Source organism: Aplidium turbinatum, chromosome 1, assembly GCF_918807975.1.
Source record: "Aplidium turbinatum chromosome 1, kaAplTurb1.1, whole genome shotgun sequence".
In the NCBI taxonomy this organism is placed as follows: Eukaryota; Metazoa; Chordata; class Ascidiacea; order Aplousobranchia; family Polyclinidae; genus Aplidium; species Aplidium turbinatum.
The window spans coordinates 20,108,198-20,178,505 of NC_137472.1; the positions used below are offsets into that span (position 1 = coordinate 20,108,198).

Here is a 70,308-nt window from a genome sequence, read left to right on the forward strand (position 1 = left end):
CCTCGTTGACAAGCTGAAGTTGCTCCAAAACGTCGCTGTATGGAAGAAACTTCTTATGCTTCCTAGAGGTTGGCATGAAGCTTCCATCGTTAGCTACAGATATCGGACTTACAAGAGTATACAAAGCTTCCTGGAGAAGATGCTTGCGGAAGTGGAAGGCAACGTGGGATACAGGATCAGCTGAAAACACAAAAGTAACAATTTGAAGGTACCGCATCAAGCCATGAGGGTGGAGTCAAGGCAGAATGCACGTATTCCTATTACGAGCGAGAGTAACAATCCGTTAGCAACTAACCTAACGCTGAGCGGGATCCTTCCTGTCCATAAAACAAAAGGAACTTGACAAAGAGAGTTCAACACCGGTGGAGACTGCTGCAGATATTCCGTTAAGACAATACTCTTAACTCAATTGAAAGTTGAAACTAGAGAGCATTACGTGGTTGCAGTACGTGATGAGCATCAACCAAAAGCAGTTATTGTCCTTTGATGAACACAATCCGAAATCTAAGGCCTTAATCGTCCATGTACAGACTAGCAGCAGCTTCACTCACTTGTGTCAAACACTTTTGAAAATTCAATTTTGAGATCCTTCGCGTCGCGTGGTTCTGCCTCATAGTTCCAAGAATTGTTGACCAAGAAGCGGTGACCTCTCGGGTGGCAGATCCACCTCAAATGCTCCACACAATCCGAGTGCACGTTCACAACCTTGCGCGCCTCGCCGAGAAAATAGCGCTGAGGAAACGAAGAATTGTTTAAACAAGGATTGAAAGCAATACTGGAATCCAAAACAATGACAACAGTTAGAAAGCATTGAGTAGAAACTTGTTCAGGGCTGGTACTTACGAACAGCAACTTGAACAACCCGGGTGCATCCTGCTTGAACCGGAAAGCAGCAGTCGCGTAGATCTTAGCGGCTACATCGGGCGGGGTTGTCTTCCAACCAGCCACTTCACAAAGGTTGATCGCGTTCAACGAATAGACAACCCCCATGGCCCGAGAACAGGAAATCTTACCTGGAACATGGAAGTCAGCGATATGAGAAATATGGCGACAGTCAAGATTTGTTTGATATTAGAAACTAAGGAAGTTACCAGTAAGTTGTAGTTGGTCTAGTCTGTGATACACCTGGGCGGCATCCCTGGCAGAGTTTCGCGCCGACAGTTTACACTTTTGACGAGTCAGCCAGGGCCCGACGTTGACCACGCCGAGCAACAGCCTGAACATGTTCCACGTGATGGCGCACCATTGATCAACACGTGACGTCGGCAGTGGTCGACCAATCGCTACCAAGCTACGCTGCAAATTGCTGCATGCGGATGCGTAGTCTCCCTGAAACCGTGCATTGATATTAGAGAAAAAAAATGAACAATTGTAAGATAAATAAACGAAGACTCGAAGAGTGTAAGCTAAGTACGTTGCATAAACCTCAGCTTCTAGAAACAATTGAATGATGCCTGTGACAAGTGATGCTACTTCAATAAAATTCATATACAATCAATGACTATAAAATGTAATGCTTACCCGAGCAATATCAAGTTCAGCTTGTTTCCTGCACAGCCAATGGAAAGATGATGACGTAGATCGTGCTGAGGTCAAAGGTTCCATGGAGACCAGCAAGTACCACAACACAGCCAGTGAAATAAAACCATTGATGAACCAAGCCAGCATGGTGGGAAACATCCAATCAAACCAACCAGATGAGGACCATCCTCCAAGAGTCAGTATCGTTCGTCCTACCATAAACAATTACTGTTACTTTGTGTTTCTGGGCAATAGAGTATAGCAAGAAGTGACAGCGATAGGTCTCACGTGTTTCGCGGACACGGCTGGGCTCATCAGTATCGCACCACTAAGTCATGCCACATAGTTCACAACTGCTGCATTTGTCAGTCAACTGAATCCTTACCTTAGTGGAAGAAAAACAACTAAACGGCAAGAAGATCGCTCCTTCTCAGCAGTGCTATTACTTTGTTGCATTACTCAAAAGGTACTCAGAAATACAATAAATCAATGACCCAGGCCTTGGATGTAGAAATTAAACCTGGCACCTTCCTTAAACTCAAATTTGATTAACAAGGTATTCTCACCAACGTTGACATGGTCATCAGCTGCGTGGCTCCCTGCACCAGGAGTTAATGCGTTGATGAGGGAGTTTCCAGGGTTGAAGAAGAGAAACGTGAACATGAAGAGACAAAGTAGTCCAGCGCGATTTTTATCCAACAAACCAGCGGAGCGAGCTGAAGCTGACTCCCGTTTCTGCAAATAAACATCTGATGACACTCGGACGATGAAGGACCCACCTCTAATAATTCGTTTGCTGTTCCAATTGATCAAAGAAATCAAGTTGGGTCTAAAATGTTGATTTAGCACAGAAAAGCGTCAATCGTTCTCAATGCTAATACATCACGAGGAAACATGTACCTGAACTTCACTGGCTGTGATATATTCATCGACCATTTGCGGGCTGTCCACGTCAGTGTTGGCAGCCGGTGAATCAGGATCAGAATGAGGGGGTGTCGGCAAGGAATAGGAAGGGATATCAACATCAAACATTGAAGCATCCAAAAGACTCATATCATTCTTCACCAAATCCCTCACAGTTACTGCAAAGCACATCCCAACAACATTCAGTCAACGAGTGAGGACTCTTACAACATTCATTGACATAACCACTGATAATAAAAAAAAACCTACAACTTAACGTTAAAGAGCAGCCAACAAAAGAACACAGCATGATTACGTACTGATAAAAGCGTATATGTACTGCGTGTATGTTCAAACAGCACTACTGCATACGCAATTACGTAAAACAAAACACTGTCTTGTACATAGATCGATTTCTGTATCAAGAATTACACAGATAACGTTCTTACGCTTGTCATTGTTGGCGAGGTGTTTCCTCAATAGATGATTTTCCATTTTCAGACGACGATTAGCGTTCCCTAGGAACTTAATGTAGTCGATTGCTTTCTTCAGGACTGAAGCTTTGTTCAGTTTTGCTTCAGGACCAACTAGAAGGTCTTTCAGTTCAATTATTTTGTCGTTGATTGATGATCTAGTGAATAGAAACTTGAATTTATTGATATTCCCACATTTAATAAAAAAAACAAAGAATGAAAGTTGCAACAGTAGTGAAGTTATCCGATGAAACTTGTGCTTTAAATCCAGGGCCGGCAAAAAAATATCAAATCTCAACCACTAAATAAACTGCCCCTTGTGAATATCTGATGGCTTTACAGGTTTTGCAACAAAATGTCTTTTAAACCAGAAAGATTACATATTTTTTTACGGAGTGGGTTTGCAAACGGAGAATATTACAAAAAAATGTTATTTGATAAACATTACTACAATACTCGTGTAACAAATATATAGCCATCCCATTTCGAGTGAAAAACTCAAATCAAATGGGTCTAATAATTTTTTTTACCAATTTAAAAGGTAACGTATGCAATTATATAATCCCATTAGATAGCACTGAGTGTGTCGCTTTATTTCAGCATGTTTTAGTGATATGTCATTTTATGCCGGGGAAGCAGGCACCACTTAAACCACGAAAAGATTGCACTCATAGGATAAAGTGAAGACGGGCAACTTGTAAATGCAAAAGCAAACGTATTCAAGGTCTCCGGGAACGTAACTTACATTTTCTGATTATTTTCGCAAGAAAACTCCCGAACAATTTTAGCAAATCACCTGTATCTCTTTTCAATTGCATTGTGGGACGACCTTTTGATGGGCTGAGGATTGGGATCATTTTTTTGGGGAGGAGATGCCAGTCTGTGACAAAACAATTGATGAAAATAGTCTGGCAAACAAACCCTGAGCTTACTAGCTTGTTTTATTTCACGCAAGCTATAAAAACGGGATGCTAACAGTTATACTGGTGGGCATGGTTTCACTACTAACCAAGGTCAATGTATGTATGGCGGTTCAATGTAGAAAAGCTTATGATATATATATTTTACATATTTACAAATAGTTTTAACAGTCGAATTTAGTATTAATATATTTTGATGTAAGCATGTCAACGTTGGTCAGAGAGGAGCGCATCACCTTTGTATGGGTCGTTTTCTTCCATCAATCAACATCGACAAAGGAGTTATAATGGTACTTGCCCCGAACAAGTTCTAAAAAAAAACGGTAAGAGCATGAACTCTTGAAATTCATTCATTTTGAAGTCATCAACACAATCACATACCGTGAGAACTCTTGTGAATTGCACCGGCACACACTTTTTCAGTAATTCGAAATATCGTGTACGAAATTATTTCTCACATGACGCTTTTAATATATAAATGCATATTCTTGTTTCAATAAAACTTTTACATGCGAACAATACCGCATCAGATCGAATGAATGATGACTTACGCTTTGTGGTGGTGGAGACACACTTTCTTTGAAAGCTTCGTGTCCAAGTGGTGGAGAAGGGATTGGTGTGAACTTAGCCGGTGAAATAGTGGAAGGATCAGTGCCAACGTTTTGGCTCTGAGTCAACTGTTGCAGAAGGTGAGGGTTTTGTTGAAGGGCAGAAACCAAGTTGACGTTTTGGAGGGATGGTTGTAATGTCACCGATGTTGTTAAACTTTGTGCTGCCTAATGTACACAAAAGATAAGTTGACTTGAAAGGAAATATCAGAACTTGCTATGAACAGTTGAACACACTAAACCGATTTAAAGTTCGCTAACATCAAGATTATAGGTAAATCAAAACCAACAGATTAAACGAAACCAACACCACGCATGCCTCTTAGTATGCTAATTAACCGTCTTAGGATAATCTTGTAACTGAACAACCCTACAAACGCAAACAGTGTTCATGTAACTGCTACAAGTGCTACTCTGTTACATACCTGTAGTTAACTATTTTTTCGCAACCGTGACTCAACGCTAATCAAGTCACTACTATCTTGTAGCAGCACAAATATTGCAGAAATAGAAAGTTTTACTGATGCATAAATGCAGACAGTGGCCACATAACTAGATGGAAAACTTTAAAAATGGGGAAAAAAAGCAAGAAAATGAATGAAGAAAAGGTGGCCTGCACTATTTACGGAAACCGCGTGTTTCGTTTGACTACACAAAACTACAGCACAATGGGGTTGTATTAACTGTACAACAGAGAAGTAGCTAGAATCAAGACAACCATGCAGTAAGTTTGAATCCCCATTCTTAATGACCTACACACAATTCTCACCACCGAGGTTGGCAGGTTTTGCTGTGTGCTTGTGACCATACGTTGCACAGATCCAAGTAACTCTGGAGATATACTGATTTGTTGCACAGGCTGATTGTTAGATGATACCACAAGTGTCTGTAAAATAAAAGCAACTAATTGCAAATATCAAAATAAAGCAAATTGGCGCAGCAAAGTCACAGAAATCGACCAAAACGAAGAACGACTAAACATGTGCTCAAAGTTACTGAAATTTCCTGAATTATCAGAAAAGTGCCATAGATTGAGTTTTGCGCAGCATGATCGTTGCTAAAACTCTACAAATGTAGATACACGACCTGCTTTAGCCTGATGCTACAAATTTGCTGTGGAAGTAGCGGCTGGCACTACTACTAGCTTTCGGAACACAGTTCCCTAGTCATCTGCTATGCGGAATGGCCCGTTTCGGTGACTCCGATTCGGTGAGTCCGATCCCTTAACGGGGAATTTTTTTAATTTTTTTTTTTAATTATCGGGTACCGTAGCCTAATTATCATTGCCGTTTTAGGGTTCGGGGTTAGGGGTTAGGATTAGGGGTTAGAGGTTAAGAACTCACCGAATCAGACTCACCGAATCGGACTCACCGAATCGGACTCACCGAATCGGACTCACCGAATAGTAGCAGACCCTCTGCTATGACGTCTAGGGAACATAGAACACTTGTCATAGCACATGACTAAATAACTGAATTCCGAAAGCTAATTGCTACTGCCAAAACGAATGCGCAGCATCACGCTAAAACAGGTCGTTTGTATCTACATTTGTGAAGGAATAAGAAAAATAATGTCAGACTGAAAAGGCCATATTAGTATAAATCTTAGTTGAGACTTTTCTGTTTGTATAATGCGTTCCTTATGAGCTTTCGGACCCAAATGATACTGTCCAAATCACTAACATTGTTTGTAATTACTGCATAGTGCATATTGCCAGTAAAACTATTCCACCCAATGGTTGTTTCTAATGGCGAGCTGTCCTTGGGGGGTGCAACGTCACTGTACAATGTACATATCAAGAGTTCAACCCCCGTTTGATTTTGCTACTTCTTCATTTTAAAAGACAAGTATTTAATTATTGGGATATCATATCAACCTAACTATTTTAACAGAACTTTTAAATTGATAGAAACAAATATATATACTGTACGTTTTGTCACAATACTTAAACTTAGCAGCTGGGGAAGCTGTGGAATAAAAGAACACATTTTATACTCACACAGCATACATACCTCTATAAAAACCTTTAGTTAATCATGAAACATTACACACTTGGGTAAATTAAATTCCAAAGGCTGGTAGAGTGGTAGACTGAGCAGGATATAACATGCGGTAGTAAGATATAGGCCTACAAAACTTACATGCAGATTACTTGATTGAGCAGGTTCAATATTGGACAACACAGAGTCGTTTGGTGAACTGTTAATTTGACTATTCTGAAAAGGTGCAACTGTGGCCATGGGTACACCAATGCTGGAAGTCTGCAAAGTAATTTATAAACTTTAAAGTTTGATAAACAAAATGCACATCTCACTTTTTCCATTGTATGACATTGGCATCTTGTTAAATTTTGTGAAAAAGGGTCTAATATCTTAGATATCAAACAAATGTAGTTAAATATATAATGGCATAAAAATTATAATAAGTAGGATAATATACCACATTATCTGTTTACTTTTGTTTACTGTAACATTACATAATACCGGTACCAAACCATTTTGATACAAAAAAATGCACTGGTAACAAGACAAAATTTAGTTAATTGTGAACATTTTCATTGTGCTTTTTGAAGTTTGCAACAATGCTGTGAGTTTGCAGCTTTGTAATATAAAAAAACGATAAGTCAAAATTCTATCTGTTTGGAAAAACATATGGTATTGATGGCCTGACTTTGTAAAGCCTAAGTTGGGAGGTGACATGAACTGTTGATAGTTTGTAATATGGTAGCCTATATATATACTATAAGTAAACACATATTGAATTCCGTTTATCTTATGTTTTCAAAGTACAGTCCTATAGGCCTATACTGTATTTTGCATACTGCATACACAGCCCCCGAAATTAGCTTCCATCTACGGCGGCAAAAACATTGCCGTCGCCAAATCAACAAACCTTGAATTACGGCGGCAATTGCTGTATGCTTTAATCAAACAAAATTTTATGCGCTTCTTCTTCATCGTCTGTCACACGGCGGTAGCCAAGAGCATCACGCAAGCTATTTTAAGCGCTGACAATGCTCTTGTGAACTGTGAAAAGTTTGCAACCTTATAAATGCTGGCTTAATTGTTACGCAAAAGTTATTCTTTCATCGAATGCTTATTTTTGACCGGTATCGTTGCGAATATAAAAAGTGGTAGAAAATTGGATAAATGGTTCTTCGGCAGTAAAGAAAAGTAATGCTTCCGATCATATGACATCGCGCGTTCATGAACGGGCAGTTTTGCGTCTTCAAGTATTCCAGTGACGACGCGACAACCTCATCCTCCGATTCTGACTAGTTCTTTATCCAACAGACTTTGTGTTGCTCGCAGTATCCTAATTGTGCCGAAATTATTTTAGTGTACTGTATACGTAAATCGAGGCAATCTTCTCGCAGAGAGCTATTGATTTGTTATCGGTACCTGATTGAGCAATTAACGTTATTTCATGATAATTTAACATCGCTAGATGTCGAATTAATGTAAACAAACAACATAGTAAATTTTTTATTGGGCATTGTTGTTGTTGCGGTGCTTACTCGAACGTTGAATCAACCCAAAATTAACTTACTTTTTCCCCCCCAATGAGTTATAACGTGAATCACCGTAACAGCGTGCGTATCGTGTTGCTCGCTTTATCGTTACTTTTGGTATTATTACATCACAACAAATCAAACAGTGCGGTCGTGATAGACTATTCGATTTTTGTCTTCTTCTCGTTTTACCTGTTTTGATACAATTTTTTCGTAATAAACGTTCACAGCAATTGCCGAGGCAATTTCAACTTTTGCCGTTTGGCCTCGTCAATATTTTTGCGAAGTAAAAATATGCAAATTTTGAAGGCTGTGTGAGTGTTCACAGCAAGTAAAATAGTCCGAGGTGAGGTCTTGGTGCGATGATTCTGCTGATTAAACTCCCGCTGCGAGTAAATCAAACAGGAAGAAATTTTGCACAATTTTTGTCGAAATTAAATGCTCATTTTGCGATTTTGCAAAATGCCCATTTTGCATTTTTATTGCCGTAGCAGAATGGCCATTATGACGTTTGCGGCGGCATTTACCACCGCAATTGCCGTGTGCCGCCGCTAATTTCGAGGACTGATACATGGAAACTGTGATTGGAAATGCAAGAATGGGAAAACCCAACCAAAGTTGAAACACAGTGAAAGATGACAAAACTGTTGATGATGCGAACAATCACGAGAAACGGAGTGTCACTGCATAAGCTAGACAATCATTGGACAATGTAGACATTGGATAACCCTGATAAATTGTCCACTGATTGACCATGTCCACTGACTAGGCCTTTGCCAGTAAAATGGGTGATGATGATATTGTACGTCAACAACTGAATGACTGTAATGGCAAGTTCATAAGCCATAGCCTAATACTTCTTAATACCAGAATGGCCCGTTTCGGTGAGTCCGATCCCTTAACGGGGGATTTTTTTAATTTTTCTTTTAAATTATCGGGTACCGTAGCCTAATTATCATTGTCGTTTTAGGGTTAGAGGTTAAGAACTCACCGAATCGGACTCACCGAATAGTAGCAGACCCTCTTAATACAGCCAACAGAAACTATGTCAGCCTACCTGGGATAAATGACATTTTGTATCCAAATGAAGTGACGGTTTCACATCAGGTGGTGATTGAGGAGGTGGACAAAAACTAGGTACAGATGTAACTTGGCGTATGGTGACATTATCTGTTTTGTTTGATGCATAAGTTGGTGAAGGTGAGTCCAACAAGTCATTGAGTGTCATTCCACCATTTTCCTTGGCAACCTTTGATTCTGAAAATTCCAACTCGGCTTGTTTTTCATCATTGGATTCACTTTGCATTCCAAGGAAAATTTCTGCATGAAAGAGAATGCTTTACAATACTAAAGACGTTGACGGTTAAAGCTTAAATTAAACAATAAACTTCTTAAGTTCTTAGTTTGGACCCATTATAACTTAGGCCTGATCTTGTTTTAGTGGGCCCATACTAGAGTATTACAGCGCCTTGTTTTGGTATTTTTTATTATTAATAGGTGTCACAAAACTAGGCAGCCTAATGTCCTCCACACCATACAAATCCCCTTTACTTCATTCATGAATAATGTTCCATTAGTTCAGTTAAGTTTGATCTGCATACCAGTTCAAAAACAAAATAAAATCGCACTTCTTTACCATTTACAATTGCATCACTTAGGCATGGTCTATTCACCTTTTTTCATATGCCCAAAGGGATTAAATTATATATAATAATAATAATAATGTTAGTTTTTATATAGCGCTGTATCCAGGCGCGAATCTAAGAGTTTTTTTCGGGGGGGGCCAGAAAATTTGAAAATCAATTAAAAAGAAAGAAAAAGCTAAACAGATATGAACAATGATACTACGACATATACGATATGCTAGAAAATAGACATTAAAACAACCATTTTCATCAATTGTGATGCCGAGGGACTAATATCAGCTGTTTAGAAGCATATCAAACCATTTGATGCGTAAACATACAATTTTTCACAAAATTTTGAGGGGGCCCGCGCCTGACTGTATCTATCGCAGAATGCGTTGCTCCACAGCGCTTTACAAAGCAGACAGTGTCAATGCAGCCGTATAGAGGCGCAACTGAGTACATTATTACCCGAATCCACTCCATGGCTCCGTGCCAAGCAGAAATTAGCTTCAGTATATACCATTTTTAAAAAGTCTTTGGTATGACCCGACAAGGTATCGAACCCATGCCTACCACTTCAGAGGCGGGCGCACTAACCACTAAGCCGGATGGCAATCTTTATTTCTATCTACAACTCTATCATAAAACGTCTTGTAAAGACAGCTGCATCCACACAGATTAGATCAAACAAATAACTACGACATTAATTTTCATCAAAAACTTTTGGCTAATTTATTAATGGCAATAAGTTCCAAAAAACAAATATATATGTGTTTTGCAATAAAAAGTTAACACTTTTAAACTATTGCAGATTCTTGACAATTCTTTGAAATTATTTTCCTGTATTGTTCTACATTGCCAAAAAACTGACAAAAAATTGGCCTGCTGCAACTTTTATATGGATACGGCAGCCTACCAACGTAAAGGAACTATACCATTCATCAAGAAACAATATGCTTAGTTGCTTACCATCCAATTTCATGAAATCATCAGTCAAAAATTCATCAGCAATATTGCTGGAAATAAGCTCATCTTCTATTCCATCCAACAATGGCATGTCAGTGGAATCTAACATGTTGGTGTCAAACACATTGTCGTAGAGCCCCACAGTCTGGTCAGACCCCCCTGCACTGGTGCCATATGAAGCTAAATTCATTTATGGTTTATATCAGTAATTTCTGATTATTCAGCAACCTACAGTAGCTTCAAACTACCATTCATCTAAACAAACAAAGAATTTGAAAGATTGAGCTGGATTAAGGTTAAGTATACAAAACAACCCATTTAAACAAAAATAACCTCAAAGGTTCATTATATATAAAGTTATAATAAAGCAATAATCTATATTTTAATAAAATAAGACATATACCGGTAGGCTAAAGCTTTCGCTATTGCAAAGGTGGCATATTGTGTAGACATTTCTACAAAACCAAGTAGTCAGAATAGACAGTGTAATAATATAATATAATAATGAACAAGACTGGAACTAACTGAAAATGCCATTTAAATGATTAAACGTCTTAAACATTGCTAAGACAATTATGCTAAACTGCATAGTTGTCATGGAAAGCTTGTCAGAATAATGCATGCAAAATGCAACATACCGTACGGTAAATAACACTGACTAACTCAACACTCTGCCTAACCCAACATGTTTGCCCTGATCTTGGCAGAATGCCTATGGTTTTGTGCATACCCAGCTCAGCTACCTTGACATTGGATAACTCAACATTTCATTATAAAAAAAATTGGCACAAAGTCAGAGAGTCATTTCAAAATATTTCAAGGCTCCTGATTCAAAAAACGTTCTTAGTTTTTTTTCGAATTTGCTCTAGTTTTGAAGATGTTTGATAATGCAGGTATTTTTAAAATTTACAATCTTTCGGTTCGCAAAAGGATATGCTTTTGAGTGCATATGTAATGCTCTAGTGAAGTATGGTGACTATATCCATAACGGCTAAGCTATAGGCTATTTACCATATCCTCTGCCCATTTTTTATACAGCACTGCCAGTTGTTCTTGGTGATGGACTCAGTTTTCTGCACACTTGCCTGTTATGTCAAATTACCCATAAGGTGAGCAATACCTACAGCACCACAGCCACATCAATGAACCGTAGTTGGTGAAGCCTTGGAGGGTTAAAAACGTGAAAAATACATGGCTATTAAGCAACCCAGCTAACAATGCTCAAACTAAAGCATACTTTTAGGCTAACTTTTAAAACCACTGAAATGAACATATCGCAAAATTTGTGTTCAACTGCTTCGATCACTTAACAACAATTCAAGACATCATACTTAATCTCTCTCTCTCTGGTAAGTTTTCCTTAAACCCCATTTACCTTCACAAATAAATAGGTTAACGATAACTCAAGCAGTTACTTCAGCGCTCAACACCAGCTCAGGATGAAACCACTAAAATCCATCCAATCACAAGCACGCCCCACAATCGCGTGATGTTACGACATAATAGCATAATAGAAATACGCAGTGAAGCGTGAAATACGTCATGTCGCTTCAAAACAAATCCTTCCAGATGCCAGTGAGAGAGAAAAGGGCAACACTAAAAGGCGGAAATGCGGAAGGCGGAAATAAGCCGGGCGTGAAATGGCGTATTGTCCGCAGAAGTAGCGATTTAATGCCGATGTAGAAAACTCGGAAATACGATCTTGGCGTCCATATTGTTTAACAAAACGATAACTTCATCATGAAAGAATGAAATGTTGCAACATGGAAAAAGGCGGAAATGCGATTTTTAACAACAACTCACCACCGAACCTACTTTTATGTTGAAATATCATTGAAAGATATTGTTTAAAAGCAATTGTGAGGTTGTAGGGACCTGAATGAATTTCCATTGTTTTTAGCTCTCTACAAAATGTAATTCTCACATAACATTTACGTTTCTTAAAAACTCACTGAACCCAACAGTGAGAATAAATAGGCTAGTTGCGTTTCTTAAGAAAACTCACTTGTTGTACACTGGGATAATTTTGATGGATCCTTTTTTACTCAAATAACCTACCACCCGCAGCTTTCTCAAGTGAGTCTGTTAAAATGGCCATTTATTGCTTATTTTTCATAATGAACATCTTGAAACTAAAAGACATACATAACATTGAAATAAAAAAACATATGTAGCCTACAAAGTTCATATGAATGAGTATCCGTCTACGTATTGTGATTTATTCACAAATGCTTCATCTATTCATCAGCATAACACAAGATATCAAACAAGCAACAATTATTTTATAAACAGATCAAACACAGAATTTGGCAAGAAGTCCATGCAGGTATTGGGACCAATGGTCTGGTCAGAGGTTCCAAGTAGGCTAAAAAACTTATCATTTCATTGTTTCAAAAAAGAGATCAAAACGTTAATTTTACAAAGCTACAGTGCATCGTAAGTGATATGTTATGGAAACCAACTTGTCAGTTGCTTCGGAAACTTTATTATTCTCTGCTTGCTTCATGGAATTTTGTGTTTTGGCCTACGTTATCATCAATATGTTTTTTTTTTTGTGGGTAGGCCTATGCTGTTGTTGAAGCGCGGGAACGTTTCAATTATTATTTTTCTATTGTAAGCTTATTTTAAATGGCAAAATCGTAATTTCCGTAGGGTGGCAATTGACTAGTAGACCGTATGGTCGTCTCGTTGTCTCCCTGTCGGTATGGGAACTTGTGTAACTTTTGTACTGTGTATATTGCATATTTCAAACATGTACCTATGTTCCTGTTACTGACAAATAAAACATTGATTGATTGATTGATTGATTATTCAGTATACCCGCAGTTCACCTCTGTAATGGAATCTCACTAGCAGGAGTTCAACCTAGTTCGTAAACATTGTTGGAATTTGACAATTTTAAATTACGAAACTGTTTGCTTTTTCCTTTTTCTGAAAGTGCTTTATATACCTCTGCACAAAACAATTTTGACTCATAATATAAGATTTACTCATAAAATTTATAAGACTCAGACAGAGACTCATAATATTACTGAAAATTAACTCAGACTCAGACTCATAAGATAACTTTTCAAATTCAAAATCTAAATTCAATTCGAACTCACGAATAAAAGAACTTGAGACTCATTGCGTTATCTCTACGCCATCGAAGCTTTGTTACGCCAGCAGCGGTATCTGCTGTCATCAGGGGTTATAAACATTTATAATACAATAAAAACCTTAAACCCCTGCATTGTAGTGCAAAAGTCACTCACTCGGGGCACCAATGCAGGGGTTTAAGGTTTTTATTGTATTATAAATGTTTATAACCCCTGATGACAGCAGATACCGCTGCTGGCGTAACAAAGCTTCGATGGCGTAGAGATAACGCAATGAGTCTCAAGTTCTTTTATTCGTGAGTTCGAATTGAATTTAGATTTTGAATTTGAAAAGTTATCTTATGAGTCTGAGTCTGAGTTAATTTTCAGTAATATTATGAGTCTCTGTCTGAGTCTTATAAATTTTATGAGTAAATCTTATATTATGAGTCAAAATTGTTTTGTGCAGAGGTATATAAAGCACTTTCAGAAAAAGGAAAAAGCAAACAGTTTCGTAATTTAAAATTGGCAAATTCCAACAATGTTTACGAACTAGGTTGAACTCCTGCTAGTGAGATTCCATTACAGAGGTGAACTGCGGGTATACTGAATAAGCAATAAATGGCCATTTTAACAGACTCACTTGAGAAAGCTGCGAGCTGTAGGTTATTTGAGTAAAAAATGATCCATCAAAATTATCCCAGTGCACTACAAGTGAGTTTTCTTAAGAAACGCAACTAGCCTATTTATTCTCACTGTTGGGTTCAGTGAGTTTTTAAGAAACGTAAATGTTATGTGAGAATTACATTTTGTAGAGAGCTAAAAACAATGGAAATTCATTCAGGTCCCTACAAGGTCATTAAATACTTTGACTGTTTTAATTCCACAGTTATTGGAGTAAATTTCGAAGTTTATTGGAATTTATTGAAATAGGAAAAAGGCGGAAATGCGATTTTTAGCCACAACTCAATACCGAACATTTTCTTATGTTGAAATATCATTGAAATATCTTATTTAGAAGCAATTGTGAGATCATTAAATACTATGACTGTTTTAATTCTAAAATTATTTCGGCTTATTTCCGCGTTTCCGCATTTCCGCCTTTTAGTGTTGCCCGAGAGAAAACTTTTATTTCGTCTATCTATCTTAGGGCTACCATATGTCCTTTTTTAAGAGGATTTGTCTTCTTTTTTTAAGAAAAATAAATTGTCCTCTGAGGACACCCAAAATGGTCAAATGTCCTCTTTTTTTACATTTTCAGTTTTCTTGCTCATATTTTCAACAGGATGTCATTGTTATGTGACTTTTACCCAATTTCCAACCATTTCTGTACCAATGCAACATTCTGACTTATAGATTTTCAATAAAAACATTGACGTACTATTTGATCTGCTGTTCTAAACAATCTTAGACCTCACCAATTAAGTATCTATGCTGGTGACTTTAACTGCCAGCACACCGACTGGGGTTACAAGTAGGCTACACCAACAGCGACGGAGAATGCCTGGCTGATTGGGCTGCAAACAACAACCTCGCCCTCCTTTACAATCCAAAAGATCCAGCCAGCTTTTGGTCCGGACGCTGGGGAACGGGCACAAACCCTGACTTGGCCTTAGCAAGCATAGATACAAGCAGCTCTCTTCCTGCCACTCTGATCCCTCGTTCTCGATACTGCTCACGATATAAGTGATCACCCTTTGGCGAACTTCTTCCGCTTGTATTCCAAGGAGCCATTCCAACCAACGTGAAAGCGGATAATTCGGATGAGTCGCGCTGTCCAGAATACATTGTGAAACTCTCATTATGAAACGAGATTTTCCATGAAAACGAAAAAATGACGCATAGCGCTTGACGCTTAAAATCGGCAAAATAATTGACGGCGCTATCACTTCCTTCAACTAAAAAATAAACTGACGGCGCTAGCAGGGGTGCGGGAAGTAGGGGTGCTCAAGGGGCTGCAGCCCCCCCTAGAGCAAATTCAGCCCCCCTGGAATTTTCTATAATTGCTTCAGCCCCCCTAGAAAATTCTGACAATTTAAGGTAGGTCTACATAACATTTTCAGACATTTTTTCGAACAATAATTGCTACGATGAACCGAGTTCCTATTACGTGTGGTCGCGCTCATCGTTCGCAATAAAGAGTCGTCAATCACAGGGAGCTATAGCCTACCTCGCAGTAGCGGTAGCCTACTAGCCACGCTCCCTAATAAACGACGGCCTATCGTTTATTGGACATCATTCTGCAATGCGTACTTCTGCATTACTATAATACATGATATTGCTTTGTCATGTCTGACCGACAGAAGATAGTGTAATGAGAGGAGATTCACGTGCAAACATATTCGGCTTGGTAAAACAAGCACGCACGATGCGGCTTTATTTTGCGATTACCTGAAGCGGTGAAGTTTTTCAGCTTGCAGAAGCCGTCGCAAGACAGCTCCAAAACAAGAAGATCTTTGCTTCTTCAGCTTTAAAATCAATCACCATTCTCCGCAAACGGATCAAAAATCTCAGAAAAGATGAATCCGTTTCCAAGCTTGTGGAAGCAGCAAACGTCTTTGCGTCTGCCAATAACTTAAAGATGCCAAAGAATCCCCAAGTGAGCAAAACTCCAGCAAGATTTCGAAACACAGAGGAATCGGATACTTTGTCCTCTGCGTGAGAAAGAGCGTGGAAACGGCAATACATCCAAGCCCTTGATTTGGTTCAAGCTGAGCTTGATCGAAGATTCGACCAGGCGGATCTGCTTACAGCAGCCAACAGAGAGAAGGCCCTTCTGAGTTGTGCAAACGGTGAGAAAAGATCTGATGCTGAGATCAACTTACCCGATGCCATCTGAAAAGATCGCCTAAAAACGGAATTTACTTTGCCCAGCAATGTTGTAGACTAAGTGGAAAAAACGCAAACTCCGTTCAAAAGGTTGCTGAGATACTATCTCAACTAAACCCTCAAACACAAGATCTTTACAAAGAAACGCGAAAATTCGTGGAGCTCTGCCTTTGCCTCTCGGTTTCAGCTGCATTATCAGAACGTTCTTTTTCTGCTCTAAGAGGCCTGAAAACGTGGTTGAGAAACTCAATGACACAAAAAAGACTTAGCCTACCGTAAAATGGGGATACTTTGAAACCGGGGTAAACTTTGAACAGTTCCTCAAAATTAGTTGACAGGGTAATAGTTTTGTTAATAACTCCCTAATAAAGCGGAATTTCGGGTTAGTCACTTTTTCGTAGTCGATGGTAAAATTACTTTCGATTAAGTCTGGAAATTTGGTTCGAGACCTAATTTACTTCACGTTCCAGTGCACAATTTCATAAATGAGTGATTCTAGCAAAACAGCATGGTGAAGTGTTGTGTTCCAACTTCTATCTGGTTCTCAGCCGTTTCATGGCATTTCAGCTCAGCTTTTTATCCAGATGTTGGAAATATCATCAAGATCTTAGATCTAAAAGAAATTTTTTGTATTATTTTCAGCTTTTCCGAAAATCAAGGTTTTCTGGCTAGCTAAGCTTTTATTTTACTGATTGGGTTACTTTGAACGGTGTTTTTGAACAAGAAAAATGGCTGTGGAACCAGATAAAAGCATTCGTAATGAAGATGTACGTGATCCAGAAGTAAGTGTTCCAAGCAGTAAGAAAAAATGTGTGCCAAGAGATGAGGCTTCTATCGCAAGTGAGGGAAGAAACGGATGATGAAGAAATAATGAGTGATGCAAGTCTATCCAACTGCGATTAAAATGATCTGGAAGTTGGAGCAAGCTCCAACTCTACCGTACCGTTTCTGATGAACAAAATGACAAATAATTCCCCAGCAACAAGACTTCAACAATCGGAAAACTTCACTCTGCCAATCTCGGTAACCAGCCCTGCGTCAAGAGCTTCCACAAGTAGGCTATGCGCAACTATCAGGAATAACCAATCAAGGCTTTGTCAGTCCGAGGATAAAGATTTAAAAACCAACCAAACCAACCATCCATACTAAGGAAATGCAAAAACGTAGGATGAAATTGGCCTACGTTCAAAGATGAAATCGATTATGAATGGAAAGACGTTTTGAAACGTAACTTTGAGGCTGTTTTTGTTAACAATCGTGGCCTGTTCCGATTCCCTGACCTTGAAAAAGAATGGAGGCAATAAACCCTGAACACTATTTGGAGGAATCATCTCCCTTGTCTCAAATAACCCCCAGATAAGGTTAAATGTCATAAACTGACTGTTGTGTGTACATATTTGTTGACTTGTGTGTTTAAAATACAATTTTCTGTTCAAAGCAGTGTGATACGCAAAACAATATTGAATACAGAAAGGAATTTAGTGCTCGTTCAATGTACCGTAACCACAAAATCTCGTGAAATTTTGAACACCACATAATTTCAAAAAAAGGTAACTAGTGCAAAAAAATTTTAACATTCCTTGCACATGTCAATGGGGGTATAGGCAGTGTTGTACGTTGACGCCGTCAACACTTTGTTGACGCTGAGGCTAGCGCCGTCAGTTTATTTTTTAGTTGACGGAAGTGATAGCGCCGTCAATTATTTTGCCGATTTTAAGCGTCAAGCGCTATGCATCATTTTTTTGTTTTCATGGAAAATCTCGTTTCACAATGAGAGTTTCACAATGTATTCTGGCCAGCGCGACTCATCCGAATTACCCTCTTTCGCGTTGGTTGGAATGGCTACCTGGAATAGGCCTACAAGAGGAAGAAGTTCGCCAAAGGGTGATCACTGATCACTCATATCGTGAGCAGTACCGAGAACGAGGGATCAGAGAGAGAAAGCGAAAAATCAATGAATGTCATCGCGGAGGTCGAAGATACTTTATTTCAAGAGCTCTATGCCCCTGAAAAGAGCGATGTCGGTGCAGTGGAATTCGTTAAAAGATTTATATACGCTAAGCCATCACAGCACGCTTGGAACAGTGATACCTTTCCGAGTAAACGTTTTCAAGACTGGTTTTTGAAATACTGTACAACACACCAATACCATTCAGCGCTCCTGTGGAACATAATTATGTTTTCACTTGGAAAGGATATTATGCGTCCCAAACGCAGCAGATTGTCAGACAAACGTTTTGAAATGCTTGTGTTTCTACAAGGAAATAACTAATAAGCTAAAGCAGCTAATTACAATGCAGTCTCAGAACATAATACCTGCTCTTTATTTATAGCTATTGTTAGCCTAAACTTGGTTGAAATACTTCCGTTTTGTGAGACCCTGGCTAAAATAGCGCTAAAAATTAGTGTTGACGCTGACGCCGTCAATTTCTTTAAGAGCTAACGCAGTACTTTACGCCGTAAAGTTTTTAGGCAATTCGCGCTGACGCCGTCAATTTATTTCATTGACGCGTACAACACTGGGTATAGGCTAGTATGTAGCATTGTAGCCCCTAATATATTGCAATATCAGGACGGTTGGTTCAGAGTTTAAAAGTTTACGATATAAACAAGACGAAAACTGTTCAAAGTATCCCCAGTTTATGGTAGGGTATGGTATGGTAGTACAACAATACTCATCTGATTGATTGAATCTTTATCCTCGGACTGGGAAAGCTTTTTGCAGAGCTTAATCCTGGAAGTTTCGCATACTTGTAGAGGCTTTGATCCACTGACGCAGGCCCGGTCACCGAGATTGACAAAGTGAAGTTTCCTATTGTTGAAGTCTTGTTGCCGGGGAACTATTCCATCCATTAGATGCCGCTGAATAAAGAGCAGTCCTTAACGTGCGTTGCTCAAGCGCACACCCCGAGAGTCGAACCAGTGCCGCTTGATCTTGAAGCTTCGTCGTTCCAGAAGTGACGCGCTAACCAATTGAGCTATCGGGGTTGATGCATGTTGATGCATGTCCACCAAAACATTTAGGACACTGTCGATGCCAAAAAACTTATGACACAGTTGATAGAGAAAACACCTGAGCGAAAATCAATCTTCGGAAGCATGTGAGAGCTCATTTCCACAAACTGTCGTTTTCATATCACTATCTAATTTGTGAGTTTTTATTTTAATTTTCTGAACAGCTGCTGTGTTGTTGCCGCTCTTCATCTGGTACAATTTACAATGTGTGTGTTTTGGCGTAGTTTAACATAGGGGGGTCTGGGGGACAAAGCCCCCCAGAAGCCGACAACACTACGGCAGCTTCAGCCCCCCCTAGAGAAAAATAGTTCCCACGCCACTGATTGTGTGCATACAATTTTTTCTCCATCTATGCTAAAGTTACCAGCTACAACAATTTTGATTCGCATCTGAATGGAATCAATAGCCTACTGGCACGCAGGTTTGTCATGGGAAGGAAACCATTATCATCGACCCAACAACGGCTCTTCCAGGATTAAACACACAACAATTGGTAGCAGCTAACAGGATCATCAGCAAGCATGCTTGCACTTCCCAAACACTAGGTTACATAGGTGGGGTACTCTCAGTAGCTGTGGATGCCAACACTGCAAATCCAACATTCAGGACGTCGATCACCTGATCAAGGCTCGCCCGGCCACCAAAATCAGTGGCGGATATGGAGCAGTAGGCTACATGCATGTGGCAACATTTAAACACTGGTTGAAGCACCAACGGCACCGCATATGAGATGTGCACACCAAAGCACTCCAGGCATAAAAGTTTTCTAGTTAAAATAGTGAGCAACAATGGCAATTTTGTCGTAAATATACTCGAGTGATCTTGGTTGATTTCATATAGAAAGATGCTTTTTTCATATCGAAACGTTTATTAAAATCTAAATTTTAAAGGAATTTAATTTCATGCTGAGGAAAGTAGGCCAAGCTCAGCTTAAGACACATGATGTAACGCATGATAAAAATTCGTTTCTTTTATTTTTACTTAAAATTGTTTTTATTTTTGGGGCCCGTTTTTCGTATTGTTTCCCGACAAGTCCTGATTTCTCTCGGAGGCCCTGCTTGTACCACGACAAATAGCTGCTTGCCGTTTGCAATCATAGACATAGGACGATGACAATCACGTTTGCGATCAATTATCTCATGTTTTACATTCCTGCTGTTGTGATGGAAGGTTGCCGTCGCAACACTGAGCTTCGGTTTTCATAGATGGTGTTGTTCTGACAAAGTCTGCCAATGATTTTGGCAGTTCTGGTATGAATCAGCAAAATGGCTACACATGCCGCGTGGATGAGCTGGACCATGATATTAGTTTTCAATATTATTCTGGTGGTGGCCCAATGCTTCCCCAACATAGCCTACCGTACGCTACGACTCCAAGCAAGCTCATTCAATACTTTTACACGAAAAAATATATGGCCTAGTCTAGGCCTACTGCAAAGAAAAAGACTGTTTTGCAACTTTATCCAGTACTTGCATTTAAATAAGTTTTGGCTAGAAACTACATTAGCAGGGCTTTAATTTTTGTTGTTTGGGAGCTGTAGTCTTCTGTCAACTTGAGCATAACTAGCTCTGAATCCTCCATGGTTTGCAGTAGAGTCAGATTGAAAAAAAATTGTCACATGCCGTCCTGTGCTAACAAATAGAAATCTGGTCAAGTACACTCCACTAAAGATACCAAAGGTTTTGCTGAAAACAGTCGGGCCATCAAAAACCTGAAACAATAAAATAATGTAAGTAATGCTAAGACATTTGGAGTTTCCAGAACTTCAGTCAAAAAAATCTCAGAATAAGAACAAAAAACCTAAAATCTTTGTAGCCTACTTCAAGATTGAGATTTTTTTAAATTTTCTCCCTTATGCTGGTGCTTGCACATTTACAAATCTACATTTAAAAATAAATTGCTGCTATTAAGTTACCTTGATAAAATCACGATTTTTTTGAGTGATTATTCCCAGCAACGTAATAGCCACGCCTTTTGATGGAAGAGCAGCTGTGACTCTCCACAAGCAAGTCGAATTGCTGTTGTATGCATTAGGCCAGTTGGAAGTGGAGAAATATCGAACTTGTCCAAGAGCAGTCAAGTAACCTCCGCACGTTGACGTTTTTCTATCAGCTGCCAATGCAATACGTAGTTTGTCATGAATCACGATAGTAGCCCACTGTAGGCTTACTACTACAAATATTAAGGCCTATGCTATGCCATTGTTACGTCGTCTTATTTTTGGCTGCTGCATCTTTGGTTTTTTCTTGTTCGAGGAGTGCCCGATTCCGATTAGGCCTAATTTTAAACTGCTAATTGAGATCACTGTGAAACATCGCCTTTTTGATAACTCCATTAACCTTCCAGGCCAATGTGTTAAACGTGAAGTCAAATTCATCAGCAACTAACCCCGGCGGTCGTACACTTCATAGAACGCCTTGAACCCTCTGGCAGCAACAGCTTCATTGGTGTCAAATTCAACTCTTAAGTATCTTCCTGTTGTAATGAAGCTATGGAAACTGTTTGAAACCCCGCTCAACGTTCCAAGCTTAGGAGAATTTTCTCTACGTCCGTTTCGTACCTGTGATACGACGTCACATAAAAAAATAAACTATAGTCCCAATACACGCAAAAAGATACATGTAATGTAAGCTAACAATGTTTTTAGTAGTCTAGTTTTTTCAGAACGGCTTGGCCCATGTCAATTCAGCGCAACCTGAAGGCTCAAGCAACCAGATCAAGGCGAACCAAAATAGGGTAAGGTAATTTAAACGTTTGTTAAACGTCAAAATTAATAAAGAAGCTGAAATAATCCTAGTCAGCAAATCAGTCATTTTTTTATATTGATTCAACATTCAACGTCTGCAGACGTTAAATCAATGTAGGCTAATGTAAAGTTGACAGCCATGTAAAAGATGATTGATTCACTGTCTGGGATACGACATTTGAGCAGAGAAACAAGGGCGTCTGAGTTTAGAGTAACCACCTGACAGACTATCGTGACCACCTGGCAGACCACTACTTACTCTCAGAGGTGGTGCCACAGTCATATAGCTGGCTTAATCGTGACAAATTGAGCAGGGACACTGGAGTGGATAAGGCCTATCGACAGAGTTTTCTAACACAGGTGTCTATGCTCTTATCTTATCATGTATTGTGAATTTTTTTCTACTCAGCATCTCATACTTTTGTTCACCTTTATCCAATCACAGCAGGATTGTGTGCTTATGTAACTGAACCAAATCCTTACTCGTTGCTTTGGCAGAGAAGAAATTAGCCAAACGCATTTCAAGTTATCACCATAATATTGAGGAAAGCTTGGTGTGGACAACACTTTGAGCTGCATCAAGGATGCCGCCAACTTTTTTCCACAATCTACAAACACCAGTAACCTGCTGTTCAATCTATTGCAATGGATTTCTTGCAAAATTTATAGCCTTCCGCAAATAAACAAATGACACAGATCAAGATAGCTTACTTAATCAATCTTTAGCTTTTAAACCAGCAATGACCATTACGGTAGGCCTACATTTTACAGATAATGTTATTAACTGCGACGGGATGGCGCCGCGGATAAGGCGCTCCCTTTGTAATCATGCAATCCTGGTTCGACTCCAGCTTTATGCTGGTTGTTAATAAACACCGCTCACCTCTACCCAGGGTGTAATAAATTGAGTGGGCGTAGTTGCTGAAGGAAAGGCAGCCGAGAGAAAAGAACTAGCCACTCTACTCTTGTTAATGCCGGAAACTCTCACCCTTCATCATCATCATTTTGTTCCTTCCTCGTATTGAGGGTTGGATACAATGCGCCATTGTTCTCGACCATGAGCTGTGCGTACTGCACATTCATAAGTTAATTTTGTCCAACTCTCACCCTTAGGCTACCTTACCCATAAACTGCAAATATTGAAGCCTACCACTTCAAGTCTAAAATTTCTTTTTGTTCACCCTACTTGTAGTTGAAGGTCTGGCAGTTGCAGGAGGAACGTCGATTCGCCGAACTGTGGAAAATAGATTCAGTTGCATTGTAAGATGTTAAACAGATTTAGTTTGGAAATTAAAACAATATATTAGAGTGGTAAAAGAATAAGAGGAATCAACACAAAAATGAAGCAGACGCATAGCCTAAACTGTAGCGCACACGTAGCTTTTTGAATGTTATGTGATTATGGTGTAGCTCACACATGCATTTCAGCATAAGGTTATAGCCTACATGGCCACCTGGAGATCTTAGGTAGCCATTGGCTTTACTATACAACATAAAGCGTTTGATCATCGGTCACACTCACAGCATATGCACACATCCACGGGATTTGCCTGCATTCTAAAAACTACTTCAAAACAATTTTATGTAGTCTTTAAGCTGTATTGTGTTTAGCTGTAAAAAAATTAAAGGTTACCGCTTTTGTATCTTGCCATAAATCCTTTAAAGGTTGCACTTTCGTCTGATCGGAATCGAACTTGCATAATGTTGCCACTAGATTGGTAGTACGCAACTCGCTTTGAACGGCCTGAACGATACGCAAGTATGGAAGATGTTTCCTTTAGTCCATCTCGGATCTTAAAGATTAAACATGTTAAAACGCATAAAATGAAAACATGTTTATATTTTATGACATCAAGAACTTTTTAAAATCATTCCAAAGTTAGGTCTTAAAAAACTCAGTTCTTTTGAAATGTTTATTTGTCTAATTCTAACCGAAAGACCCAACCGATAATAACTGCATGCGTACATTTACGTTGTGGCGCTGTAGGCTATCAATACAACAGCACCCGATAGCCTCCCATGCACAAGCGCCATTCCAGTTAGAAAGAAAATCCGCTGCTAGTAATTTTAATGCAAAGTAGGGTTTGGTAAAATCAACAGAAGTGAATATTTTACGAACTAAGATAAATCATCAAAGAAATAAAGTAACGCTACTAAGTTTGGTTTTCAGCCCTTAGCAAACGTTTAAACACGTTTTATCGGTCAGAGTCGTCTTCACAAATTTAAATAACATAACTTTCAAAAAGAAATTGTTCTATGTCATGAAATGACAATAATTGACTGCCCCGAATTTGGCTGAATAACATTGTTCAAATTATTATGGCAAAAACCTATTAAACAAACTCAAATACTTTTGTTCTGCAGAGTATTATGTCTTAAACAAGAAAATTGTTAAGTGGCCAAACCTAGGCTACACCACAACAGAAAGCGAGCGAGAGGGTATTGTATCAGAAGCACAACCAGTTTGATATGCTCTCAGTTAAAATAAAATAGGTGCTTTTAAGCGATTTATTAACGGCAAAACTGCAACATAATCATTTGTTTAGTTAGGTAGGTATAATTCATTAGAATGCTTTAAAAAGTAGTCTCTAGCCATTCAAGTAGCCTATTTCCGTAAATAAATAAAATAAGCACTGCTAATAGATTACATAGTAATCTACTGTATTTTACAAACGTCTTTATCTTTTCAAAACAGAGAATATGCTGATTTCAATAAATATCCGTTAGCTTTCTACATCACAACTGAAATATTTTACTTCGACAAAAATTATTTCTTACCAGAATATTGTCGCAACAACTTTCCGTCAGCAATGAAATCACTCGGAGTCCAATTTGTCTCCTTTTAAACGTTCGTAATGTCCAAATGCAAAATAGATTGTTTGCATATGGGAGGGGCCAGTTTGGAGAGTGAAAACGCTTGGGTTTTGCAATCGCTCGTAAGTTTTCGTTAGTTGCCGTACTAACATTCACTGAAAAACAAAGAAATACATTAAAATAAAGATGAGATGTGCATATGTTTTCATATTTATTATTAATCATGAGTCAAATGGCATTTTTTGATGAAAACAATAGGACTCCCAAAAATACGCTTTGAGTTCTTTATTTTTTGGCACCTGAAAATATCGCGGGCTCAGGTCCAAAAGTACCTCTTGGACTCTCCACTCTACTGTAGTTAAGCCTATACTACGTGCTTTGTACATGGGTTCACGTTATAATTCCACGTCATTACGAGAAATGTTTGAATATTAATTTTACATGCATTTGTTGCAAATAAAGCAAGTTTAAAGTTCTCACCGGCATAGTAAGTTAATTGGAATCCTTCCCTTGTTATGGAATCGTCGCTGGTGAAGGTGATGAACAATGATCCGAACGTTGATGTAAATTTGTATCGAGTTTTTGTCGTTCCTCTAAATTCTTTAATAACTGAACCATCTCTTGAACTTCCGTCTCGAATCTGAAAATGAATAATTTTTACAAGTCCAGCAGTTGCTTTCATTAAGTAGATACCTTGCAATATCTTGCTGTTTACAACCAGTTTTTTTCTGCTTTCCACATAACACTTGCAGTGTACCATGCCATCAATTTTTTTTTTACAAAAAACAAAAGTCACTGTAAGCTTTCATTTGTTCTATATTCTATTAGGTGCTAAAAAAATCATAAGGTAGACGTTTCATATAGCCTACTTCGTTTCTAAATGGAGTTTTGGCTTCATTAAAGCATAATGCGACAAGAGGTGTTTAGTGTATTAAAAGTAGGAGTGGGGATTTAATCGACTTTTTTTAAATCCAACTTTAGCTCTGGTTTTAGAATACTAACAGAACATTCCCAAACAGTAAATCAACCGTTTTTTTTACATTGACTTAACGTCTGCAGACGTTGAATCAATGTAAAAACGGTTGATTTACTGTCTGGGTTTTAAGACTTTTGAAAGAAAAATTGAAATTTCTGTTCAAGCAAGGTAAAGTGGATATTTTGATTGGTGCGCATGACTAAGCGCAAGGGTGACATTAATATAAACAGCTTCTATGAAACTGGTTGTAGTATGATTGATTGATTGAATCTTTATCCTCGGACTCGGAAAGCTTCTTTGAGAGCTTAATCCTGGAAGTTTCGCATACTTGTAGAGGCTTTGAATCACTGACGCAGGCCCGGTCACCGAGATTGACAGAGTGAAGTTTCCGATTGTTGAAGTCTTGTTGACGGGGAATTATTCCATCCATTAGATGCCACTGAATGGAGAGTAGTCCTTAACGTGCGTTTCTCAAGCGCATGCCCTGAGAGTCGAACCAGCGCCGCTTGATCTTGAAGCTTCGTCGTTCCAGAAGTGACGAGCTAACCAATTGAGCTATCGGGGCGGAGTTGAGCCGCCGTAATTTGACCTAATCTCCAAAGACTACTTTTCAAAAAAAAACTAAAGTCGCTTTTAGCTTGTTTTGTTATGATAACTGATTTAACTGATAAAACGTCTTTGGCTTCTGTCTTCAAAATTTTACTTTGCATTTTCGTTTCAAGCCTTCATTCTGAGATTCTCCGCCTTATCCCTTTCAATCTACTTATCTATTTTATCTGCTAGTTTCAGTTAAATCTCGTAGATTGACTTGCCTTTAGTACGGTATGCTTCTCCTGCAACAACCAATAGAAAACTTCAAGCTGACAACTGCTGCTCAAAATTCTTCTTAACAGCAAGTTGTTGTAATGAATATTTGTAGACGCCAGGTGGTTGTTGAAAAAGCTCCATCAAAAGGATATTAGACAATGCGCTGATCCTGTGAAGTGACCTTTCAGAAGGTCTTTCCTTAAATTCCCTTACAATGCAGCCATTGCATTCCAGGCAAGAAAAGGCAACAAATGGCCTACTTTTTCTTGAAACTTACCGTGTTCTCCCAATTGTTTTTTGACCCACAAGTCAAGTATGGAAAGCTTTGGCACCACGGTTTTTGGTTAACCTGTACACCGGTGGAAGCCCAGCCAGCTTGATCTTATGTAAACAGCTCAGCTATAGCCATGGATATAGACTACCTTCACCCTTATCCATAGATGCACATTTGACTTGTTTCATAATAAGTAGGCGATTGCCATCACTACCGGTATCTGTTCTGGCAGTATAGTAGCAACCATCACTAATTTACATACTGGACTGTACATTAAGCCTAGCACTGGACATGACCTACAACGTATCTTGTCATTAAACTGTTCACAGTGTCTAAAAAGTAATTTTATGGTACAAGATATAACATGATTAAACGGATGTAGTTTAAAAAAAAAATCAGGTAAATATTTTCAATGGAAAATCCGACGTTGTTCTCCAAAAATTATTTACCACTCCAAAGTCAGGGGCGGATCTATCGAGTGGGCCTGATTGGTACAGGCCTACCCAGATTGACAGTGGGCCCACCCAAAAAGAGATTCTTGAAAAAAAACATATTAATGTTTAACACTAAAACAACCAAGTGGCACTAAATTGTCTGTGGCATCACTATTTCACACTATTTGTAAGAAATATTCGGTAACACTAAGTTTTTGTATGCTGGCCCGCCGTGGCATTACTGGTGAAGGCCCACCAAGATATTTCCTAGGCCCACTCATAAATTCCTTTCGGATTCCGCCACTGCCCAAAGTAGACTATTTCTATCGTGGGAGAAAAAGTTGCATAGGCTTGGTCTATTATAAGCATGTTATCGTCATTCGTCAGGGACTTTAATCTGGAGTAGATTTTTTACATGTAGTCAATTCGCACAAAACTTTAGGTCGAAACAGTGGCGCCCTGTCTGCAGTTATGCAATGCTCTTGGTTCGCCAATTGAGCACTTTGCTAGCAGACATCTTGTTTGCATTGGGCGTAGCTCACCACACAGGTAGTTTGAGCACTTTGGCAAGATGGGTGAAAGTGGAGATTGGACGGAAATTTCAGTGTCTTTTTGTAGCTGAGAATGTACTGTTTTACCCTAAAATCACGGCTAAAGTTGATACTAAAATTAACCTCTCCTCCCCTATTAATAAAAAAAAATACACAATCACGAGGCGTTATCTCACATTTTTCTTGTTTCGTTATAATTTATGGTTGCTAGAATTACATTTAACACATTTCCAGTTATTAAAAAAGAAGTCCACATTCTAAGCTGTGAACATTCATAGCAGTGTTTTTCAACCTTTCTTGAGTCACTGAACACTTCATGCATAAAATAATTTTGGAAACACCAAACGGAATTTTATAATGATGCAATAAAATAAACCACACAACAAAAGTTCATTTACTTTTAGTTTTGGTCAGTGCGATATCTGGACTTGTTTTGATATTCACAAAGCTGGTATTCAGGCAGAAATTGCAGAAGACAAACGCGAAGCTCTCACAATTGCATCTTATAAAATAAACGGATGACTTACTTTTAAAACGTCACAGCAAGCTTCAGTGTGAATTTGTGTAAAATAAACTTCCACTTGTGAACCAGGGCTATCTGCTGAAATCTTCCAGGCGCAGTTTAGGTTATCATTGTACTTCATTGGATACTTTGGGGTGAACAAGTTCTCAGGTATTTTTCTTGCTATAATAATTTCTTTTCCATTACAACTAGATTTATCTGCATATAAAAACATGACGATCAACTCTCTTATAACCGACCGTAAGTTATTTGTATTTTCTTGTTACCATCTCATGAAGTGTGTTATGTACGATAAGGTTTTGACTTGTAATGAATACGGACACAGTAATGCAAATCTAGGCAACTTGGAATAAGCTGCACCTAAACAGCAAGTAAAAATTTGCAAGAAAGGAAAAATATATTGTTCTTGATTGCATATTATTTTTTCTTAGAAATGTAAAATAATTTTTGAAGCTCAAGATTGATAAGTGGTAGTGGCTCGTTTTTATAAACGCAGAGACGCAATTTTCCATATTTATTAAGGAGGACAATGGTAACACCTCTACATTTAATTAGAATCTTTGAACGAAAACGATTCGTATTAACCCTAATATTGTGTGATGCATAATACAATTATAGACCATTGGTTCTCTAACTGTTTTCCTTGCGACGCTGTTGGAAAAGTTCATTGGACCTGAGACGCACCCAGCGATAGGAATTTCAGTAACTTATTTCTTATTTATCTGTTCGTGTCCCCAGCCAGAAATATTTCGGACACACAATAAGGCAAATCTCGTCACAAAGATCATTAATAAAAGGAAAGATGAATGGTGAAAGGACCAAAGGCAAACCAATAATGATTTGGACGAAAAACATCTCTAAATGGACAAAATAAAAGTATGAAAGTGCAGTATGTAAGCTACACTGTACAGCTCACGATCTAGATTCTAGAACAATGGCACATTGTATCCAACCTTCAGCACGAGGAAGAAACATAATGATGATGATGTCTCCAGCCTTCATTTGTCATGAGGCGAAGTGAATTAGAATGGTGATTGTTTAATCATAATCAATTGGTTCAGTTTTCGAATGAATATGTAGGCCTAAGGGATGATACCTGAGTTTGGATTTTTCGTACGAGCCACAGATACATTTGGCGAAGCAACTGAGTTCTCCTCTCTTCTAGTTACTTGAATTTGTCGGATCAGTAAAATTGAATCAAAATTGCAATCATCGTACCCACAGCAAGAGATACTGCAATTACTAAATTATCAAGACAATTAAAAATATTAAATACAAATACCCATCTCAGTTATTTAGAATCATGGGAATTCCAACTAGTCTGCGTTATCAACCAATAAAAGGGTGTAGGCTATTGATAAAAATGTATGTTGCCAGATGATATTCACATATCAACTAGAAATGCTATTTTATAGTATTGATCGGTTGATCACTCAAAGCTTGTCTGTTCAAAATTAACCCAAGCTTTCAGATTACAAACAATTAATGTAAATTTGAAATCGACTGATCTTCCAAATCATATTTGTAAATATATCTATAGAACTTAGTGTGATCTCCAACAAATCACATATTCACAAAAGCATTTTACAAAGCATCTCAAACTAAGAAAAATTAGGAAAACTCAAACTAATTAATACACAAAAAGACATCTGACATCAACGTTCCTTTTTGAAGACTCGAACACGAGCAGGAAGAACCGATGACTGAGACTACACCGTTCATTTTAGGAGGAAATTTAGCAATTTAACATGAAGGAATATATGGCCTATATGTTGTATTCACAAACATGAAACAAATTGATTTTGGTCACTGGAATTTGTTCAACTAAAATAATAGAAGCTTTCAAACTGCAATAGGAATTAGGATTGAAGTTTGATAATTAGGTACAAGTTTTAAATGCGTACAAAATTAGCCTACAAAAGCGTTCTTTGTCTTTCAAGATAGGCTACGTTTGCAAACTTCACGTCAAAAAAGCATCTTGTTAAGCTATTTATTTAAAATCTATGACCATCAATTTGATTTGACATGCTACAGAAATAACATGAAACTCACCCAACGTCATCAAAACTGATACTCTGATTTTGGTTTCTCAAAACAGTCTCAATCGTGGAGCGGCAATCCAAGTATTTACAAGAAAAAGCTGAAGAACATGTTCCGACAATCACCTCTGCAGACAAAAGGAGTCATTTTAGTCCAGACACGATATAAATGTAGTGAAAAAATTGATGATGCAAAAAACTAGTTTTTGTCTGCGACGTGACCATTTCACTTAGAAACGTTTATTCATTGATGACTTAATTCAAGCGCTTGCGCAGTATCAACTCTAAATTTTTGGCGATTTGAAGCAAATTTACTAGATTTTTTTTATCTTGTTCAGTCACAAACCATCAACTTAGCTGAATACCTCGATGATCATTGACAATGAATCCTTCCACTCTAACACATTTCTGCCGAACAATACCACGGCATTGCACTGGTGCTGCGAGTTCATCATTGTTGAAGGCGAAACCTACAAAGCAATCCAAGGCACAGACCAAGGGGAGTAATGCGATTAAACTGAACAGTAGACAAGGAGTCATCTGTACAAATATTGCTTAAGTAAGTCCTATAGTCCACTGTAGCAAAACTCATAGGCCTATATCTCAAAGGATCGTTAATGTTTTCAGAAGCAGTAGCCTACATTGTATAAGAAGTGGCCTACATTGTAGGTTTTCAAAACACGCTTTTGCTTTAGACTTTGATAGGAAATTGCTTGGTTTATTTAAAGTTAAACTCCGCACTTAAGTTATATTTGCATACTAAGACCATAAAGGCTGATTTACTAAAACGGTTAGAAGTTACCGCTAAAAGGTAAAGGGGGTTCCATACTTGATTCAAGTGTCGGGTATGAGAAAATAAGGTTCTCACTGTACTAAGCCTTTGACACTAAGGAGAATAGGGTGGCCAGTTCCTTTCTCTCGGCCGCTTTTACTTCTGTAATTACGCCCACCCAATTTATTACACCCTGGGTAGAGGTGAGCGGTGTTTTCAACAACCAGCTGAAGCCGGAAGTCAAACCAGGTTTGCATAATTGGAAAGCCAACGCCTTGTCCGTTGCGCTATCCCACCGCTACGTATGTTTTATAGCCAGCCGATTTGCAATTATCACTCGTCCTGCTCCGAATTTAGCAAGATCCTAACAACAGTGGCGTAATGAGTAGGCCTATATTTCAGTAATTTCTTACTTTTCTCATGCAAGCTACATCAACGCTCTTCAACCTTTCTATCATCGCGAAACCCCTGAAAACCCCTGATTTACTTTCGCGTTTGTCACGAAACCTCCACTAACAAAAATTCAGAAATTACGAATTGCATAGCCTATAGGAAAATCAAATATTTCTTATTGCACTTCAAAAAGCAATTAGATACTTCAACAAACAAGTAAACAGTTACACTAAAGTTACAAAATCAGATATAACCTTTTGTTTGACTAACTTGCCTACTTGGAGTGTAAATGCGGCACGGTGATCTAGAATGGCACACCAATACACTGAAGCGAGTAATCAATTCTTTTACATCCGAAACTCATTAAAATTACAGAAACCAACTACATGTTCCGCGGAACCTGGTTAAATAGCACTGAGCTACACGATTCCCCTCAGAAGTAAGCTGCCGGTAAGCAAATTGTATCCAGGTTGGCTGTTCAAATCTATAACTAATTGCAAAATCATTGAATTAAGTTGACGATCTCAGTACTGTGATACGATACTCCACACTGATCATCTGATGCAGATATTCTGTCTTGAATTGACAAATTTGTAAACTTCACGTAATAAATACAGTTTTCAAAATTTATAAATTTATGATCACGTGGCAATATGGCAATTCGACTGTTTTCAAACAAACCAATTCTCTAATAATGACAATTGAAGAAACAGCTTCAAAAGAACTAATTTAATTCAGATATAAAAATGTTTTATTGCAATTGCATTTGAACATAAACATCTCATATAACAAAATATGTTCTGAAAACTTCCTCTTGACTCTCACCAAATCACATTACTTTCACGAGGCTGTATCTTCTAAAATTTTAATTTCTAAGTAATGAATTAATAAGTTTCTTGCCGCTGGGCGTAGGCCTAAGGCAGTAAGCTTTCTGGAAATGGAAGAGAAAGAATGTTTTCAAATACCGTAGCCTACCTGCTTGAACTGTTGCCTGCATTGGAATTGAACTTCCTTGTTCAAACTTTATGGAACCTAATTTTGATGGAGGTAGCGTCAGCTTATTTTGGAGGTCGTAAAATTAACCTGCGTAGGATAAGGTTACAATCGTATAGCGTAGGCTAATAGCCTTTGCCATCTGGGCTACTGTAGCCTAGCTTACTTTGTCTTTCACCAAATACAGCATCTGCGTCCTTGAATTCAAACCCGAAGAGAAATCTGTGAGCTATATTAAAAAAAAAAAGATTATTCAAAAACTCTTAATTTCCCCTAAAGCACCGTAGGATTTATTACTCACACTTCTCACCAAGGACGCAAAAAGTCAATGTCATGGCGGGCTGAAAAACTTAGATACACCGTTAATCTTGAAGAGACATAAATAATATTTATGTCTCTGCAATGTCTCAGTTATCATTCAATGACATTGGGGTCTGAAGTTGGAGAACTTGTAGGGAAATGTCCTGCAGAAAAGGCAGTAGATAACTACATGAATTGGTTAAACGCAATGACACGCAGGTCCCGAGGAAATAAAATGCGTTGATGATTTGCAATTAGGCTGCTCAAAATAACTTCATCATGGCGACGACGAGGACCGTAAAGTAAAGAAAGTCTTAAAGACCTGGATTTGCCAGTCCGCCTCTTTTGACTCTCACAAACCCTCCCAAACGCCCTTCAAAAACCACAAAATCCGAACCTTGCCGACTACAAAACTGCTCACTGCGGAATGACGACATGTATACCACCAAGAACTGTGTTTACAAAATCATATGCAAGAAATGAAGGAAAAGCTACATAGGCAGCACGATTCGCCCACTCCATTCCCGCCTGAAAGAACACATTAGCTCAGATAAAAGTCCAGTCTTTGATCATCATCAACAACAGTGCATCGCCGACTGTGAATTCACAATCATTGCCAGAGAAAACGACGCGGTAATACGCTTCAAAGAGGCCATTTTTATAAGTAGACAGAATCAAAAAATCAACAACCTTGCCAAAAGGGAAGAACTACGTCACCTGATCTATTAATCAACTGATTCAACAAAATTTCACAGCAATAATACAGAAACTTACAAGAGTTCTTTTATTGAAATGACACTCACAGTTCACATTTGCGTTTCTTATGGATCGGCACATTGATCACCATTCGTGATTTTCACGTTTTTTTAAGTTGAGCAAAGATAAAATGTTGTTTCAAAGTCTTAGTTGTGGCATTCGAAACACACATGATCAAAATTGAACGAAAAATATGGCAATCATGATTGGGTATTTATAGCAATCGTAATAGACAAGTAATCAAACTCAATGACATAACCATTTGTAATTACCCTAACCCTGCATCAAAGTAAACGTGCATTTCAGGTATAATGGTGCAATGGTTCATTTATACGTTTTATATGAGCAAAAGTAACGGAACTAGATAAATCGTTTGAGGGAGTCACACAAAATTCAACGAAGAAAATTTCCAAGATAAAATAGAGAATTTGAAAGTTGAGATCCGAAAGAGCACATGAAAAATATCATGGTAATAATATTACTTTGCGCCAATCGCGACAACATACAATGCACTGCAATTACAGATGCAAGATTTCGATTGTTTGTTTTCTTGCATCTGCAACAGCAAATGGACTTAATCATCAAATCAGCTTTTCTAATTGTACAGGCATGTCATTAGGCCTGTTTTGCCGAGACACATCCGCGTGCTCTGGAGCGGTGTTGAACCGACTGTTAACGAAATATGATTGAGCGAGGAAAGCGAGCAAATTTTTTGTTTTCAAAAACAAATAAAAATTACACGTTTTTTCCCGTTTCTTGGAGAACGGAAAAACCTAGAACATCACACAACTCAGGCGAAAGAGAAATTGAAAAAAGTAAACTAATCGGGAAAAAATGATGGTTTGCGAAAATGAGAGAACTTGTATACCTGGGACTGGTATATAAGTCCCCCCCACCCCCCTTGGTAACTCATGACAAAGACAGGACTCAATGGACATGGCTCTTTCGCCTTAGTTGTGTGATGTTCTAGGCGTTACCAAGAACACGCGACCAAATGCCTTTACCCTTGATGCGCCATTGATCAGCAATAAAATCATCTATTAGGTATGGAGCAGACAGTTGTTGTGTCAGAATAAACTTGATCAAACATTGCCACAGTAATACCATAAGCATACACAAATGAATACAAATAGGCTACTTAGTACTTCGCTTTTATGACACCACATGGATAAATAAATAGACAATAAAAAAGGTAAAAATATAACTTGTCATGGCATCATTAATTTATTGCATTGATTTCATATATCAACGTTTCTTCAGTGGTCTACTGGGCCTACTTCGAGACAGCTCTGCCTGTTTGATTTGTAACATTTCGATGTTCTTGTTCACCCGTAGACTGGCTGCTGCTTTCCTTTTAGTGACGAATATCTAAACACAGAAAGTAAAGCATAACACAATTTTGCGTTCTCAACGCTGATCAATTCTTACAGCTTTATGAGCTTGATATTGTCAACAGCTTTCCTCACACTTAATAATTAATTCAATTATTAAGGTGTCAGCCATTATCCGGGGAAAACAAAAAAGTACATTGAGCCATAAAGTAGTGTCAGTATCCGAGTCAGGGATTTAAAGGAACGGGATGCCCAACTGGTGTACCACTCCACTGTACGCACCAACAACTACATGTCTCGCATGATTCGGAAAAGTCAAAACGTGCTGCTTCTAAAACCTTGGTTACATCCGGCTGTTGGTTGAATTGTCTGTTAAGACTCGATTTGTAGGGAAGCTTCTTCTTACTTGCCCATGGGGCAGCAGTTCAGGCAACATCCTCCAACTGCTGCAACCAGTGCACTGTCCCAGTGTTAAGATTTATGAGGCTCAGATTCCTGTAGGTCGAAAAACTGCACAATCATGTACGATGTGCTTTGTTATTTGAGGCCCCCTGTTGAGTCCTCAGAACTCAATGAAACATACTGTGTTTAAAAAACCGACCAACACCAATACAGAGGAAATTTAAAGAGGCCCATTCTTTTCTTGGCAGATCTGAGCAAAGTGGTGGGGTACTGATGCCCTCCACTGACGTAACATCCACTGTTTAATACTAAAGACCGCGCATGTTTATTTGTCATCACGAGAAACATGCCCAGCTTTTAGGCTGGGTCATCTCTGCACCATGTTGAGACATTTTTATCAATCCGCAGTAAATGCTGAGCAAAAAGAATCTTAAAGATGATTACGGAAAGGACAGTGAGATTTACTGAATTCAGTTTCAGGGTGCGATCACTTCGCAAGTATCTTATCACTGCCGTTTTCATTAACTTATTGTCGTCTAGTTACGTAAGCCTAAGTTACGGTTTCAAGTCTTTATGACCACCAAACATATCTATTGGGTAAACACATAAAAAAAATGCGTCAACTAGAGCTTTCCTCTGACTACAATCAACGTCGAAGCCAATCACTGGCGTAACATGGATACTTACTTTCCAACATGATGAAACACATATGGCTGAATGGCTGGCACTCGCTTGGAAAATTCTCTCTTACAATCTTCTTCCGTTCCATCATTATTACAATAGGCCGTTTTCGTGTAATCCCTCTAAAATAACATTCAATTTAAAATACAGCAATACAAGTTGTTCTGATGTTTGATCAAAATTATGTTCACAACTGATCCTCTACCTGGCCAACAAATTCAACCTTTTTACCATGATTCCGTTACAAATAATCAGTTTAAAAATGACTGATTGACTGGTTGGGTAAACTAAATATGATCTCCCAACTCTATCCATTGTACAGCAAGAATGGACAAACTGTCGCTCGTACCTGCTTGCAGATGTTGGGCCTTTGACATTTGGTTTGCAAAATTTGTGGAAGAGTTTTTAGCTTCCGTCAGTCTTCATTAAAAAATCAAAAATTTTAACAAATGTTACTTACATGTTGCCTATTAAATTGAAAACGATCATGCTAAAACTGAATAGCTTAGCTTGATATCGGGAAGTAGCAATGATGAGATGTCGAATTGTATTGATCAGTTCCAAAGATAATAATATTATGGTTTTACTTCGTGCCGTTCTACAACTGCTAAGGTATTTTAGCGATAGGGCTCATTTTTAATTTTGTATTGTTATTGTTACCCAACTTATTCTCACTACGCTATACCAGAAAGGTATCGTTTTTAAAGTCGATAACGTTTTTAAAGTCTTCGGTTTGACCCGACCTGGAATCGATCTCAGATATACCAGTACCAGAGCCGAAGGCTACACCACTCGGCCACTGAGTCGGTAGTTCTGAGATATCGTTTGCAGCTTCAGTACGCTTTCGTTGCATATTTAGTTTTCTGATGATGGCTCATTGGAACCCAAAAAATTCTACAAATCTAATAAATTCTTCGTATCTGTTTTTTTTTTTTTTTAATTGTTTGGAAGTTGTAGTGTTGCTTTGTTTTACGTCTGTGTTGCGACAAAGTAAACTATGATAAACCTCCGTTCAACAACGTCACCTGTAGCCAATCTAACGGCTTCTTATTCCAAAACATATGAACGAACGAAGCAAACGAAGGGATAGTTTCGGCTTTGAATAACTTTCCTATAGAACACCAACCGCAGTAAGAAATAAAGAACCAATCAGAGTGTTTCAACCGCTTGGTATTCTGAAACATAAATTCTTTAATTAATTTTATTTGTTCATATTTATTTAATTAAATCGCCCCACCAAAACTACGCAGAGAGAATTCTACCATACGGCTCGCATTAAAGGCAGAGGTCAATGATCGCCATCTCCTCCACGCCATAGTCCTTGATGCACAACAGCTCACACATCAACGCCTGTCTTCCAGGCGCCCTTTTCTCGACACATTGTGGCGCTTCTTGAAGGTCACTTTCACCTGATGAAGTCATGGAGAGACCGCTGGGAAACCATCTCACGGCCCGACCAGTTCCAAGTCACACCAGACACTACGATACCACCTGGCTCAGACCTGCCAAAAAAAGAATGGGTGGCTCTGAATCGCCTCCGTACTGGTGTTGGTCGCTTCAAGCACAATATGTTTTCCTGGGGATTGCGTGACTCCAGCCTGTGTTTGTGGTGAATGTTAAACAGCCCAGCACATCATAAATCACTGTCCAGTGTTTCGACCTGTAGAACATGTGAATCGCGTAGACCCTGATATGAAAACATTGCACTGGTTGCAACAATTGGGAGGTGTTGCCTGAATTGCTGCCTCATAAGCAAGAAGAAGAAGATTCAATTACATTGCAAGAAAAAAGATAAATTTTCGATAAATTTAAAAAGTGAACTATTGTGTTTCAGCAACTTTAAAATTATGCTTAAGCCCACGTGGCCTACCTATCGGGAAAGTGAAAGTAATGCAGAAAGGAAAGCATCGAGCAAGTGACAAACCCATGTAAAGAATAATGCTCCAAGTTCATTTGGCGGAAGAATAAAGGATGAGAGCGTAGACACCAAGATACCACATGGACACATGTGTGTTAGGTAAAGGGTGTTTAGAGAAGATTGAAATTTGTCGTTGGGTCGAAAGAAAACCACTTTAATTTAACTCTGTGTTGATGATTGATACTTTACCTTGGCCAATGTATTACTTTTTGCACCATAGATGAAATTCCTTAGTGTTGCTTCGCTTTTAATTTTTTTCCCACTGGTCACCATTATTCATTCTTCTTTTTAAGTTTTGTTACAAAAACATTCAAATATGAGATGAAGTCCCAGGTAAAATTGATGGTAAATGCAAAAAAAAACAAAAAAACTTAATGATGAAGCTATTTCTCAAACAACTTTAGAAATGTAATTTTAAAACTCACATCCACTATTGTTCGGTCATACCCTTCATCGCTAAGTACATCATCTTCAAGCATTAGATAATATTTGGGAGATAGTTGATAGATGTACATCATAAGGAAAACAGTATCCAGGTTTTCTTTTGATCGCCACTTCACTCGATCAATCGGATCATTCAAAGTAGTTGTGATGGCAGTGCTCCAATCGGGATAATAGTGCTTTGGAGGACTAATGACCTGAAAAGAATTGAAAAGTAAACAAGATTAATTGAAACAAGACGCATCGTTCAGTTCATGAACACTTGAAAACTACGGCCATGACACCACGCATAGCTCTTAACTAGAATTAAAACTACTTTCAAAAAGCATGCAGAAAATTTATTTTTTTCTTCAACTCCTAATTACCTTTTGATGTGAACCAGTAATTTTTCAAACCATGTGCAGCTTCAGTTTAAGAAGAAAAGAATACAAAAAAATACAAGAGCAAAATTCAACGGTATATGCATTTCATGGAATTTAAATTCAATCTTTTTTTGTGTAATGTAAGTAACTTCATCTACTGTATTATCTGGCAGTATATGTGTGGTAATAATTGCTTGCTTAATGTGGTTTGCTAGCTAGCTAGACAGTTACATGTCAGCGTTTGCATGACGTCGCATGGCTGGTTCCGCTGGACTTGAATCCAAGTTGATTCACTTGTACAATGTACATTGTACAAGTCATAGTCCGCTTGCCCAGCATTTCAATGGTTAAGTTTTTTGCAATGGTTAAAGTGGACCAGGATTCAAGCACAAACTAAATTATACTGTATAAAACACTGCAAACACTATCCTTATGATGTTGTTTTTTATAACTAGAAATAGCGGTATAGCAATGAGTCCCGGCGCTCATAAATTATATTGGTGTTTGTTATATTTTTCTATATATAAGAGTTACAACGAGTAATAAGATAAGATTTTCAACTCAAGAAATGCCTTTAGCAGAAAGCATTTTGTGGTTTCAATTTTGTCAAGTCAAATAACTTTTCTATTTTGTTCTGTGCGTTATAGATAGCCACTCGATGATGATATGGTAGGCATTTTAAAGGAATATCTATCTGAAAAGTTCAAAGTGCCCAAATTATTAAGAGTTTAGTTTTCCTTTTACTGATGGTAAAAGGTCCCATGCTCAGTTATTCAGCACTGGAGAAAAAGATAAGGTTTTCATTATACTCTGCCCGACTCTGAGCAAGTGACAACTGAGCTAGCAGCATTTGAAAAGGTGGCTGAAGAAACTGGTAAATAATGAAACAGAGCAAGTAATTACTGAGAAAACCAAACTTTCGAATGTAACAAGTGAGAAAATGAGTTTGACAAGCCATGACCAAGCAAGCCCGACGTGAGCACGTAACTCTCATTTGCTAACTTGACAGTAGCTGCTGGAATGTAGGCCTACTTGCTGAGTTGAAGCGCTTGCTGAGTTCTCGCATGCCAAGTGGTCCGACAACCGAGGTGAGCATAGTATTTCAACAACTAGCCTGAGCTGGGAGTCGAACCATGTTTGCATAATTGGAAAGCCAACGTCTTATGCGTTGGGCCATCCCACCGCTTTTACTGATGGAAAAGGCTTAATAACTAAGTGGAAATAGCTTTGCGTAACGATTAAATGAGTCCATTCTTAAATATAAAAACCAAGTTAAAAATACATCATATAAAAGCAACCTGCATTCTTCCGGATTCAAATTCTTGCTTGAATGCATTAAATATTTGTTGACTTCTTTGATTCAAGTAAGCTTGATCCACATCAGCAATGAAGACAATAATTTTGAAGATTTCTTTTGTAACTTTTCTGTTTTTCACCAGCGATCTGAGAGTGCCCATCAAGTAGTCCGCTTTTTCTCTCTGATGGTCAAGTTAATAATTTGATATAAAAGACCCATAAAGTACTAAAACATTAATAGGTCGTTCAGGAAAATATTAAAATTGTCATGAACAGTGGCGGATTTAGAGCAAAATTTTAGGGGGCGCCAAAGAAGTATGGAACAACCTTGCCGCAAATGGCTTGGGAAAATTTGAGGAAAATTGAGTTTTTATCAATAAAATTGCCTATCTAAGTCAGGTAGGCTACCAGTCATTCCCACATCACAAATCAACACCACAAGTGACAATCAGTTGTAAAGTTGAGGCAATGCCATAATGCCGCTCGTGGCAATTAAAAGCAATAACGAACGTGAAATTATAATTTAGGTATTTTCCACTAAAACTTTAGGCTATACAACAGTGATTGCTCCAAGTGAATGAAAAGGGGTAACTACCAAAATCCATTTCAATAAATCACCAACCTATAGTGCCTGAAGCCGTTGCTGAAGCTCGCTGGTGCATAGCTCAAAAAAATGTATTATAAAATATTCAAACGGTGAGGCCTAGGTGTACTTAGTACAAGTGAGTGGTACTCACTTAAGATATTGCGAATAAAAAAATAATTCAAATATGAACAAAGCGCTTGCAGCAATAAGAGTCTACTATTTCTATTTTGTAGAACAAGCGAAATCGGGCCTATGCCCTATCAGCAAAACAAAATTTTGTGAACTGACAATGATGCAATTGAGCAAAAGAACAATACGATTAAACTACTCATGCTGATAATGTTGCAAAAACGTCTCAATACATAATTGTAATTTGTAACAACGTATAAAAATGACATTAGATTTCCTTAAACAAGTAATTCGGTCACAAACATGTTTTGAATAAAATACGTAGGCCTAATAAATTTAGCAGAGATGTGTTCAAGACCAGATCCAGCTTCACTGTCCAAAAGGTTCATGTATGACATTCCATCCTATCTCTCTGCCTAAACTGCCATAAAATCTGGATTGCTACCATGCATTATATTATTTAAACTTGAGTTAAAAAAAGTTTCTTTATTAGTTATCAGTATTTTATATAATGTCCATTGTCTCTTGTACCGTTATCAGCGGTTAGTAGGTCTACTTGCCGAGACTAAACATCACGCATTGTTTTACGTTAGTAAAATAGAAATTTACAAGTTAAAGTATAGCATAAAAAGGAAATTTGCATGCAGACATAAAAAATAAATTGGAATTTAGGGGGCGCCGCGGCGCCCTGGCGCCATAGGTAAATCCGCCTCTGGTCATGAACTACAAATAATCTGAGGTTAACAACCCATAACTGGTTTCTACCAAAGCTAGCATTACCTATCGCAATGTAGACATTTCTAGAAATACCACAAACGTAAGTTGAACTGTATTACAAGGTAGCTTTGTTTGCAAATTAGCCTACCAGGAAGCAATTATCCAACTTGTAATAACCAACCAAACGTTAGAATTGCTATCAATTGAGTTTTGATTTTTGTATAGCTACTTTAGAGCCCTAGCGTTTTCCTTTCTCATGGGCATGAAATACAAGATACCGTAGATAGACAAAATGTCCTCTTTCGCTAGTATTTGTGGAAAAACTTATTACACTTCGTTTTAGCGGTGACAGCTGCTGCAGAACATGATTCGGCCTACAAAGCTAAGCGAAACAAGGATGCGCTCAGCTCTAATGTGTAGACAGGAGCCACATCAAACAGTAGTGAGTTTGTAGCCTGCTATTATGCCACTAAAGGTGATGCGAATGCTAAAAGATGGCATGCTGCCATGTTGCAAAACTAACGTTGCTTCAACAGCTTTTAATTTGTTGGACATAATTTTCACTCATATGAACATTTTTTTCGACAGTAACTCATCTCTTTAATTTGCGATTCTATTGTTGATTTAAAACAACCTCTAGCTGCGCTTCTCACAAGTAGCTTGGAGCGAATTACCTTGACTGTAGGAATGCCAATTATAAAGTCCGCTTTTCCGCTCACATTCCCTAAAACAAAAGCTGGCTTGGGTGATTTTAAGGAACCAGACATTGGAAAACCCCAGTTGATTAAATGCTCATAGGTATCTGGGGTTGGCGATGGTGGAGCAATTTTTAACTCTGTGTTTGAATTATCCAAATCCACAATTTTTTTCTGTAAAAAAAAACAAAACACATTAATATTAAAATCAAAACTTCTGTTAAGCTGGAAGCTTACATATGTTTTGAAGCGAAAAATAACTGTTTTTTATTTTTATAAAACAGAATTTAGTTTTCCTTTTCGAAAGGTGTTACTTAAAATTAATCCAGACTATTTTGTGCAGTAGACATAAAGGCATAACTTTAATCAAAACTGTTAGCCAACTAAGAGGAAGAACATAGACGCCCAATGGTGAAATTACCCATGCTGGAGCGATTTTTAACTCTGTGTTTAAATCATCCATGTCCGCATTTTCTTTCTGTAAAAAAAAAAACACCTTAAAAGTTAAATTCAAAACTTCCGTTAGGCTGAAAGCTTAAACATGTTCTGAAGCCAAAAATAATTGTCTTTTATTTTTATAAAACATAATTCAACTTTCGTTTTAAAAAGGTGTTACTTAAAATAAGCTATTTAAGCTATGGTGAAGCAGACGAAAAGACATAAGTGCAATCAAGGCTGTTTGCCAACAAAAATCAAAAACGCTGAAATGGTCTCAGTAAACGTTTCAAGCTACGTAAGTAACTCAATTACTTGGCTGATCTCTGAAATAAAAAAACTAACATAGATGTACAATTTCAACTCACTTCGTTCTCAATATTCCCAAAGATAGCAACTTCTTCATTTTCATCCAATGTTGTCGTTTCGCAATTGTTTATAAACTCTTTTATTGTAATTGTTTTTTGGTTTGAATAAAATCCAAAATAATTCATTAATAAATAACAATATGTGATGAGCAATATTCCAGCAATGATGAGTCCAAGGCGTGGTTGAAGATGCTGACGCATTGTTGTAGGTATGAGCTTTATCTTTTTTAAAGAGAGTATTTGTTTTTTAACTCAATTCAAAACGTTTTCAGTTATTTTACACACAATTTAAAAAAAAAAAACTGGAAATGTCTTTCTATAGAAGTAGACCTATACTGTATTTTCAGATTGACTAAAACGTTAAAGTTACCTGGAATGTGCAAGAAAAAGTACAGTAGTTATGAGTCTTTAAAGCGAAGAAAAATATTGTTGCAAAGTAGAAACGAAGTTAACAGGCCTACACTATGTGGCATCAATTGCCAAACGCTTTTATTCTGTCCCACGTTTTCTTCATTGTTAGGCTTAGTATGCTTTAAAATTTAAAGCCAATGATGGGTCATAAATCAAAGATTTCAAAAATATTTAAGCGTTTGAAAACGGCAAAAACTAATGTGACGTTCTATAAATACACTAAAGACAACAAAACCATTTAACGTGGGACAGACCGGAATAGAAATTTCTTAACAGCAAAAATCGCTTTATCTGAAACATTTGCATTATCGGTATAAGGTACTAAAAGAGATTGTTAGAATCTACACTGTGAAATAAGGTACTAAGCCGAAAGCAAGAAAAAGTTGCAACTGTTGTGCTTCATAATTGTTTGACAATGAACATGTCAACTGTCAGAAGCTTTAGCAATTGCATCTACTGTATGCATTCCCGTTTCACTTATTAAGTTAAGAAATAAACCTGCAAAAAGGTGAGCAGTTGAAAAGCTGAACAAACCAGTAAAAGTTGCGACGTAGTATAGAGATTTCAATTTGTTAGAAGTTGTCCAACCGACAAAACCGATGGATGCAGCGTAAGCTTTAAATTGTCGAGTTTGTAGCAGTATTATCACGTTTTTTGTTTAATATTGCCAAAAAACGCTGCACCAACTAGATATGAATATGGGTAGGCCACTAAATAGAGATATAGGCTCACTAGCCAAGCTTTTGGAAGCGGTATATAGGATTTTGCGTGAATTGAGCAATTGAATATCGAGCTTCTGTAACAATATTTACAACATTTTTTCATTTCAAATAGCTAAAAACATTAAACAAACTGAAATGAGTGGGCCCCTAGCCTAAACTACCGTGGCCATGGCCCAATGCACCCCACCCCTGCGTACGCTACTGGAAGTATCCCCTTTCTAATTCGAGGAAAAGTACAACATGTGCACAACATGACTGTGTGCCAACAGGGTAACGTTTTATGCCAGTGAGACATGATCACTTGATCAGTCACTTCGGAGGAGATCAAAGATCAAGCGTTTTGAGCATGCTCAAAGCAACTGTCAGATGGAGTGAAGACTCCCATTCATCATGTAGAACAGGTCGTGCGGTGGAGAAGACTTCCTTAGTACGGCTACGTACAACAAATGGATGACGATTCTTGGCCTTAAAAAGGTTTAATCGCTAGAGGTAGAAGGGCGTAATCCACGTGGGTAGGGGAAGGTCGGGACCTGCGAGCCACTTTTTTCTTTTAGATGCATATCTTCTACGTTTCTCAATATTTTTCTCTAAAAATTGGTTTTGCAATGCCTTGTAGTGCTACCTACTCTACAGCAAAAGCGCAAGTTATTATTTCAGCGAATGTTTAACTTACGCTCAAAAACATAAACACGCGCCAAGCGGCTTATCGCACCCCACATGTGGGGAGCGATAAGCCACAATTGCGATAAGCCAAAAAATGTAGTACTTTAGCAAAGAAATCACTTCGCCATATCAAAAATACAATTCTAAAACATAGTTGTATTATTTATGTGTGAAATCAATCTTCAAGCCAGCTTCCAAGCTTTAAATTTTGAAATAAGCGATGGAGAATTTTCAAATGATTCCTTGGGATGAATTGTCAGAATTTTCATGTGAAATAGCATAATTAATAGTTGCAAACGAAACAAAAGTCAGAATTGTGATATATCCTAATGGAAAGGTGTAAAAACAAAAAAATGATGTCATATGACACTTTAACATCTACTATCACAGGCACTTGTCATGGCTTGTAGGTCCCAACACAAGGTGACTCAAGGCTCCCTACCTGATCGTTCAGAAATGAAACTACAGCTGAAAAAAAACCAACATTGCTATCTAAAAAACTTTCAGCTTAATCTCATCATAAATACGTCACCTACCATTATAAAAAAGTTCATGAACATTTCTTGTATAACAAATGAGTTATTTTAAAACACATTCAGCCAAAAAAATTTACTTTTTTAACCCAAAACCTATAAATCCTCTTTGCACCTTCATTTTTAGTACAATTTTGACCAAAGGATTGTGGGAAAGTTATTCAAGCATAAAAAATATAATGACGTCAAAAAATGCAAAAAGAGTACTTTATATTAAAAAAAACGGGGGTGGATTATGGCTCCCACCATGATCATGGGTCCCGACCTTCCCCTATGTACCCTTCATGTACCGTACATTCCACTCTCAACCAGTAAAACAAATTTTTATCATAATCATTTAAGCCAAACATAATCATAATGACTTATGCGAATGACTCAATTCCTCACTGAACACAAGAAGGTCAAAAAACTGAGAGTAGGCTATTAACAATTTTGAGCCAATTTATTTATTTAGACTTTTTGTTACCGCTATTTGACAACGAACTGTGGTGAAATTAATCAATATCATTATTTACAGAATAAGCACTTGGACACAAGTCACAAGATGTTAGCTGTGGGGCCAACTTGGAACAGTTATTCTATTAGACTTTCCAGTAAACTTTTCTTAACTTCTACACAGTAGTTCTACATGTGCTTTAAACTTGTAGTTGGCTGCAAAACTGATCAAAATACTCAAGACTTTTTAAACATCCAGTATAAGCGTATAAAAAATATAGAGTTTTTGGCATATGAACAAAAATGAGGCATAAGTCTTTGATTTCAATTACCAATCAGACTTTTTCCTGCCAATGAGTAAAACATCCGCTTATTAACTGCACTCGTACAGGTTAGGTTACTATAAACAAACACAACAAACTTGTCATGAATAATCTGGGCTGTACTGTCTCACAAAATTAGAACACCACATCTGCCTGTGCTGATAGACACTCAATTTGTATGTACTTCTTGTTTGTTTATCGCCCGCAAAACAATAAACTGAATTTGAACTGCCAATCTGCCATTAAGAAACTTCAGACATGTAGTGTCATCAAAACGATTAAGCATTCAAAGCAATTCGTAAAACGCCAGAAGCAATAAGAAGGAAAACGTCAAGATCTTGTGTGACGCAAGAAAGCAACTCAGTAATTTTTCTCTGCTATGTTCGTCGACCATAAAGAGAGCTGCCATGTTACTGGCATAAAGTCTTTATCTCATCTATTCGTACATAGTTTATTTTCTTCGAAAGCTGATTCTAGCTAAAAAAAAGTCGATTCCGCCTCTTTCTCCAAGATGACTCGTTGGTTGGTACGGACCAAGTTACATTCTGACGTCACGGACAGTTTGCGTCATATGTAACTCTGACCAAGTTCATGACGCAAACTGTATAGGCTACATTCATTGGTAGGTCCAAACGACATTCGGCCACGAGAGTGAGGGAGCACTTTGCTTTAATTGCTCTCAACAGAAAAAGTGTCATTACAGATCATATACTCGATTGCCAAACTTGTTCAAACAATAAACCATACCTGGAGTCTTTTAGAATTGTACGTAAATGCTTCACCTGATTCGACACTAAAATCCATGAGGCTTTGCTCATAAAATATTATGCAACCCTTGCCTCAATAGGCAGCTATTTGCCGCAGGCCCCTCCTATCTACCAAATGTCTTCACGTAATTTTGCGTCATGTATGTGTTTTTTTCCTTGCGCAATTAAGCGTTATGTGCTTTTTCCTCTCCTCTGCCTTGCCGTTTCATTCTTGTGCGTTTCTTTTATCAATTTCTGTATATGTAAATCAGTTTTGTAACTTTAATTTATGTAGAACATCAGTCAGTTGATTACTTGAAAAGGGCTAACATGGGTATGGCCGAAAACGTTTGTAATTTTTAATTTATTTTCATGCTATTATATTATGTTAAATGCCGCGTGTGGTTGTTAGGTTCTATTTGTCTAAGTTACACTTTGTCGAAAAACCATTGCCGTAAGGCACATTGAAAAGTCTCGATTAAATTTCCAACTTGAGCTCAAAATAAACATATTGTAGAAATGATACGCTATGAGTTATTTAAAACTAAAGTAGGCTACTCTACAGAGGCGGTTAAAAATAAGTAAAAACTACAAAAAATTGTAAGAAACAAAGTTTTATATGGAAGAAAAAACTTACACAATGTGTTTTTGTATTGAATCTTATTAGCCAACAATAATACAAGCAATATTCGTCAAACCAATATTTATGTTTAAATTGTTATTTCAAACATTTGTAAACATGAAAATTATTAGGTTTCAAAAAATATGGCACGAGGGCAGAAATCGAGTTGTCAGGCAGCTAGTTATTTTAGCTTTGGAATGCATAACAATGGGGCATATAGGGGGCAGTGCCCAGTGCCATGCAAGCGTCATATTCTCACCTCCGAATATCACTGGTTTTCTTCCTATTGCAGACAATCCAGACAACCTAAATAATTTGGGGGCTCAAAAGCACCTCGGATCCAAACGTATACTCTAAATAATCTCTGTTCACGCTACCGGCTTCCAATATCCAACATCTTTGCCACTTCACCATCGTTTTATCTTACAAAAGCCCTAGTCTATATACCCACTATACTGAAACAACTTTTCCAAGAATGCGTGAGTTCACTATTAATTTAGCTATAAACTGTAAGCATATATAGATTTATTGATTTTGTTGGTTAGGACAGTCATACGAAATGATAAACGACTTTTTCTAGCAAACAAGCAAATATGCTTGACTCAAGACTCGTCGGTGAAGAGAAGTGATCATATGTCGCTGTAGTACAGAGGTTTGCAACGGCCGGTCTTCGAACCGGTACCGGTCCGCGTGAATTGATTTCCAGTCTGCAAAGTATCTTAATACCTTCTTTCAAGCTAATTTTTAATACGGAATCATGCGTATTGTAAATCTCCCATGTGAAACTCATTTTATGCTTTCTCGATTCACGGAAGTCTGGTAAAACTGAAGTACCGGTATCTTACTTTCGTTGATACCATAAAATTGTTTCGACAAATGCGTGGAGCTTTCAAAACGTTTTGCAATATAGTCTCACCAAATGAGCAATTTTGTTCCAATGTAGGAAAAATCAAGATTAAGTCAAGATTGGAGACGAACGTTTGGAATTGGAGAATTTTTTAGGTTCAGAAAAAAAGGGCGGAAAGTAAGGCTTGTGATGGAAACCTGCCAGGATTGAAGTTTGAGAGGGCAAAGATCTTTGTTAGAGATTACGCAGAAAGTGGTGGGGACAACAGAGCTTTGTAGTGGGAGAAAGACGTTTTTCAGAGATAACCTATGATGGCAAAAGTGCACTATAGAAGCCCTTCTACTAGTAAAATGGAGATGCGATTCGAGAAAAATTAAATGAGATCTGAGCATTGGGAGTCAACACTTAAACGGGTTGGCTGACAAGTTTGATCGTAATTTGTCAAAATATTGAAATCCTCACACATGGAAACGTTTGGATCAACAATCCATTTATCAAAGATAACACATGCAATCTTCATCTTCATGAAAAAGAAAGTATGATAGCATTATGTTGTGGTTCTACTTAACAATCCAGATGAAGTAAATTCTGTCGCAATTCTGGACATTTCTTGGAAACGAATAGTCGTGCTAACATTCAAAACAATCAAATTGTTAGTGCATTTTACATCCAGCTACTTATGGGAGTAGCCTATACGCAGGGGCGTTGACAAGGGGTTCTAGGTGGTACTTTTGGACCCGGAATATTTAGGGGGCCCGGAGGATTTAAAAGATTCCCGCGACTTCCAACATTATCAATATCTTAATATAATCAGATCTAAAGGAATTGCCATCAGATGTTAAAACAGCCACTTTAGCCGTCAGCTAGTAAAGTACCGGGCCCCCTTTCGGGTATAGTGATTTCCCTAACCACGATTTTTTTTTCAAAAACACGAAATATTTGTTTTCACCCACTCTTTAATTCTGAATGCACTTCAAATATACTGACGAAGATCGTGATTGCGAGCAAGGATTTCGTGGTTTAATATTCCTCTTAATTTTCTACTTTGAACGGCATGTGTCATCCTCATTTTAACAGCACTTCAATAAAAGTTTGTACACAACCTTTATATTCATAAGTCATAACATTGTCGATGAAGGGGGCCCGAAATAAATTGGTACCGGGCCCGAGAATCCCTGTCAACGGCCCTGCCTATACGAGAAATTGTTTTCAAGTTTAGCATTAATTAAAACAAAGCAAAGAAATCGGCTAAATGCCGTTCAGAAACTTCTTTGATATCTTTCTTGCATCGCATACTGGCAGCGAAACAGCACTAACTTTCCCACTAACGTTGATTTTATATGTAACAGGGTTGACAGTTCGTCATATAGATTGTTGTTATGTTGTAACATTTATCATTCTCAGCTCATACCAAAATCTTGCATTACAATGCGCAAAGACAACTTTGGTCTATAAGATTACAAATAGGTCTGTTTTGTTCCCTACGATTTTTGTTGCCGGTCTGCAACAATGTAGCTGTTTTGCATATCACCGTATAGGCCTTACTGGTTAATAGCCAGGCTTTCCGTCGACTTAGACCCCAAAATAAAGACAACCGAAAAATTAAATTTCCACACAAAACAAACGTTTTGGAATAAATCTTAGCATTTATGCGAGCCATGACATGACATTATTTTCCAAAAACAATGCGTTCCGAAATTCCTTGTTCGTAGAAAATACTTCGTGCATATCACGACAGTTTAAGTTTGCGTTTCACTAAGTCCGTTTGTTTGGTCTAATGATCCGAAATAAGAGAGAACACTCGCACCACAAACGCATTACTGACTGGAAGGGAGAAGGTGATGCTCATCAGCTTGTAGAAAAACAAAAAAGAGTCGTCTCCAGTAAAGATCTTCATACACTTGTTCTCAGGTTCATCCTTGCGAAACACATCATGTGGAATTTTCCTGAACAAAGCATCAACAACCAAAACCTGATCGAACAACCCATCCTTCATTGCCATTGGCGGATCAATTTGCTTTGCCAACCCCTTAACTTCCTCGTACTCAATTGTTTGATCTCTTAGTAGGGTCCAGTTGATATGTGTTGGATGCTTCTCAAATTGACACCACTTATCGTCATCGATATATTCCAAAAAAAGATAAAAGTTTCGTAGTTGTTGAAAATAAAACAAAATATGGACTCCTCAAAAAACAAGGAATTTTCTTTGAAATAAGGACAATAAATTAATCTAAGACATTGCCCTTCAAAATAAGGAGAAATCTTACAAATAAGGGCGGTATGGCAATCCTGCCTACAGCCTATGTCGGAAAATGTGAAGACACATAGCTATGAAAACCTTGGTTAGTTTAAGTATCATAAATGCCGTTTTCTTGCATAATTGAAATTGTGTAGGCCTACCGGTACGTAACGTTTCACACTAAAATTTTGGAAAATCAGCCAAAACTCAGGCATTGGAGTTCGGGTACTTAAATTCTTATAATGTACTCCCGAAAAGGCTATGTATTATATAACAGGCTCGATGGTTTAGTGGTTGGTCCGTCCTCCCCGGAATCATTAGGCATGAGTTCGACACCCTGTCGGCTCATACCAAAAACTTTTCAAAAGTGCTACTGAATCTTATACCTGCTTGACACTCAGCAATGGTATAAATTCGGGTAATAATATACTCGGTTGCGCCTCTATACGGCTGCACTGACACTGTCTGCTTTGTAAAGCGCTGAGGTACAACGCAATCTGCGATGTACACAGCGCTATATAAAAACAAGCATTATTATTGTCATATTTGAACAGCACTTCAGCAGTTGTAGAACGACAAAACTGAAACCAACATTTGTAATTAACTATTTAGTGATTTGGTAAATGGACATCCAGATTCACAATTAAAGCAAGGTTTACCACCAGTGACAAAGACTTGAACTTCTGCAGCAACTTCTACAAACAACGACCAAGCTATTAATTTCACTGTTGTAACAGCTTCTTAAACGTGATTTCAAAGCGTATTTCACTCTCACGATTTGTGTTTGATTTCCGGTTTGAGCAAGCATGCAATGATACTTTGGTGTTTTGATTTGCTTGCTTCAGCAAAACTAGTTGCAAACATTGCTGAAATCAGTGACAAACTTGCAGCAAAATCTATGCAATTATAGTTTTTCATTCACTTTTAACTTACAATTGAAACCCTGTAGCAAAGGTTCTGTGCAAAGGACCCCACTACTTTCATTTAATAAAAGCAACACTGATTGGTGTTAAATCAAGGAAAAAAACACTTACATAATTACCCTGAAAACATAAACATGTCGCTTTGCGTTCGTTTGGTGTGAAAGTGACTGCAAAATATTCATTGTTGATTACCATGGTTGATACATCAATGAATAACTACTATTACCCAATCAAGTAGCTAAAATACCGATATTGTAAGGCCACATTGTAAAAAAGCATTTTATAAAAAAATGATAACACGTAATAAAATGAACAAACACTGCAAACCTGGCTAATATGATGGCCCCAGACAGCAAAAATTTTCATTTGTATGATGTAGCCTAATGTAATGTAAAAATTACAATATAAAAACAGCGGATTTTTCTGTATGACTAGCTCCAAAAGGAATAAGTTACACGTATCACTCAAACACTATTCAAAGGACAAACGTAGATCCACTTCCAGCCTCGCTCGCATCCAAGATAAACAAACAGGGTTGATTAAAGAGATATTCCGATCAAGCCATCAGAATTTTAGTGAAAAAATGAAATTGTATATAGCAAAACCAGCTGAAATCTGAATTCTTTCGCTAAATTGGTTTCACAATTAGGCAGAGCAGACTTATTGGTAGACTCAATGCTGCAATGCGCTTGCTACTATTGTTCATTCACCACTGTATGTTGTCAAACAATTTCATAGTTTTTAAAGTGTTCCGATAGGTTTAATGCAGCGAATAGGCTTCCTCGTTTTGAATTGAAAATGAGCATACTCAAATAGTTTCAATACAATAAAACCACTTTTTAAAACCAAAGCCAAGCTTGCTCAAGAAATTGCTTAACTTCAATCTGCACTGCAAATAATTAGTACATGCTTTGGCATAATCTTTTGCTATCAATATAGGCTACAGTAAAATCGTTGCAACCCGCATGAATACAACTTTATTTTTCTGATTGCGTAGAACGCATAACAAATGATAATAAAACTTAGAAAAATTAGTTATAGCTACATGTTGCACTGTTTAACACAACACCTACCTTGGTCTATACAACATGACCCAGGTGGTAAAGGTTGTCGTTTTTGCATCGTTTTAACGTCGTCCGATGCTAAGGCGATGTAAAAAACTACCTAATTAATCTTACTAAAACTAACCAAATGCTTTTGGTACAACATTATATTATATTAATAAATATATGCTCGACTCTACCAACAAATTCTTAGAAAATGTAAATAACTTTCCGTGCCACAAAAATCAATTGATGGTGAGTTTTGATGTGTCTTCTTTGTTTACAAATGTACCGTTGGTTGAAACCATAAATATCATTGCTGATTACATTTTTTCGGATTCCCAACCTAATCACCCTCCTATCAAGAAAGAAATTTTCATTAAACTCCTCACGTTAGCCACACAAGGCATGTTTTTGTACAAAAATAATTTATATAAACAAATCGATGGCGTAGCAATGGGGTCTCCATTAGGCCCTACCATTGCTAATTTTTTCCTAGCACATATTGAAACAAAAATTCTTGAAGAGTCTAAAGATTTCCATCCGAAACTTTATCTTAGGTATGTAGATGATATTTTTGCTGTTTTTGATGATGAAGATTCGTGCTCAACTTTTCTAAATGTGCTAAATTCCCAACATAAAAACATAAAATTCACAGTGGAAAAAGCTAGAGAAACTATACCATTCTTGGATGTTGAACTAAAGATTAACGAAAGTACTTTTGACACATGGGTTTGGCGAAAACCTAGTAACACTGGATTATTATTAAATTTCAACGCAATGTGTCCTATGAAATGGAAATTTGGGTTGGTGTTAGGTTTGCTTAATCGTGCTCGTTCTATCTGCTCAGACAATTATCACTACATGAATGAAATCACCAAAATTAAATCTATGTTATGTGCGAATGGATATCCCGGGCAGTTTTTTGATAAGGTTTTACAACGTTTCAATTCAGTATCTTCACCGAATACTGACGTCATAAATTTCCAGAACTCTATATCCATACCTTTCCTAGGAAAGGAATCTCTCGTATACGCTAAAAAACTATCTAAACTCTTTAAGTGTAAATTTGATATCGACATTGTTCCTCTGTACAAAACCTTTAAAATAAGTAGATATTTTTCGCTGAAATCTCCCGTTCGGCAGTCTCTTCGTTCCAACATTGTCTACAAATTCACTTGTTCGTGCGACACGAACATGACATACATAGGTATGTCCACAAGACACTTGGTAACAAGAGCAACGGAACACCTAAATTTAACAGACATCAATAAACACAGTGCAATCAAAGACCACATTTATGACTGCAGTATTTGTTCCAACATCAAATTTACATTAGATTCATTCAAGATAATTCGCAACTGTCAATCAGAGTTTGAAACTAAAATTCATGAGGCACTCCAAATAAAGCAGCACAACCCCAGGCTCAACAAACAATTATTCGCTAAAGGGGCATCTTTTTTGTTGAATTTGTATTAGCTTACGTTTATTTTATGTTATGTTGTCCGCTCACTATCTTGTCTCATGACCACACTCCCGCATAATTATGACAGATTGCTACCACCTTTTGTGTTTGTTCGTCAGTTGTTGCTTGTACGCAGGTCAGTGCAGTTTTATTAAATTTTCAGTCATTTATTATTAACATTTCACGAATAATTTTGTTTTGTTTAGATGAATTAAGATATTTTCCTGAAGAGGGCAGAAAGTTTTGCCGAAAACGTTTGAAATTATGTATCTGTTTCATTTCTGTATTAATTTTGAATTATGCAATTCAATGTTATTAAGTTGTTATCGATTGTCTGTCTATGGTTTTTAAAAAGTACCTCTCTACCAAAGCTATACATTATATTAATCAAACACGAATCGTGACAGCTTAAAGGAGGATATCAACAAACATTCTCGCAACGCTTTTTTTTTTTTTTTTGCTTGTCAGCCTAGGACAGGCTGAAAACAAGAAGCCACATAAGCAGCTGTCAATTCCAAACATGAAGACAAAATGAAAGATACAAACTCGGGAATATGCCATAGCATTTTGATTTCTTTTTCTACCTAAGCACAAACCTAAGACACAGCAACGTAAGACAGCGAACAGTTGAAATACTGGAACCAAAATAGATTACTATCTACCTTCTACCAGTAGGTTACTACAAGGACATATCAACTTTTGTCTTTTTTGTCTATGCTACAATATAATAAGTAAACCTCAGAATAACTAAAAAGATAAAAAAATTTGTTTCATCGTGCACAAAAAATCAATGCTTGATAGATTTTTTCTGAAGTTATTCCAGCTACTTTACGCCGAAATACACTCATCAACTGATTATGCAACACTTCCTTTTTACAATAAAATGTCCTCGAATACTGCTCTGCCTCTACAAATTGAAACAACCAAGAAATCACTGCGATTGTTGCCTACTACAAAATTGTCTCTCCGTTGGCAACAAAACAACGGTGCAAGCTTCTTTGTGGCTTGAAGCTACTTGTGTAGCATTGGCTTCAGCCGCTTGAAAACAGATTGGATCAATTCTGTGAACGCATTCTCCTGCTGGCTTTATTGCTCGACCACGTCATAGTGATGTACGTGTATCGTGTTCTGTATCAACTGCTGGTTTGGAAAGTTGCAGTTTATCGATTCGACTTTCGCATGCCAAGCGCAGAAAGTCTGGATTGCCACTGGATCTTGACGTGTGGCGACGTTGACTTGATGCAAGTGAAACTTTGTTAAAAATTGAATGATGCTCCACCAGGCGTTTGTTGTTGTGGTTTTAACAGACTACTTCCACCAATTGTATGCTGCTTGTGGTACCGTAAACAGACTACTTTATTGTAGATCGCCTCTTGCACTGTACATATTGCACTTTCTTAATGTTACATGTTACACAACTCTTTTTACAACATTTGGACGTTTAACAACATGATTTGAATAACATTTCTACTTTGACTGCATCTTGATGCATTGTCAGCAATTTGATTTCCACATCCGCGGCGTAATAGATATTTTAAGTAAAAAAGCGTTGTGTAATGTTAAATTGTGGACGTGATCAACCATAAAATTGACATTTACACTTTCGGAAGGTGCAAATCAAAAGTTCAATTCAGTTTTCTTTTCTCTGGAATTAGCAAAGAGAACAAAACAATAAGCTAAACATATAAAGAAACAGACGTAGGGCACATAGCATTCCTTTAGTTGCATAGTAAATTATAGAAGATAAATTAAGGCATTAAAAGAGACAGCTGATAAAAGTTGCATGACCTAATTTATCTTTATCCTTCCAAAAACTGTTTGGAACTTTCGCAAAGAAACTAAATTCTCTGACCTGAGCTACAGGAATTTAATTTGTTGAAACGGAAATGATCGTCATTTTAGTTTCGATTCCTCTATTTCGACTCAAAACATTCGTTGCGTGGCTGAATAGTGAGAACGTTTGCATGACAATTAAATGAACGTCGGTTTAATCCTGCTGGGAAGCACACGATTGTGTCTTGCAGATGACCAGTGGCGTACGCAGGGGAGACATTGGGTCATGCCCTCCCCACTTTCAAAAAATGTTGATTTTTTAGCGTTGTGATTGTGTATACTAGAGCAAACATGTCATTGTTCAAGGCTGTTCTTGGATCATCATCATCATCATTGTCAGCCATTGTTGTTCTACTGCAGGATGAAGGCCTTCCCCATATCTTTATGATTTTGTCTGTCTTTGCACGTTTGTGTCCAGTGTTTGTCGAATTGGTAGAGTTCGTCTGGCCATCTTGTTTTCTGTTTCCCTCTTTTGCGTTTATTGTCAAGCGGTATCCAGTCAGTAGCTCTTCTTGTCCACCTGTTGTCAGTTCGCATGATACGTCTTGCCCATTTCCACGTTAAACTTTTTATTGTTTGAATGATATCTTTGATATGTGTTTGGCTGGTTTCCTGTCTTTTCTTTTCTTTTCATTGAGAATTACTTTTCTCTTTACTTTTAAATATTGAACTCGCTCTTCCAAATGCCTGCCAACCAAGTCTTCTTTTAATTTCTTCTTCTTTATCAGGTGATGTGGTTACTATTTGGCCAAGGTATGTGTATTTGTTTACGTTTTGGAGATTGGCTCCATCAAATGTAATGTTTTGGTTTGCTTTTGGCATGGTGATTGAACATAACATGTGTTAGTCAAATTCATTTTGAGACCGACCTCTTTGCTTGTCTCGTCGAGTTCAGTCAACATTGTTTGGAGTTCATTGGGTGTTGAAGATATCAAAATGATGTCATCAGCAAACCTGAGATTGGATAGGTATTCGCCATCTACTTTGATACCTTTTTCTTCCCAATTTAAATTTTTGAAAATTTCTTCTAAGCATGCTTTGAAAATCTTAAGAGAGATGATGTCTCCTGGTGTCAAGAGCATTGACAGGAGGGTCTAGGTGGTACTTTTGGACCCGGGCCCGAAATATTTAAGGGGCCCGGCCGCCCGGATATAAAAAATTCCCCGCGACTTCAAATATTATCAAGATCTTAATATAATCAGATCTAAAGGAATTGCTATTTTGCATTCATCAAATGCTGGCATTTGCACAACAATTTAACCTCTTAGTGTAATTTATTAAGTTAAGAATCGATTTCGCTATAGTAATGGCATCTTCAGCTTATTCAAATAGGTTAAAACAGCTATTTCAGTCAACAGATGGTAAAGTACCGGGGCCCATTCTGGGTACAGGGCCCACTTCAGCTTTCTGGTGGTAAAATAGCCACTTTAGCCACCAAACAGTAAAATAAGAATTTAGTCTAGTAGGCTATAGTGATTTCCCTAACCACGAATATTTTCCGAAACACGAATTTCAAAATAAACAGGCTAATATTTGTTCAAACTCAAAAACTGAAATTACATAAGTAAGAAGATTGCTATTCCTATTTCTGCACTAAAAATTAGACCAAAACCGCTTTTCAGATTGCAGCAATCAGCAAATGTTTGACCGAGGCCCAAACACCTTTTCTAAATCAAATTGAAAACTTTCTGACTGTCTACACTACCTTTGCTGTAAATTCTCTTCTGGTGAGTCTAGAATGATCAGTGAAACATCAATGGAATCGGGAAGTAATACTCTAGCGCCATGTGACAAATAAAAGTAAAAAAAAAACGCTAGGTAGAAATAGTAAGTTTTGCGATTCAAGAATTTTTAAGATTGCGCAAGATTTGTTAAATGACCATGCTTAAACGATATCAATAAAAGTTTGTAAACCTTTATATTCATAACATTGTCGATGAAGGGGGCCCGAAAATAAACTGGTACCAGGCCCGAGAAATCCTGTCAACAACCCTGCCTGGTGTTCTTGGATAGCAGGGCCGTATTAACCGCTCCTCATTCCCCCGGAGGGAAGCACTGTTGTTTAGAGGCCCACTCATTTCAATTTGTTTAATGGTTTTTTTTGGCTATTTGAAATGAAAAAATGTTGTTAATGTTGCTACAGAAGCTTGATAATATGGCTTAAATTATGCAAGGCCCTATTTAACTCTTCCAAAACCCCAGTTGGTGAAACCACATCTCTATTTGAGGAGCCATCCACATTCATATTTAACTGGAGCAGCGTTTTTTTTTTGCATTTTGATATGAACTGTGTTGCTATATAGGCCAACTGCTATAAAAACTCGACATTTTATAGCTTAGGTTGCATTCATCGGTATTGTATTGTTTGGTCATCATTTAGAATGACTATTTTAAATCAACGAAACCATTAAATAAATGCTACTTTGTTCTTTCGTGTGAGACAAGATTGTTCAGGTTTCAGGGCAGGTGATGGAAAGCCAGGTGAGAGTAGCTTCGTCCAGTTCCGCTATGCCATGCATTTTATTTGGGGCCTTGTAAATGGGGCATTCAAGAATGATATGGTAAGCACTTTGTTCCTCCGCGCCGTACTTGCAAGGCGCTGAGATAGCCAGTCCCCACTTGTACATACTGGAATGGTATTTTGTTTTACAGAAGATATTGATAATGTTGGAAGTCGCGGGGAATTTTTTAAATCCTCCGGGCCCCCTAAATATTCCGGGCCCGGGTCCAAAAGTACCACCTAGACCCCCTTGTCAACGCCCCTGCCTATTACCTGCTGTGTGTCGTGGCTTGCTCAAGTTACTTTAAAAATCGTAAGTAGGCCTATACTTAAAATACTTTCCTTTTCCTGAGGCAAACCAAACATCAATCTTTATGAAAAAAATGATTCTACGCAATGGCGCAGGAAAGATGAGGATGGACAAACACTTCTTCAACGAAAACCTCATAACGAAGAAAAAAGCGGAAGCATTCTACTTCCGTTAACATTCGTTGAGTTTAACCGAGCTGGATAGAAAGCTCACCCATGCGTGGGGTTGTACAGAAGATACATCAAGATATTGGTTATTGCCTTCGGGTTAGGCAAGATTTAACCCAGATGAGAAAAATTTCGCCGGAAAAAGTTTAAGAGATCAGGTTTCTCATAATTCGCAACATCACCCGTCAAAATCGAATTTGGGAAGAATCAGAAGGCGCGTTTTGAAGAAAAATTGCAAAAAAAGTTTAGTAGGCTAAATAAGGTGTGTGTAAAAATTTTCGAATGCTAAGTATTCAGGTAGGCCACTTGTAAGATTTATCAATGTGTTGCTGGCATATACTTATAGAAATTTCGACATCATGGGCAAATGTTCCGAGTCGTGAGAAACCTGATTGACTGACGTTTTCCTGCAAAATTTCTTCAAACCGCGTTGGTTAAATCCTGCCTTCTGATTGATCAAAACACCCCATCTGCTGCCTGTACATTACAAATACGCAGTGACGATCGGTGAGGGAAAGCAAGGAAAGCAGTGCTTACCTGAGCGAAAACTATGCAAAATATAATGACTGAATTCTAGGTTTAACTTCTTATTATTTTTATCAAGTCTATTTTAACTTGAAAATTACTGTGTTCGTGACTAGAATTACTCGTAACTCTTGTGAGTATCTAAGTCCTCACCAAACCGCATTTCTTGCCTATAAATGCCAATTAACGCAAACGCTTTTGTCAGAAACCATCACTGAAGCTCCAGGGAAATCAACTTTCAAAAGTGCTTACCTTACATTGAAAAACGCCTTCGTTTTATCCAATCCTCAATCGTTTTGCAAAACGACACCAGCTGCTTAGCCAATCAGATGTGTTATCTGGTGTTATGGTTAAACTTGCTTTCCCAGTGACGTCAATGCGTATCTCATAGCGGCTGCTTTTGGTTTCAGGCGAAAGGAATACAGCCTCTACGCATGAGGGGCGTCTTTAAATGTCGCAAACCTAGCAAACCTCGCAAACCTAGCAAACGTAGCAAACCTAGCAAACCTCGCAAACCTAGCAAACGTAGCAAACCTAGCAAACCTCGCAAACCACAAAGTTGCCAGATGGTATTTTATTAATTGTATTTTTTTAATTTCTTGGCGTTTTATTTGTCTGGTGCCTGTTTTTTAAAACCCTTTTAAATATGTTATTTGTTTAGTATTGATGTGCTATTATCATCTATAAAAAGATATCAAAATATCTGCTTTGTTGTTTATGGTTAGTTTTGATATAAATACGTTTAAAGCAATGCCGGGGGGGGAAGAACAGTCACCTTCACGCGGTCCCCCCTGTAAGTAGCATTATAAAAATGCGAAACGAAGACTGTCAAAACCGAACCTCGACCCGGAGCGCTCAGCACAAGACCCCACGAGAACCGCTCTTTTCAGAGCGCGGCAGTCCCACTGTCGACAAGTACCGTCGTCCCACCATCTTACAGCTGAACGCTGAGGGCATCACATCCAGCAAGATTGATGTGATCGAGCAGCTCGCTCATAAGAACCGAGCTCTTGTCATCCTCCTCCAGGAGACCCACTGCACTTCTGCAGACAAGCTAGTAATTCCACACTATTCACTAGCTGGGTCAACCCAAAGCAGGAAACATGGCCTCGCCACGTTCGTCCATGAGAGCTTGAACTGGACGCTTGCAAACTCCTCAGTCAATGAAGAAATAGAATGGGTTTGTGTGAGCATTGAAAATTACAACATCATCAATGTATACAAGCCACCATCCTCACGCCTGAACCCATCATCTATACCCGCATTCCCCTCACCCAGTATCTATGCTGGTGACTTTAACTGCCAGCACACCGACTGGGGTTACAAATACATCAACAGCGACGGAGAAAGCCTGGCTACTTGGGCTGCGAACAACAACCTCGCCCTCCTCTACAACCCAAAAGATCCAGCCAGCTTCTGGTCCGGACGCTGGGGAACGGGCACCAACCCTGACCTGGCTTTTGCAAGCATGGACACAGACAGCTCTCTTCCTGACAGACGTGTGCTGGAGAAGTTCCCACGTTCCCAACACCGACCTTCGCTCATCACTGCTCCTAAGCTTGTCTCTCCCATCCCAAGTGCCCCAGTGAAGCGATGGAACTTTAGAAAGGCCAATTGGAATCGCTACAGCCTCATAACCAATCAAAATGTGGCGGAACTACCATCACCTTCTACCGCCAACGTGGATGAGGCCTACCAAGACTTCTGCCGTGCTATCAAATCCGCAGCTAAACAAGCTATCCCTCGCGGCCGCCGAAAGAACTACACGCCGTGCTGGGATTCAGAGTGCGAAAATTTATACCGCTCTTATGTTCGTGCCTCACCAGGTGCTGCCTCTACCTCAGCCGCAACAAAACTGCTCGATCGGCTAGACTCAAGGAGGCTTGAGAGATGGAAAAACACCGTCAACACTATCGACTTTACACACTCTAGCCGGATAGCATGGAGTACTGTCAATAACCTTACAGGTCGTTCAGCACGCCCCTCCCGCCAATGCCCCGTTACTGCCAATAACATCGCATCAGAACTGGTGAAAAATGGGACCTACAAAATAGGCGATCGCAAGTTCTCCAAACTTGTAAAGAGGGAAACGTCTGATCTCTGGAAAATCCCAACACCAGACGAGGAAAGCATCTCTGATGAGTTTACGTCGGATGAGTTCACCGCTGCCCTACAATCTACTAAGACCCGTAAGGCCCCTGGTCCCGATAACATCTGCCCCGAACTTGTACTCCATGCTGGCACCGCCATGAAGTCTTGGCTGCGAAAATTCCTGTCTTCCTGCTTATGCCAACTCAAGATCCCCAAAATTTGGAGACGAGCCAAAGTAGTCGATCTCCGACACCAGCCACCATCCAACCGGAATGCATTTGCCCAGGAAGGCCTGGGTGCGGCTCAACCGCCTTCGTACTGGCGTCGGACTATTTCGCTTCAACATGCACAAATGGGGGATGGCTCCATCCGCGATCTGTGAGTGTGGCATGGAGGAACAAACCGCAGACCACACCATCTGTAACTGCGCCATCTACCATGCGCCAAATGGTGTGCGTGGACTGCGTGAACTGGATGACGAATCAATTCAATGGCTGCTCGACACCTGCCCAAACATTTAAACCGCGTCGCCGCCACTGCCCAAGGGTGGTAAAAGGCAGAGCCCCTCGACCCTTGAAGTGGCGAAGAACAAGGTTCAAACGAAGAAGAAGAAGAAGCAATGCCTTTGCGATCAACATTTGTGAGATGTTGAAAGTTAATATTAACGCAATATTTGGTAGTCAGACATTCGGGAATCAGTATTCCCTCCCTTAAACCATGGTTGGGTGAGTTCACTAATCACTGGTTCTCTAAAAACCGAGCTGCAGACGATAAATAAAACTTAACTTTTGCAGGCAACCGTAGTTCCTGCCCTTGGCTACGCGTGTGACACACAACTAACAACGAAGAAGTTCCTAATGACAAGTTTTTGTGTGTGTTTAGAAAGTAAGGGATATTTTGTGAACGAAACCGGTTTTTCCAAAATTCTTTGTTATTTCAAGTGTGTTTAAAATACCTATATGCTTTGGCTCCTTTTTGGGCTACTTGCAAAAAAAAATTGGCTTGTTTTTGGGATTGGTTTGAAACGTGTTTTTGGCTGGGTAATTTTTTAGAATCTGGCAACTTTGCAAGGCTTGCTTCTTTAAATGTAGCAAACCTAGCAAACCTTGCAAATCTTGAGAAAGGTTTCTACAATTGATGGCCGATGAGGTTTTCAACTGTTTATAGTTTGCATAAAATAGATAGGCCTAGACTACAGACAACCTTACCATTACTTGCTGCTAATCTAAATCTATCTTCTTTTGAGAGACTATGAAAACCTACTGGGGTAAGCTTTCAAATGCAGAAACCTTCTCAAGCTTTACGAGGAATTCGGAGTTCGCGACATTTAAAGACACCCGCTGAGAAAACCTCATTACTATCAATTGACAAATGCACAAACCTTCCTCAAAGTCATAGCCTAGATAGTAAAACCTTGTCGGGTTTGCGAGGTTTGCTAGGTTTGCTACATTTAAAGAAGCAAGCCTTGCAGAGTTGCCAGATTCTAAAAAATTACCCAGCCAAAAACACGTTTCAAACCAATCCCAAAAACAAACCAATATTTTTGCAAGTAGCCCAAAAAGGAGTCAAAGCATATAGGTATTTTAAACACACTTGAAATAACAAAGACTTTTGGAAAAACCGGTTTCGTTCACAAAATATCCCTTACTTTCTAAACACACACAAAAACTTGTCATTAGGAACTTCTTCGTTGTTCGTTGTGTGTCACACGGCGTAGCCAAGGGCAGGAACTACGGTTGCCTGCAAAAGTTAAGTTTTATTTATCGTCTGCAGCTCGGTTTTTAGAGAACCAGTGATTAGTGAACTCACCCAACCATGGTTTAAGGGAGGGAATACTGATTCCCGAATGTCTGACTACCAAATATTGCGTTAATATTAACTTTCAACATCTCACAAATGTTGATCGCAAAAGCATTGCTTTAAACGTATTTATATCAAAACTAACCATAAACAACAAAGCAGAGATTTTGATATCATTTTATAGATGATAATAGCACATCAATACTAAACAAATAACATATTTAAAAGGGTTTTAAAAAACAGGCACCAGACAAATAAAACGCCAAGAAATTAAAAAAAATACAATTAATAAAATACCATCTGGCAACTTTGTGGTTTGCGAGGTTTGCTAGGTTTGCTACGTTTGCTAGGTTTGCGAGGTTTGCTAGGTTTGCTACGTTTGCTAGGTTTGCGAGGTTTGCTAGGTTTGCGACATTTAAAGACGCCCATGTTGTGTCTGCCTAGCCTGCTTTACACAACTTGATAGTTCAGATTTAACATAGCACTTGTATTTGCGTGGCGGAACAAAGAATCCAAACAGCGAGACACGAGTCATTTATATACTAGCACGTTACGGGTTTCCAATACAGATTATGTAAATACACAGACACTACATCTCTTTCCTTTTCAGAATCAAACACTATTTCGAAATGTAGTCAACAGATCAAGAATTAAACATAACAGTTCTGGCTAAACACAACACAGTAAATTACATAACAAAGTCTTTAAACCGTTGCGGTGGTTTGATGTTGCGGTGCGGCCTGGTTAGAATAACAGCGTCAGTAAGGTTATCAGGCGAAACATTTTGTTCAGGTATTACATCAGTTGAGTCAGAGAAAGCCTCAGTCGAGACATTATGTCTCGAAGACACATCAGTGGTTGGGTCATTGTTTGAATCATGAAATTTCTTAACATGGGTTACGTTTCTTTTATACTTTGCGTCATCATTTTCAACAATCACACAATTACCATGTTTCTCTGTGACAATAAACGGATCTTTACGAAAGGTAGTAGAAAGTTTATCACGGCCATGTTGTTTCAATAGTACAGTGTCACCAGGTTTAATATCAGCTTGAACTGCACCACGTCTAAGATCAGCATATAACTTTCCCTTTTCCTTCATTTCTGAATCTCTGTCACGAACAGATTTAGAATCATGGTCATAAGAACGATCAATGCATGGTAACTTAGTACGCAATTTTCGTTTGAACAACAATTCGGCTGGACTAACTCCAGTCGTTGAGTGTGGTGTAGAGCGATACATAAGTAAATACGAATACAATTCATTTTTCCAGTTTTTACCTTCAGCTTGTGCAATTTTAATGCGTTTAAGCAATGAGCGATTTTGAATTTCAACTTCTCCGTTGGCTTGAGGCCACAATGGAGTCACTCTACGATGCAATATTTGTTCCCGACAATTTTCACCAAATCAAACGTCATATAAAAACCGTTCAAGTCTACTGAATATTACGTCATGGAAATTCCTAAAGCATGTGCCAAAATTGCACCATCGTTCATAAGACCTGTTTGGACCTGTTTGGGCCTGTTTAAACAGGAAATATTACATCAGCTTAAACACCTGTTGGAATGACTTCATAATTGTCTTTCATTTATTGCGTCACAGTTACTTTCTACGTGAATTTGAGATATTGATATCTATTCTGGTCATTTGTAAAATGATTGTTTGAAAGTTGGCCGCACATTTAACTGTTGGCTTAGTGCTTGCTAGCTGGACAAAGGTTCCGTCTTTTATCCAAGTAATCTGTTGTGTAGTGACAGTTTAAGTGGTGTACGCGTTGCACCCCCTCGTTTTTGGTAGCCGTGGGCTAATTTTTACAGAAATACACTGTTTGAAAAGAAGTTCAAGTGTGTGTTTCTTCGGTCATTATATGCAGACGAAAGGATCCGGGAACTTTAAGTTACAATTTTCCCACGAAGAAATTATGGTTTACCGCTGTGACCATAAAAAAATAAAAGACGATTCTCTGGCTAGTGTTTGTACGGAAGCACAGGCAAGACATAAAAAATAAAAGACGAAGTTTGTTAGTTGGTAGGCTAAGAAGCACTTAGAAGCAAAGAAATAATAAAAGAAGATCTTATTGGTTGGTAGTCTAAAGAAGCAAAGAAAATTAAAGACATTTCTTCTCGGTAGGCAACTGAAGAACTTTAAGCTAAAAAGTAAAGACATTTCTTCTCAGTTTGGTACAGAAGAAAAATAACTTTGACATTTATTGGCAAGAAAGAAGATTAAAGGCAATCCATCTGTGCTTGAAGATTCAAGTGGAAGAATCCAAGCAAGTTTTGTGGACGTTTGGACTTCACATACTCGTACAGCTACGGTATCGTGCATTTAAATTCTTTTTTGTATTTTTACGGTCTTTACAGTTAAGTTTTTTATAACTTAACTACTGTAATTTTGTGTGTTTGTGTAACTTAATTTTTTAATTGTTAAATTTAGCCCTAACATTTAATATGTCTACACTCGGTGGCGACAGAGACTCGACCGCCGTCGACTCGACTGAGTTTAAGCCTGATGATGTTCTTTGCGGTCGGGCAGGCCATTCTGGGGAGGGACCCATTAACGATGAGGCTAAGTCAGTTCGAGAGGCCCGGCATCTTAGACGGGATATTTTGACTCAAATTGGGAAACTTTCTGTGGCCCTAGGTTCTTTGAGTGATAAGCAGGAACTGTTAATTTTTAGATCTAAGTTATCTACTTTAGAAGAGGAATTACGGCATTTCCATGCTCTTTTGAGTAAAATTGTTAACTCTGCAATCTTGGCAGAACTTCGTGATAGGGTAGATCCCGAATTTAACTCGTTAAAAAATAACTTCGAACAAAAAGAAAGTGAGTTGTCAGATAGGTTGGATGCTGACATACATCCTGAGGATAGCGCCTCAAATGTAAGCACTAGGATGTCTGAGAGCTCGTCACGGATAGTTGCACAAATTAACCTACAGTTAAGACGAGAGGAGCTCCAGATCCAAGCTGAGGCCGAAGCAAGAGCTGCTGAGGCCATCGCAAGAGCTGAAGCCATACGAGCTGAGGCTGCCGCACGAGCAGAGGCTGCCGCAAGAGCTGAGGCCATACGAGCTGAGGCCATACGAGCTGAGGCTGCCGCGAGAGCTGAGGCCGACGCGAGAGCTGCTGAGGCCGAAGCGAGAGCTGCTGAGGCCGCCGCGAGAGCCGAAGCTAGAGCTGCTGAGTTCGCACTCAAAGACGCTCAGTTGAGGGCCGAACAACGTAAAGAGGTAGTTTTAGCTGAATATCGTTCTGAGTTGGGCTCCCGGCGTAGCTCTAGGAAGGGCTCTTCTAGGCATTCCAGAAGTGAACATCAATCACAGTTTAATTTACCTAACCTTTTCCACACGCCTGTTCAATCCGTAAGTGGACCTGTACAATCCACATGTTTTCCAGCTGTTTCAGGAGGTCTCGGGGCCGCGGCTAAGGATCTTCCGAAGGCTGTAGAGCCAAGGTCTGCAAATTACAACCGAACTCCTCCCCCAGAGCGTACAGGTCACGGGGCCGCCATTAGCAGTAATGCTTTGCCCCCTTCACAGTTTTCAGCGCCGCTAGTTTTTGATCGCCCAGCTACACGTAATTTGGGTGGTTGTGAGAGGCGTATCGTGTCTCCTGATTTTAACGTGTGTGAGGATCGTGATCGGGCTGTGCATGTGACTGAGCCCACTCAGCCCATTAAGGGATATAGCTTGTCTTCTCCCGCTAAATCGAGTTCTCAACAGCAGGATTGCTTTTTTGAATACCAAAATAGTAGGACGTTCTTCGATAAGGCGGCCTTGATTGGTTACGATGGTAATAATATGCCATTTGTCTTCTTTAAAAATCGTGTTATGGCCTTGATGGCAGCTTCGCCCTTTAAGGGAACTCGTTTGACTTTGTTGCAAGCAGCTTGTGTTAGAACAGCTGCACAAACGATTGCTAATTTGGTTTCTGACACTCCTGGCTTGTCAGAGGAAGACAGGATAGAAATGTCGTTATCTCGCTTGTCCCAACGTTTTGGAGTTCGTGGAGGTCTTTTCGCAGAACCAGAAATTAGAAAGTATCGCTATGGTAGCAAATTGACTTCTATCTCTTACAGTGATTTGAAAGAGTTTAAAGATGAATTGTCGCAGTGTTTGCTTTACGCGAAAGCTTATGGTCAGCGTGATAAATTAGAAGGACGTTTTGTTTTGGATTTGGCTAAGCGACTCCCGTTTGACGCTAAGCAGCGTTATCTTGACTTTTTAGGTGATCAGTATGGTAGCACTGAGGAACCTACCTTTCAGAGTTTGTTTGATTTTGTAGTACGGGAGGAAACGCGCAAGTCGACTGATTTTAGCATTATGCTAATGGGCGATTCTGGTGAGTCGCAGCATTTTAAAAAGTTTGGCAAAGGAAAATTGCCTTCATGTCCGGTTAGGCAGACGTCGGTAAAGCCCCATGATAATGTGATTTCAGGGAGTTCGCAGTACTCGACTGCTGTTGGCGCACCGCGCGGCGGTGTGGCCAGACGTAGTGACATACCGGCGTGTTTTTGTTGTTCGTCACGTGGTCAAGTTGAATATCATTTTTTGTCTAATTGTAAAGAATTTTTGCGCTTGACACCTAAAGATCGGAGAGATGTCATTGTGAAAGCTGGCAAATGCTTGAATTGTTTGCGCCAGCATATGGTTAGAGACTGTAATCATGCAAATAACTGTCGTAAGTGTGGACCTACCAACGATAGGAAACACTATTTTCTTCTGCATGATTTTTATGTGACGTCACGTGATTCTCTGGATTTGGTCGGTAAAGATGAGGCTGGTGCCAGAGTTCCTGTGCGTAATGTTAAGATTGGAAATGTTAAAGCAGCCTTTAACCGCGTTACTGCTGCTCGTGTTTTGAATCCAATGACTGGCAAATCGAAGTTGGTGTATTGTCAGCATGATCCTGGTTCGCAGTTGACCTTTGTTTCGAGTGACTTGGTGTGCGAACTTGGTCTTAAACCGTATGATAAAGCGTCGTTTAAAATGGATACTCTGGCTGGTCAGAAACCTACTTGTGCTGACCTTGTTAAACTCAACATCCAGTCGTTAGAGACTGATGAACTGTTTTGTGATATAACCTCGGTGGTTAACCCAGCTTGGGCTGACGATGTTAAAACTTTACCCCATATACAAGATTTAAGTGGTTTCCGTCATTTTCATGACGTGAATATGTTTCATTTGAATGATTGTAGTACTGTAGATGTACTGATTGGCAACGACAACGCTTATTTGATGTGTGCAAAAGAAGAGCGTGTTGGTGACAATCGTAGTGAACCGCATGCTTTGCTCACTCCTCTCGGTTGGTTGGCTTGTGGTGGTAAGTCACCCTTAGTTGAAAGCGTTGCTAAAGTGTGCAGAGTGCAGACGTCTTCAGAGTCGGATGTCATCTCTGGCTTTCAGCGTAAAATTGAGTCTCGTGATATGGAAATAGCAGACCTGAATAAAGTCATTCAGGATTTGACTTTGCAAAATGAAACCTGTGAATTTTCTCGCAATGATATTTTGGCTAGAGAACTTGTCGAACCGAATATTGAGTTGAAAGATGGTCGATTTGAGATACCTGTTCCGTTGAAGGAAGATATTGATTTACCTAACAATTTTGTGTTGGCGTCAGATAGAGCTGCTGCTTTAACGGAGAAGGCTTTAAAACAATCTGAATTTCGAGGAACTTGTGTAAATGATGTAATGTCTTCTTGCCCTGACTTGTCTGACTTGTTAAACCCTCTGGCAGATGTCTTGGCTAGATTTCGGCTTGAAAGATTTGGTTTCATGGCTGATGTGACCAAATACTTTTTTCACATTTTGGACTCTTCAATTCGTAAGCCCAATTTTATTGAACTGCTTACGTACACAGGCAGTGCCGTTCGGATCGTGAACGAACGCCCTTTGGTACCTTTGAGTGACGACCCTAGGGATTTTACTGTCATCACCCCTGCCTCACTTTTGACCCCATACTTAGACCCATACTGTGCTGTTGGGCAACCACATGATCGTGACCAATTAAGAAGGGATTATCGGTTCAATTTGTCACTTTCTCAGCAGTTTTGGAATAAATGGATCGATTTTTACTTGCCAGGTCTTCAGGGCCGGAAAAAATGGCTAAAAATGGCCGAGAATTTGGAGCCTGGTCAACTTGTAGTGGTAGGTTCTCTCCAAGACATTGGTAAACGTGGGAAGTATCAACTTGGGAGGGTGCATGAGGTAGTTCCACAAATTAGGAAAGGGAAGCCTGTGGTTCGTAGAGCCAAAGTTGCCGTCTGCAACTATGATGAGAGTACGGGGAAAGTGAAAGTAGACTACGTGTTGAGGGATATTTCGTGCCTCGCCCCCGTAAAGAACACCTAAGTGTTAGGGTTTGAGCCTGGTTTTGTCTGCGGTGGCCGACCCTTGTCTGAGCCCGGAACAGTCGGTTATTAGCGCAACCATTGTATATAGCGTCATTTAGCGTGTACCTATGGTACCAATTTCATGTATCGTCGTGTTTATTCTTATTGCTGTTCATTCTTTGCATGCCCTTTGTATTTGCGTATTAACTTAAACGTGAGTGATTCAAACAATTTGTGTATCATGTGTTTTTATTCATTGGCTCACAATTGTCGTCATTTCTTTTTAGTTATGCCATGTCAGACTGTCATAACTAGGGGCCGCTATGTTCCCGACAATTTTCACCAAATCAAACGTCATATAAAAACCGTTCAAGTCTACTGAATATTACGTCATGGAAATTCCTAAAGCATGTGCCAAAATTGCACCATCGTTCATAAGACCTGTTTGGACCTGTTTGGGCCTGTTTAAACAGGAAATATTACATCAGCTTAAACACCTGTTGGAATGACTTCATAATTGTCTTTCATTTATTGCGTCACAGTTACTTTCTACGTGAATTTGAGATATTGATATCTATTCTGGTCATT

The 70,308-nt window shown here is 38.6% G+C and overlaps 3 protein-coding genes across 3 annotated transcripts in view; all 3 read right to left on the reverse strand.

Annotated features, from left to right (window-relative positions):
- Window positions 1-10,785, reverse strand: part of LOC145770747 (sterol regulatory element-binding protein 2-like) — a 14,229-nt gene extending 3,444 nt beyond the window's left edge. The window contains exons 1-15 of the mRNA XM_082582455.1: window positions 10,534-10,785; window positions 8,994-9,256; window positions 6,567-6,686; window positions 5,195-5,311; window positions 4,369-4,593; window positions 4,054-4,127; window positions 3,694-3,777; window positions 2,874-3,055; window positions 2,422-2,603; window positions 2,088-2,256; window positions 1,522-1,733; window positions 1,092-1,329; window positions 844-1,013; window positions 552-732; window positions 1-180 (exon numbers count right to left, since the gene is read on the reverse strand). The exon at window positions 1-180 is cut by the window's left edge and continues 9 nt beyond it. Coding sequence (XP_082438581.1) covers window positions 1-180; window positions 552-732; window positions 844-1,013; window positions 1,092-1,329; window positions 1,522-1,733; window positions 2,088-2,256; window positions 2,422-2,603; window positions 2,874-3,055; window positions 3,694-3,777; window positions 4,054-4,127; window positions 4,369-4,593; window positions 5,195-5,311; window positions 6,567-6,686; window positions 8,994-9,256; window positions 10,534-10,720 — 2,584 coding nt within the window. The 5' untranslated portion in view covers window positions 10,721-10,785. The remainder of the gene's footprint in view (window positions 181-551; window positions 733-843; window positions 1,014-1,091; window positions 1,330-1,521; window positions 1,734-2,087; window positions 2,257-2,421; window positions 2,604-2,873; window positions 3,056-3,693; window positions 3,778-4,053; window positions 4,128-4,368; window positions 4,594-5,194; window positions 5,312-6,566; window positions 6,687-8,993; window positions 9,257-10,533) is intronic.
- An 8,829-nt stretch (window positions 10,786-19,614) lies between these two features.
- LOC145787891 (scavenger receptor cysteine-rich domain-containing protein DMBT1-like) lies at window positions 19,615-31,442 on the reverse strand. Its single transcript, XM_082599761.1, has 13 exons — window positions 31,418-31,442; window positions 30,981-31,085; window positions 30,629-30,743; window positions 29,673-29,818; window positions 28,581-28,774; window positions 25,492-25,651; window positions 24,976-25,166; window positions 23,831-23,990; window positions 23,384-23,431; window positions 22,627-22,805; window positions 21,840-22,011; window positions 21,367-21,563; window positions 19,615-21,162 (listed from the first exon to the last, which is right to left on the reverse strand). Exons 1-13 carry the CDS (start codon window positions 31,440-31,442, stop codon window positions 20,965-20,967), a joined length of 1,890 nt encoding a protein of 629 aa, XP_082455887.1. The 3' UTR covers window positions 19,615-20,964.
- A 2,401-nt stretch (window positions 31,443-33,843) lies between these two features.
- On the reverse strand, window positions 33,844-43,507 carry LOC145773991 (alpha-1,3-mannosyl-glycoprotein 4-beta-N-acetylglucosaminyltransferase A-like). The gene is made up of 8 exons (XM_082585122.1): window positions 43,191-43,507; window positions 42,809-42,865; window positions 42,367-42,561; window positions 40,263-40,442; window positions 38,587-38,799; window positions 37,269-37,418; window positions 36,250-36,365; window positions 33,844-35,197 (listed from the first exon to the last, which is right to left on the reverse strand). Exons 1-8 carry the CDS (start codon window positions 43,389-43,391, stop codon window positions 35,155-35,157), a joined length of 1,155 nt encoding a protein of 384 aa, XP_082441248.1. The 5' UTR covers window positions 43,392-43,507; the 3' UTR covers window positions 33,844-35,154.
- Window positions 43,508-70,308: the final 26,801 nt, after the last annotated feature.

Bases quoted from the DNA above. Each gene is read 5' to 3' on its own strand.
- LOC145787891 (XM_082599761.1), bottom strand. From the start codon at position 31,442: ATGGAACCCCCTTTACCTTTTAGCG. The intron at 25,652-28,580 runs GTAAGTCATCCG...ATTCATTTTCAG, and splicing joins CTTGCTGTGACGTTTTAAAA to ATTCGAGACGGAAGTTCAAG. The intron at 22,012-22,626 runs GTGAACAAAAGT...GTCGTATCACAG, and splicing joins CCTGCTGTGATTGGATAAAG to GTACGAAACGGACGTAGAGA.
- LOC145773991 (XM_082585122.1), bottom strand. From the start codon at position 43,391: ATGCGTCAGCATCTTCAACCACGCCTTGGACTCATCATTGCTGGAATA. The intron at 42,866-43,190 runs GTGAGTTGAAAT...TTTTTTTTACAG, and splicing joins TTGGGAATATTGAGAACGAA to AAAGAAAATGCGGACATGGA. The intron at 42,562-42,808 runs GTAATTTCACCA...TTTTTTTTACAG, and splicing joins TAAAAATCGCTCCAGCATGG to AAAAAAATTGTGGATTTGGA.